Genomic DNA, 71,823 nt, shown 5'->3' with positions numbered 1-71,823 from the left:
CCCTTATAATAAGAACATGGCTGAAGCCATCGGTTATAGGTTATGAGCACTATGTGCTCTTCCAGAGGCCCTGGCTTCAATTCCTAGCAACCACATGTTGGTTCACAACCATCTTTAATGGGATATGATGCCCTCTTCTGGTGTGTCTGAAGACAGTTACACTGTACTCATGTACATAAAATATATGAATCTTAAAAAAAAAAAAGAACATGGGTGTCAAGTAAAGTCATGGAAGACTACCAGTTTGTACCAGATCAGAGAAAATATGTGGATCGTATTTTCCATATCCTCCATATCTGTGGATACATAGTCTTTTTAGGGATGGACCTCAGGCAATAATGACAGGTGATAGATGCCTATCAATTTCCAGTCTGGATTGTCATGGAAGCCTGAGACTAGAGGTTCTAGGACTGTGCTCCCTTGTGTTCAGTTACCAATCATCAAACTCCATTCTGTATGACACCACTTTTGTTATGATCAGACCACTGGCAAAGGTTTAGCTAGCAGTGTTCTCCTTGCTTCCATTTATTGGGGCTCATGGAGGCACAGGTCTCATACAGTGGATATAATCTGTTCAAAAGAATGGGAGCCTCCTTTTCTTCCAGGTGGCAAATCAGGGAACTTAGGTAGGGGCCAAGCTGACTATTGTTTTCAAAGAGGACACAGGAAAGCATCTCACCTTGTCCTTCATAATCACACTGAAAAGGTTTTTAAAGTAGACCTATGAAATAGAAGCTCCCTCTTTGCTAAATCTCAAGGATGCTTGGGGATGGTGGGGGTGATGATGGTGTCTTTTAGTTAGCATCTGCAACCATGAGACAGCACAAGAGAGAGACTCAATACATAACTAGTCACTCTGTCAAGCGCTTTCCATTCCTTGCACTTGTTCTATGACCAGTAGAAAACAGGTTTACCAAATCCGTTGTATAAATGTGAAACATGCAGCTCAGAAGAATTTTTTAACTTGCATAGCTAGTAAGTGACAGTCTCTTTCATGGTATAAGATAAATCAAAAGCCACAGTATTTCATCCCTCCCAACATGAGACTTGCATTGTGCTTCTGAATTCCTTCTTGGCCCTGTTGCTGGCCATTATGGAAGCACAAGGCTTGACTCTAGGGCTGTGTCCTACAGCGAAACAGATACACTCTCTGTACTCTAGCCACTGGATAGACTATCCAGTGAAAGCAGTAAGCACATTAAAATAAACATTGCAGGGTTTCTTTATGTGCTTGTTTCACTATGGAAAAAAACTCACATTAGACCAGTCTGGCTGCAGAGCCTGGAGAATCCCTCTACCTCTCTGTCCTGATTGCAAGCATTAAAAGCATGAACAAGAACTTTCCTTTCACTGCAAATGTGAAGAAAAGGCAACAATATACTTTGGAGTGATAGGATGGATTACATACATATGTGGTGTCTGGAGGCTTCAAAAAATCATGTCATTTGGAGGAAGGTAGATGGCACTGGAGATCATGATTTTAAGCATAATGTTTTTCAAAAACCAAAATACCAATTTTCTCCAATAATAAATATATATTTAAAAATATCTTGAAAGTAGGAGGAAGACTAACTAGTAAAAATTAGGGGGTATGAGCAATGAATAAGAGTTGGGAATGAGGTATTCAAGGAACTTGTGAAAGGCTATGAAACCTTTTTATAGTTAACACATGCTAAAAGTTACAAATAAATAAATCAACCAAAAATAAGGCCTGATGGGCATGGTGACAAACACTGTAATCCTAACCTTTGAGAGGGAAAAGCAGAAGGATTAAGAGTTTAGGGTCACCCTTTATTACATAGTAAGTTCAAGGCTAGTCTGGACTACACAAGAATCTGCCTTTAAAAAGCAAAGCAAAACAAAGTAAAAACCAAAAGCCAAAGCAGAGAATGAAACATCACCTGCCTGAGTGTATCCACTAATTCCCCTTTCTTTCAAATACTCCTAAATGTCTCAGGGAAGTTTCATTGTACAATAGAGTATTACCAATGGTATTAATAGAAAAAAGCACATTCTCTAGTCTTAAGCCCAACTCCCTAAGGTATTGCAGAAGTTTGTGCCTAAAGGAATTGAACTAGAATGATGAAGCTATTAGGGACACTTCCATAAAGGGCTAGTTAAATGACTCATCAGTTAAGAACATTTGTTGTTCTTGTAGAGGACCCAGATTTTTTCCCAACATCCATGTGGAGGCTTATGACTGTATAAATCCAGTTCTAGGGGATCCACCTTCATCTTACTTCACTGGGGACCCATGCATATAGGCAAGATACTCCATATACATAAAATAAAATGAATAATTTTTAATTAAAAATATTAACATAAGCCAGGTGGCGGTGGAACATAACTTTAGTTCCAGAATCAAGGAGACCGAAGCAGGTGGATCTCTGAGTTCCAGCCTAGTCTACAGAATAAGTTCCAGGACAGCCAGAGCTCCTTAGACAATCCTTGTCTTGAAAAAACAAACTTGATACAAATAAAACTGTTTTATCAAATGAAGAGAAAATGTATGTTGACAGCATGACTCTACATATGTAAAGTCAAGTAATCTCAAACTTATTCAACAGCATAACAAGCATCTTTTAAATGTCCTTTTCACAGGATAGTAAATATATGAAAATAGGAGTAATAAGTGACTCATCCTGACTTTTGGATACAAGGAATCAACAACACCTATTTTTCTTTCTTCTCAACATCACCTGGTCTGGGCTTGTTGCCTGGTATAGCAGTGTCTTGATCTCACCCCAGTCCTTGCACACAAACCTTTAATAAAAAATCTATGCAGTATGGATACTTAAAGTGTTTGTAGAAATGATGTTTTCTAAGAAAATTTTAAGACACAGGAGGATAGTGACATTCTTCCAATGAATGGGGGAAAATATACAGCACTATAAATTATATGGCATCATTTGGAGATCTTCCCAAACTTGCTATCAGTCAACTCTAGAATGCCCCAGATAGTATACTCATGTATCATTTCTTGTACTCAGTGATAGCAATAGGCGTGTAGCTACCGTTAGTAATTTACATTGACTTTTTTCACTCCAAAGGGCCAAGGAAAGTGAGGGCTGTGTTTGGACTGAGAGAGATGAGGACTGTGTTTGTGTTTGGACTGAGAGAGATGAGGACTGTGTTTGAGACTTGGAGTCTATGGAGGGAGGAAACCCAGGATTCATAGCATCCCCTCTGCTGAGTCAGCAGATACATTTCCGGAGCACGCACCCCAACCGCATCTGTCTGGGAAGTCACACAAAAAGCAGTCTAATGTGATTTCATGAGCCCCTATTTACAAGAGAGAGGGCTTGATAGCAAATAGTAAAGCTGGGACACCTAGTGTTGGTTTGCCCTCAAACCACGGTGTGCCTGCAGTTCAGCCCCTGCTGACATACCTAAGAACCTCCAGAAGGGGGCGCAAAGTGAGACTAACCCAGTAGCTCAAGGGAGATTTGCGCTTACTCAGATCCTATCAGTTGATTGAGGGAGGAGTCATTTTACCTAGAGGCGTTAACCATTATTGGGACATGTGTGCTTATCCAGACCCTATCAACTGAGCAAGGCATACATTTTGTTTAGGAGGTGTGTGTTTCAGGTCAGTACTAAGAGGGAGGATGCTCTCTAGAAGTGGAGGAGGGGTTAGAGGCCTATCAAAAAACTCAAATTCATTGAACATTTAGTTTGTACACATCCAGACTTTTGGTGTAAGAACTAAGTAAGGTGAATGTTATACTTCAGAGCAGCAGTCTTGAGTCAGTAGAGGGAGGATTCTTACTCTACTGAATCCACTCCTTTCGATGAACAGAAGTTAATGATGTTCCTCATTTCTGCCCTGAAGGTCAAAGCCAATAGCCTAATTAAATATAACGGGTAGGGTTCCCAGTTCTGGTATAGGAGTTCTTGTTGAAAACTAAGGTAAAGCTGACAGGCCCTTGTGAGGATGAGAATTGTTCCCTAGGCAACAATTTCCACAAATTTCTGCCCATGTTCCCGTATCTCCCCACTCCCTGCCCATGCCTTGTGTACCCACACTCCACCCCACGAGTCCTGCCTACATTGCTTTCTGTTGGGAAGCCTATGGCTTCTTTTGGAGACTGGGGGCACTTTAATCAGTACCGTGAAGAATCCTTTCTGTCTTCCAGTCCAGTCCATAAAAGATGAGATGTCAAAACAACAACAAACAAACAAACAACAAAAAACCTCAGTCCCATTTCCAGTCTAGTAAGGGCCAAGAGAAAAGCTGTTCTACTTTATAGTGTACCTATATTTTCACTCTATAGACCAAGGAAGGAAAGGAGTGAAGGAGTATGCTTGTAGCTAATGAAATTGTGTAGGTAGAAGGGATCCTAGGATATAGGGAAAATAATCAATTGAAAGAATTCCATGACTGAAATCTCTACATTTATGCTTGGAAAGTCATAGAATGCAGTGTAAGTGGATATAATGGGCCAGCTACCAGTTAAGCAAAAGAGAGTCTTGGTCAAAATCAGTTGAGACAATCTGAGTGGCGATTAAATGACATGTCCCACAAATAGGTAGTCTCAGAGAGTTCTGTATCTTCTGTCACATCTGAAAAGCTTTATAGGAGTTAGCCCGTTGAAACTTGAAATGATTACTTCTAGTGGTGACTGAGGAAGGTCTGAGTTTCATTTTGGCGGGGGGGGAGGTAAATAGCATTTGGACATTTTTGAACATTTTTATTGGATTTTTAAATTTTTCATTTCAAATGTTATCCCCTTTCCCGGTTTCCCATCCAAAACCCCCCTATCCCATTCAACCCCCTTCTCTCCATGAGGGTGCTCCCCCACCCATCCACCCAGCCCTTCCCACCTCCCCACCCCAACATCCCCCCGCACAGGGTGTCCATCTTTAGCAGGACCAAGGGCTTCTCCTCCCATTGGTGCCCAACAAGGCCATCCTCTGCTACATATGCAGCTGGAGCCATGGGTCTGTCCCAGTGTAGTCTTTGGGTAGTGGTTTAGTCCCTGGGAGCTCTGGTTGGTTGGCATTGTTATTCTTATGGGGTTGCAAGCCCCTTCAGCTCCTTCAGTCCTTTCTCTAACTCCTCCAATGGGGACCCCATTCTCAGTTCAATGGTTGGCTGTGAGCATCTGTCCTTGTATTTGTCAGGCTCTGGCAGAGCCTCTCAGGAGACAGCTATATCAGGCTCCTGTCAGCATGTACTTCGTGGCATCAACAATATTGTCTAGGTTTGGTGTCTGCAGATGGGATGGATCTTTGGGTGGGGCAGGCTTTGGATGGCCATTCCTTCAATCTGTTTCACACTTGTCTCCATATTTCCTCCTATAAATATTTTTGTTCCCCCTTCTAAGCAGGACTGAAGCATCTGCACTTTAGTCGTCCTTCTTGAGCTTCATGTGATTTGTGGATTTTATCTTGGGTAATACAGGCTTTTGGGCTAATATCCACTTAAAAGTGAGTGCAGACCATGTGTGTTCTTTTGTAATTAGGTTATCTTACTCAGGATGATATTTTCTAGTCTCTGGTGAGAAGTCTGGTGTGATTCTGATAGGTCTGCCTTTATATGTTACTTGACCCTTTTCCCTTACTGCTTTTAATATTCTTTCTTTGTTTTGTGTATTTGGTATTTGACTATTATGTGATGGGAGAAATTTCTTTTCTGGTCCAACCTATTTGGAGTTCTGTAGGCTTCTTGTATGTTCATAGGCATCTCTTTCTTTAGGTTAGGGAAATTTCTTCTATAATTTTGTTGAATATCTTTACTGGCCATTCAAGTTGGGAATCTTCATTCTATTCTATACCTATTATCCTTAGGTTTGATCTTCTTATTGAGTCCTGGATTTCCTGGATGTTTTGGATTAGGAGCTTTTTGCATTTTGCATTTTCTCTGATGGTTGTGTCAAAGTTTTCTATGGTTTCTTCTGCCCCCCTGAGATTCTCTCTTCTATCTCTATTCTGTTGGTGATGCTTGCATCTATGACTCCTGAGCTCTTTCCCAGGTTTTCTATCTCCAGGGTTGTTTCCTTTTGTGCTTTCTTTATTGTTTCTATTTCCAATTTTAGACCCTAGATGGTTTTGTTCAATTCCTTCACCTGTTTGGTTGTGTTTTACTATAATTCTTCAAGAGATTTTTGTGTTTCCTCTTTAAGGGCTTCTACCCATTTACCTGTGTTGTCCTGTGTTTCTTTAAGGGAGTTATTTATGTCCTTCTTAAAGTCTTCTATCATCATCATGAGATGTGATTTTAAATCCAAATCTTGCTTTTCTGGTGTGTTTAGATATCCAGTTTTTTCTTTGGCAAGAGAACTGGGCCCTTATGACACCAAGTAGTCTTGGTTTCAGTTGCTTAGGTTCCTGTACTTGCCTCTCGCCATCTGGTTATCTCTGGTGTTAGCTTGTCTTGCTGTTTCTGGCAGTGGGTTGATGATCCTCCTGTCAGCCTGTGTGTCAGCACCCCTGGAAACCGGCTTTCTCCCAGCAAGACCTGGGTACAGAGAGCTGTGGGACCAGGTCAGCTCTGGGTGCAGGCAGAAACCAGAAGGATCCTGTCCCACACTGCTCCTGGGTTCCTGTGTCCTGAGGGTTCCAGGCGGGTCCCTTGGAGCAGAGGTAGTGGTTTTTCCTCTGCTCTCAGGTGTGTCAGTGCTCCTGGACATAGGTTTTATTTCAAGTTTGGATTACTCATGTCATAAAAGCACAGAGACCATGGATCCACTTGATATGCTGAGGACCTAAAAAGCATGGATTCTGTAATAATGACAATTTTTAGCAACACGCCCCAGTTGTTAGTATGGAGAAACCCTGGGGAGCAGTAGTGGGATATACGTCATCCTCATTTCCCCTATGATGGGAAGAAAGCCTAAAAAGAAAGACTTAGCATCTGTCCAATCAATTGGATGTGAATTTCTTTTTTTTTTCTCTCTCTCTCTCTTTTTAAATTGGGTATTTCTTATTTACATTTCAAATGTTATTCCCTTTCCTGGAAGCCCCCTAACCCCTCTCCCTCCCCTTCTATAAGGGTGTTTTCCTCCCCATCTACCCCCTTACCCCCACAATCCCCTACACTGGGGGTCTAATCTTGGCAGGACCAAGGGCTTCTCCTTCCATTGGTGCCCAGCAAGGCCATCCTTTGCTACCTATGCAGTTGGAGCCCAGGGTCAGTCCATGTATAGTCTTTGGGTAGTGGTTTTGTCCCTGGAAGCTCTGGTTGGTTGGCATTGTTGTTCATATGGGGTCTCAAGCCCCTTCAAGCTCTTCCAGTCCTTTCTTTGATTCCCCCAACAGGAACCCCATTCTCAGTTCAGTGGTTTGTTGCTAGCATTCATTTGTGTATTTGACATGTTCTGGGTGTGTCTCTCAGGAGAGAACTATATTCGGTTCCTGTCAGCATGCACTTCTTAGCTTCATCCATCTTACCTAGTTTTGTGACCGTATATATATGGGCCACATGTGGGGCAGGCTCTAAATGGTCCTTCCTTTAGTCTCCACTCTAAACTTTGCCTCCCTATCCTCTCCTATGGATATTTTTATTCCCCTTTTTAAGAAGGAGTGAAGCATCCGCATTTTGGTCATCCTTCTTATTGAGTTTCATGTGGTCCAGGGATTGCATCTTGGGTAATTTGAGGTTTTGGGCTAAATATCCACTTATCAGTGAGTGCATACCATGTGTGTTTTTCTGTGATTGGGTTACCTCACTCAGGATGATATTTTCCAGTTCCATCCATTTGCCTATGAATTTCATAAAGTCATTGTTTTTGATAGCTGAGTACTACTCCATTGTGTAGATGTACCACATTTTCTGTATCCATTCCTCTGTTGAAGGGCATCTGGGTTCTTTCCAGCTTCTGGCTATTATAAATAAGGCTGCTATGAACATAGTGGAGCACGTGTCTTTTTTATATATTGGGGCATCTTTTGGGTATATGCCCAAGAGAGGTATAGCTGGGTCCTCAGTTAGTGCAATATCCAATTTTGTGAGGAAACTGCAGACTGATTTCCAGAATGGTTGTACCAGTTTGCAATCTGACCCAACAATGGAGGAGTGTTCCTCTTTCTCCACATCCTCGCCAGCATCTGCTGTCACCTGAGTTTTTTATCTTAGCCATTCTGACTGGTATGAGGTGGAATCTCAGGTTTGTTTTGTGAATTTCTAAGAGTCATTTGTGTTTAAGATCCTGAATTTAGAATAAGGAGACCATTTCCAGTCTCATAATCTATAGGGTCCCACGAAATCTATCCTTTAGGGGATTTCCTTAGACCTGTGTGACCCCAGTAAAACCTGCTGCATTAAGTTTTGCACAGAAAGTCACAGAGAGGGAGGTGTTATGTAACAGAGGCCCCAGATTCAGTAGGCAGAAACGTTCTGGACATGCATTCTCAGTGAGCCTCTATCAGCTCCTGGAACTGCATAAACCATGAAAAATATTAAGGGCTCAGGTATTCTTTCCTTTCATCCTTTGGGCCCATGGATAGGAATACGAGCTTTAGATGGAGTTATCCAAAGTTAGCACAAGAAAAGGGTTCAGGTTACCAACAATTTGATATGGTGATGAATGGCACTGGCTTCAAAACTGAGAGATCTTCCTAGGCAAGAGGGAAGCTGATCCATCAGAATTAAACCTTCCCCCACCACTTACGTTCCCAGTGCACACCAAAAAGTGGTGGCAGACTGCAGTCTAAAGCACACTTTAATTAGTTCCATAAGGTTATCAGAGGGCAGGTTGATCAGAACAAGGATACTCTGGGTTCGTAGGAAAGTGCTGTTACCAAATTCAGTAAAGGTGGGCTCCTTACAGCCAAAAGTTATCTCTATGCTGGAGATACTTATGCAATCTCAATATCTCTCCAGGTGGCAGAATCACTGGCTTGCTAGCTCACACTGAACAAGATCATTATGCCTCGGGGTCAGAAGAGAAAGCTCCATGCTGGAAAAAAATGCTACCAGGCTGGAGGTGAGACCCAGGATCTCCAGGGTGCCCAGGCCCTTGCAGAAGTGGAGAAAAGCTGTCCCCCTCCATCTTCTCCTCATGTAGGTGTTACTGCTCATACAAAGTCTGCTTCTAAGTTACAGACCACTTCCAAGGTGCCTCAGAGAGCCCTTTCTACCACTGAGTCTAAGGGTCTTTCTCACACAAGACCATGTAAAGTAGCTAAGTACAAAATTAAGAGAAAACAACAATCTTCCCAGACCTCACCCTCTACTGAGAAGTGCCCTAGAAGTTCTCTCACTAGCACAGTCCGCCTGGTGGTGAACTACATGATGAACATGTGTAAAATGAAAAGGCCCATTCTGAAAGCAGATGTGATGAAGATGGTCACCAACACCCATAAAGTACACATCGCTGAGATCCTCAGAAGAGCTTCCTTCAACCTGGAGGTGTTGCTCGGTGTAGACTTAAAGGAAGCAGATTCTATGGATTCCTATACCCTTGCTAGCAAAATGAATCTCCCTAACAATGGTGTTCTGACTACAGGCAGGGGATTTCCCAAGACTGGCCTGCTAATGAATCTCCTAGGGGTGATCTTCCTGAAAGGAAACTGTGCCACTGAGGAAAGTATCTGGGAATTCCTGAATAAAATGAAAATATATGATGGAAAGAAACACTTCATTTTTGGGGAACCCAGGAAGCTTATCACTCAAGATTTAGTGAAGCTTAAATACCTGGAGTATCGGCAAGTACCTAACAGAAGTCCTACAAGCTATGAATTTCTGTGGGGTCCAAGATCTCATGCTGAGACAAGCAAGATGAAAATCCTGAAATTTTTGGCTAAAATCAACCATATAGTTCCGAGCGCCTTCCAGTCCCGGTATGATGAGGCTTTGAAAGATGAGGAGGAAAGAAGTCAAGCTGCAGCTACATTTGGTGACACAACAATCAATACTAAATAAATGTCCCACAGCCATGTCAAACAGGTCCTCTCATGGCTAGTGAAGTTAAGAGTTTTTGCTTTTACCTTGTAGTTCAAGAAGCCAGTGAGAGAAAGGGGTGGTGAAGTACTGTTTGTGTCTAGAGGAAGTGTATGAATAGCTTTGTGTTCCTGTTCTATATGCACGATTTGGAGCATTATCTGCACTTTTTGTTTAACTTCAGTTTTTCAAATTCTCTTTCTATGTATCAGTATGATTAACTCAACATACTAAGTTGTTCACACAAATCATCAGTATTCAGAGTAAGTTTCCTTATAAAAGAAATTGGAGAAACTTCTGTACTAGTTAAACTACCTACTTCAATATAAGGCAGAATTGTTACTTTTGTTTACAATAAGCTTAAAGTAATTTTAAATTTAGTTTAAGCATATGAGATGGAAATAGAAAAATGGTAATGTGGTTAATATTTGCATTAAAACTTTTCTCTTTATTTAATCAAATTAAAATATATAAATATCTTTGCTTCATTTATCTGGGAGGAGGTTGACTAGGGGAACAATGTTATCAAAATCTGTTGTATGAAAAATTTTCAATTAAAAATGTGAACATAAGTAATATTCAGTTAGGCCCAAATGTTCATAGACTTAACTGATACCTGAACATAATTTGACCATCCACTCTTAGCAATTACATGCTAATACTGGAGATGTAGTAATTAGGGGAAACCTGGCAAGAATAGAAAGTATCCTGTAAGGGTGTGCCAGGAGTTAGAGATCACTAACTACCCTGAGTGTTCTATACTCTCATAATCTGAGGAAGCAGCGATTCCTCATGGAAAGTAGGATACTGTGCTGGCACTCTGTCATGGCCTGGGACATCCAGAGCACACTCCTTAAGAGGACACTACTCAGGTTACACCGTGTGTGATTTGGCAACTTTCAAGTATTTTCAGTAGAGGTTAGAGGGATAAAAGTTGAAGTGGCTTAACTTGAACACCAACTCAAGGGAAGAGAAGCTTCAGGGCCCTTAAGTACATTTTAAAAAATATTGTGCTGTTCTGGGCAGTAGTTGCACTGGCCTTTAATCCCAGTGCTCTCAGGCAGAGGTAGGTAGATCTCTGAGTTCAAGGCCAGCCTGGTCTACAGAGCAAGTCTAAGGATAACCAAGGCCACACTGAAAAACACTCTCCAAAACACAAAAACAAAACAAACAACAAAAAATTATGTTATATCAACTGAGGAAGTCTGCCTAAAACTGAAATTGATATTTCATAAGGAAAAATATAGTACTTAGTTTACCTTGGTAAGTTTCACTTTATCTGAAAGGGTTTTCTTTGCCCTGGAATATTATATAATTTCTAGCATACTTCTTGGCTTTACAAAACAGTGTGGTGTACTGCATTATCAAAGGAAAAAAATCATAAAAAGAATTTTAAAAATAGTCCTATAATATTATATATCTTATGCACATTTAGGAATTCCTGCAAGAAAAGGCTTGTCATGATTATTTCATGTATGAAAGCCCTGAAGCTCACAGATTCTGATAATGTGCAGTTTCACACAACTGGTAAACTACAAGGATTGAACAAATTCCATTGGCCTGAAGTAGTAGGAGACATTAGGATAGCAATGTTTCCTTGGTTCCTGTGCCCATTAGATTGGAATATTTGTCTAACCCTTCGCTTTATGATAGTGCTGGGCCTTATATTTAACAATAAGGTTTTAATGTAGACAAAAAATAAAGGAATTTCATTTTATAGTCTATTCAGTCAGCCCATTTTTTCCCTATAAAATGGTTTATTTTTCCAAATTGTGATTTGATATTGGTTTACAAGGAAACTTAAGAATTCATATTATTTAATATTTGTTTAATTTTATTTTTCTTGAATATTTTATATATTTATATTTCAAATGTTATCCCCCTTTCCCCCTCTCCCATACCCCCTTCCCCTCCCACTGCTTCTGTGAGGATGCTCCCACTCCCACGCAGCCACTCCCACCTCAATGCCCCAGCGTTCCCCCACACTGTCTCTGTACTAATACAATGCAGTTTTTTTAATCACTATTGCTCTATAATACTGCTTGCGGTCAAGAATGGAGATTTCCCTGAAGTTCTTTTATTGTTGAGAATAGTGTTTACTATCCTGGGTCTTTTGTTATTCCAAATGAATTTGAAAATTACTCTTTCTAACTCTATGAAAAATTGAGTTGGAATTTTGATGGGGATTGCATGAATCTGTAGATCGCTTTTGGTAAAATGGCCATTTTTGCAATATTAAACCTGCCAATCCATGAGCATGGGAACTCTTTCCATCTTCTGAGATCTTCTTCAATTTCTTTCTTCAGAGACTTGAAATTCTTGTCATATAGATTTTTCACTTACTTGGTTAAAGTCACACTGAGGTACTTTATGTTATTTGTGACTATTGTGAATGGTGTCATTTCCTTGATTTCTTTCTCAGCCTATTTGTCCTTTGAGTAAAGGAAGGCTACAGATTTGTTTGAGTTAATTTTATAACCAGCCACTTTGGTGAAAATGTTTATCAGGCTTAGTTCTCTGGTGGAACTTTTGGGGTCACAAGCATACTATCATATCATCTGCAAATAGTGATATTTTGACTTCTTCATTTCCAATTTGTATCCCTCTGACCTCCTTTTGCTGTCTGATTGCTCTGTCTAGGATTTAGTTTGATGTTGGCTACTGGTTTGCTGTATATAGCTTTTACTATGTTTAGGTATGGGCCTTGACTTCCTGATCTTTTCAAGACTTTTGTCATAAAGGGTTGTTGAATTTCACAAATGCTAAGAATGCATATTATTTAACTTTCAAAACAACTTTTTATTGGTTATCTGTGAGTGTCATATCATGTACCACAATACTACTATCTCCCCATCCCCTTTTATCCCCTCCACCCTTGAACCTCTCCCTTCAATAAAATTAACACACTAACACACACATACACACACTAACACACACACAAACACACACACACACACACACCACACACACACACACCAAACAAACAAAAACACCACAAAGTATAGAAAATATCTCGTCATAGAAGCTGTAGTATGTCACAGTGTGGCCCACAGTATATCCTTCTGTCCACACATCTTCACTTGCAAATGTTCATTGCAATGAGTCGTTGGTCTGGTTTGAGGTTTCTGCCTTCTTTGACACCATCAATATTGGATCCTCACCAGGACTTCTCCTGGTTATCCTGTTGTTGCCCCGTGCCATGGAGATCCCACAGCTTTGTGTCAGCAGGAGTGATCCTTATCTCACCCCAACTAGTCACAAATGATGTAGATTTTGAGGTGGGTCAAGTCCAAGCCATGTATCTGGTCCTGGGTGGAAGCTGAGCTGGTCAGTCTACTGGAGGTCCCTTATCCACTCTGTACTGCTCTAGTTAGCTCTTCTGCTCTCAGGCTGAGCTCACTGTCACCCACACTTTCAGAGCCAGGACCACTGTGCTGCCCAGTTGTGGCACAAGGGTGACTTTTTTCAAGTGCTGCAGCCTAGGGATGAGCTAGTTCTCCTGTACACCTGGGCCTTCACCTTCAGGGTGAGCTCCACTGTGCTGTCCAGGCAAGGTGCAGAGCCTATTCTTCAGAGTGCTGTAGCTATCCCACTTTTATAGATCAAAGAATTGAGGCTGTTAATACTTAAAATTTATTATTAAAGTGTGTGTTGATTTCTTTTATTGTGTTGTTGATGTTGGTTTTTTGGTGATGCTTTGTGATTCAGTAATTATAGCTTCCCTTTTCTTTCTATAGTCCCTTGACTGTTCTTTTCTTCAGCCTGATATATTGCTTCCTGCATCTTTTCATATGGTCTGCTGGACATTTTTTAGGTTGTTGTGGTCCTTTAGGATTTGGAATACACTGCTCTACATTCTACTAGTTGTCAACATTTCTGTTGAGAAATCAGCAGTTATTCAGATGTGTTTTCCTTTATGTCTGACTTGTGTTTTATGTCTTGTAGCTTTGGACACTTGTTATTTGTTTTATATTTTTAGTAATTTTAACTATGATATATCAAGAAAACTTTCATTTTTAGTTTTGTATATTTGGTGTTCTGTATGAGTCTTATATTCATGTAGATCCGTTGTTCCTTAGTTTGGGGAAGCTTTCTTCTACAATGTTGTTTAAGATTTGGTCTGTGCTATTGACCTCGGATCCTTCTCCTTTGTTTATTCCTATAATTTGAAGGTCTGACATTTTCACTGTGTCCTACATTTTCTGTGTGTTCCTTTCCTTCTTTTTTTTAAATTTTCATGTACTTTGCTTATTTGGTTCAGATTCTCTATCTTTGAGTCCTGTTATTCTATCTGCTACTTGATTAATTTTACTTGTAAGGCTTTCCTTTGAGTTTTCTGATTGGGTTTTCAGTTCCGTCTTCATTTAAACTTGAATCTTCTTCAATGTTTCTATATGTTTATTGTATTCTCTTTTCAAATATTGGATTATTTTCATCATTGCCTTCAACCTCATGTTAATCCTTTCTTGTGCACCATTTGGGAGTTTATTCTCTAAGTTCTTTCTCCTTAATTTCATTGAGCTGTTTGTGATTTCTTTTTTTTTCCTTTTTTTTTTATTAACTTGAGTATTTCTTATATACATTTCGAGTGTTATTCCCTTTCCCGGTTTCCAGGCAAACATCCCCCTCCCCCCTCCCCTTCCTTATGGGTGTTCCCCTCCCAACCCTCCCCCCATTGCCACCCTCCCCCCATAGACTAGTTCACTGGGGGTTCAGTCTTAGCAGGACCCAGGGCTTCCCCTTGCACTGGTGCTCTTACTAGGATATTCATTGCTACCTATGGGGTCAGAGTCCAGGGTCAGTCCATGTATAGTCTTTAGGTAGTGGCTTAGTCCCTGGAAGCTCTGGTTGCTTGGCATTGTTGTACTTTTGGGGTCTCGAGCCCCTTCAAGCTCTTCCAGTTCTTTCTCTGATTCCTTCAATAGGGGACCTATTCTCAGTTCAGTGGTTTGCTGCTGGCATTCGCTTCTGTATTTGCTGTATTCTGGCTGTGTCTCTCAGGAGCGATCTACATCCGGCTCCTGTCGGTCTGCACTTCTTTGCTTCATCCATCTTGTCTAATTGGGTGGCTGTATATGTATGGGCCACATGTGGGGCAGGCTCTGAATGGGTGTTCCTTCAGTCTCTGTTTCAATCTTTGCCTCTCCCTTCCCTGCCAAGGGTATTCTTTTTCCTCATTTAAAGAAGGAGTGAAGCATTCACATTTTGATCATCCGTCTTGAGTTTCGTTTGTTCTAGGGATCTAGGGTAATTCAAGCATTTGGGCTAATAGCCACTTATCAATGAGTGCATACCATGTATGTCTTTCTGTGATTGGGTTAGCTCACTCAGGATGATATTTTCCAGTTCCAACCATTTGCCTACGAATTTCATAAACTCGTTGTTTTTGATAGCTGAGTAATATTCCATTGTGTAGATGTACCACATTTTCTGTATCCATTCCTCTGTTGAAGGGCATCTGGGTTCTTTCCATTTTCTGGCTATTATAAATAAGGCTGCGATGAACATAGTGGAGCACGTGTCTCATTTATATGTTGAGGCATCTTTTGGGTATATGCCCAAGAGAGGTATAGCTGGATCCTCAGGCAGTTCAATGTCCAATTTTCTGAGGAACCTCCAGACTGATTTCCAGAATGGTTTTACCAGTCTGCAATCCCACCAACAATGGAGGAGTGTTCCTCTTTCTCCACATCCTCGCCAGCATCTGCTGTCACCTGAGTTTTTTTTTTTTTTCCTTGCAAAAACCCTTGGCTTATTCAAGGGCCAGTGGAAATTTATTTTTTCATCCTTTTCCATCTTCTCCCAAGTGGCTTTTCCTTGCAAAATGCCTGACATGACACCAGAGGGGAACCTGGGAGAAGAGGCTCCCTCCCAGAGGGGCAGCCCAGGGACTTAAATACACACTGGAGGGGAGGACAGGTTGTAGGGCGAGACTGGCAAGAGACAGCACAAAGGACATGGCTTCTTAGGTAAAGACCAAAGGCTTTCTACAGGAAGCTGTGCCAGAGGGTGGGGCCAGGATTCTGAGTTGGGAGGGGGGAAGAGCCCCACAACCCCAAATTGCACCCACATTCCCCAGAGAAGTAGGTTTGGCCCTGTCAGGCTCTGAGGAATGGAGGAAGAACAAGCCAGATGTGCTGCCTGGGAAAAGGGAGGTGGTGCTGGCAGAGTGAGGGTTAAGGCTGGTGCCCGGCCTTTGGCAAGGTGGGCCTTCCGCCTCCGCTTTCCTCAGGGACAAAGGGGCTCGGTGGGCAGGCAGCACTCGGGCCTGGCTCTGGCAGGGCAGGGGGAGGCAGGAGCAGGCTCCCTCTGGCTTGAGACATAGGCCCAGCACAGCCATCCGCCCACCTACCCTAGATGTGCTCAAGACCTAACCGCAGCTGGACGGCTCAAGCCGTGTGTGGGAGCGTGGAGTGAGGCAGAGATGAGGAAAAGGTGACTATTGGGCTCTTGCAGCCCTGTCACCTGTCCTGAGGTCCGATGTAGGACCCTGGATCTAAGGCCCTGGATCCCTGGCTACTGCCTGCACCCAGGGGCAGCAGAGGCAGGGAGGCCCTCGCTATTGGGAAGAAGGGAAAAGAGAAACCCAGTGCAGCATACATGGGGGTGAGTGACAGACAGCGGAGCCCTCATTACAGAGAAAGGTGCGTGGTGGGCATCTTTTCAAGGTACCTAGAGGCAGCAGCAGAGCAGTCCCTGTGACCACCCCAGCCACAGGTTCTGCATGTCCTCCATGGGGGCCCTGACAGGACTGGGACTCAGAGCAGAAGGCAGATGGGCCAGAGGAAGATGGGGAGCCCAGGACACCCCAAAGCTACAGACTCAAATGCCCTAGGAGAGGGAGGCACTTCCTGCCCCCTCCAGGGGCATCATCTGGAGAAGGTGCCCCTCCCCCAAGTACCCCCCCCTAGCAGCAGCCACCACTAGCAGATTTCACAGGAGTGCTGTCGATCTTCAGGTTGGGCCGTTCACCCCCAGATGCTGCTCCTGGCCCCATCCGTTTTTTGATCTCTGCAGCCATTGTCATGAATGCCTGTTCAACATTGGTGGCATTCTTGGCACTTGTCTCCAGGAAGGGGACACCCAGAGAGTCTGCAAATTCCTTGGCTGTGGTATTGTCCACGACCTTCTTGGTGGTGAGGTCACTCTTGTTGCCTACCAGCAGTTTATTGACATTCTCACTGGCGTAGCGATCTATTTCCTGCAGCCACTGTTTCACATTAGCGTAGGATTCCTGGTCAGTGACGTCATACACCACAATGATGCCATGAGCACCCCGATAGTAGCTGGAAGTGATGGTCCTGAACCGTTCCTGACCAGCTGTGTCCCAAATCTGTAGTTTGATGGTTTTGCCATCCAGTTCAATGGTTCGAATCTTGAAGTCCACCCCAATGGTGCTGATGTAGCTCTCTGTGTACGTGTCATCAGCAAACCGCAGAAGCAGGCATGACTTGCCCACGCCCGAGTCACCAATCAAAAGCAGCTTAAACAGGTAGTCATATTCGGGGTTCATGGCGGCAGCGGTGGCCCGCTCGGTCGCTCCCAGTCGGCTCTGTCACCTGAGTTTTTGATCTTAGCCAATCGCACTGGTGTGAGGTGAAATCTCAGGGTTGTTTTGATTTGCATTTCCCTTATGACTAAAGATGTTGAACATTTCTTTAGGTGTTTCTCAGCCATTCGGCATTCCTCAGCTGTGAATTCTTTGTTTAGCTCTGAACCCCATTTTTTAATAGGGTTATTTGTTTCCCTGCGGTCTAACTTCTTGAGTTCTTTGTATATTTTGGATATAAGGCCTCTATCTGTTGTAGGATTGGTAAAGATCTTTTCCCAATCTGTTGGTTGCCGTTTTGTCCTAACCACAGTGTCCTTTGCCTTACAGAAGCTTTGCAGTTTTATGAGATCCCATTTGTCGATTCTTGATCTTAGAGCATAAGCCATTGGTGTTTTGTTCAGGAAATTTTTTCCAGTGCCCATGTGTTCCAGATGCTTCCCTAGTTTTTCTTCTATTAGTTTGAGTGTGTCTGGTTTGATGTGGAGGTCCTTGATCCACTTGGACTTAAGCTTTGTACAGGGTGATAAGCATGGATCGATCTGCATTCTTCTACATGTTGCCCTCCAGTTGAACCAGCACCATTTGCTGAAAATGCTATCTTTTTTCCATTGGATGGTTTTGGCTCCTTTGTCAAAAATCAAGTGACCATAGGTGTGTGGGTTCATTTCTGGGTCTTCAATTCTATTCCATTGGTCTATCTGTCTGTCTCTGTACCAATACCATGCAGTTTTTATCACTATTGCTCTGTAATACTGCTTGAGTTCAGGGATAGTGATTCCCCCTTAAGTCCTTTTATTGTTGAGGATAGCTTTAGCTATCCTGGGTTTTTTATTATTCCAGATGAATTTGCAAATTGTTCTGTCTAACTCTTTGAAGAATTGGATTGGTATTTTGATGGGGATTGCATTGAATCTGTAGATTGCTTTTGGTAAAATGGCCATTTTTACTATATTAATCCTGCCAATCCATGAGCATGGGAGATCTTTCCATCTTCTGAGGTCTTCTTCAATTTCTTTCCTCAGTGTCTTGAAGTTCTTATTGTACAGATCTTTTACTTGCTTGGTTAAAGTCACACCGAGGTACTTTATATTATTTGGGTCTATTATGAAGGGTGTCGTTTCCCTAATTTCTTTCTCGGCTTGTTTCTCTTTTGTATAGAGGAAGGCAACTGATTTATTTGAGTTAATTTTATACCCAGCCACTTTGCTGAAGTTGTTTATCAGCTTTAGTAGTTCTCTGGTGGAACTTTTGGGATCACTTAAATATACTATCATGTCATCTGCAAATAGTGATATTTTGACCTCTTCTTTTCCGATCTGTATCCCTTTGATCTCCTTTTGTTGTCTGATTGCTCTGGCTAGAACTTCAAGAACTATATTGAATAAGTAGGGAGAGAGTGGGCAGCCTTGTCTAGTCCCTGATTTTAGTGGGATTGCTTCAAGTTTCTCTCCATTTAGTTTAATGTTAGCAACTGGTTTGCTGTATATGGCTTTTACTATGTTTAGGTATGGGCCTTGAATTCCTATTCTTTCCAGGACTTTTATCATGAAGGGGTGTTGAATTTTGTCAAATGCTTTCTCAGCATCTAATGAAATGATCATGTGGTTCTGTTCTTTCAGTTTGTTTATATAATGGATCACGTTGATGGTTTTCCGTATATTAAACCATCCCTGCATGCCTGGGATGAAGCCTACTTGATCATGGTGGATGATTGTTTTGATGTGCTCTTGAATTCGGTTTGCCAGAATTTTATTGAGTATTTTTGCGTCGATATTCATAAGGGAAATTGGTCTGAAGTTCTCTTTCTTTGTTGTGTCTTTGTGTGGTTTAGGTATAAGAGTAATTGTGGCTTCGTAGAAGGAATCCGGTAGGGCTCCATCTGTTTCAATTTTGTGGAATAGTTTGGATAATATTGGTATGAGGTCTTCTATGAAGGTTTGATAGAATTCTGCACTAAACCCGTCTGGACCTGGGCTCTTTTTGGTTGGGAGACCTTTAATGACTGCTTCTATTTCCTTAGGAGTTATGGGGTTGTTTAACTGGTTTATCTGTTCCTGATTTAACTTCGATACCTGGTATCTGTCTAGGAAATTGTCCATTTCCTGAAGATTTTCAAATTTTGTTGAATATAGGTTTTTATAGTAAGATCTGATGATTTTTTGAATTTCCTCCGAATCTGTAGTTATGTCTCCCTTTTCATTTCTGATTTTGTTAATTTGGACACACTCTCTGTGTCCTCTCGTTAGTCTGGCTAAGGGTTTATCTATCTTGTTGATTTTCTCAAAGAACCAACTTTTGGTTCTGTTGATTCTTTCTATGGTCCTTTTTGTTTCTACTTGGTTGATTTCAGCTCTGAGTTTGATTATTTCCTGCCTTCTACTCCTCCTGGGTGTATTTGCTTCTTTTTGTTCTAGAGCTTTTAGGTGTGCTGTCAAGCTGCTGACATATGCTCTTTCCTGTTTCTTTCTGCAGGCACTCAGCGCTATGAGTTTTCCTCTTAGCACAGCTTTCATTGTGTCCCATAAGTTTGAGTATGTTGTATCTTCATTTTCATTAAATTCTAAAAAGTTTTTAATTTCTTTCTTTATTTCTTCCTTGACCAGGTTATCAATGAGTAGAGCATTGTTCAATTTCCACGTATATGTGGGCATTCTTCCCTTATTGTTATTGAAGACCAGTTTTAGGCTGTGGTGGTCCGATAGCACGCATGGGATTATTTCTATCTTTCTGTACCTGTTGAGGCCTGTTTTTTGACCTATTATATGGTCAATTTTGGAGAAAGTACCATGAGGAGCTGAGAAGAAGGTATATCCTTTTGCTTTAGGATAGAATGTTCTATAACTATCCGTTAAGTCCATTTGGCTCATGACTTCTCTTAGTCTGTCGACATCACTGTTTAATTTCTGTTTCCATGATCTGTCCATTGATGAGAGTGGGGTGTTGAAATCTCCCACTATTATTGTGTGAGGTGCAATGTGTGTTTTGAGCTTTAGTAAGGTTTCTTTTACGTATGTAGGTGCCCTTGTATTTGGGGCATAGATATTTAGGATTGAGAGTTCATCTTGGTTGATTTTTCCTTTGATGAATATGAAGTGTCCTTCCTTATCTTTTTTGATGACTTTTAATTGAAAATTGATTTTATTTGATATTAGAATGGCTACTCCAGCTTGCTTCTTCTGACCATTTGCTTGGAAAGTTGTTTTCCAGCCTTTACTCTGAGGTAGTGTCTGTCTTTGTCTCTGAGGTGTGTTTCCTGTAGGCAGCAGAATGCAGGGTCCTCGTTGCGTATCCAGTTTGTTAATCTATGTCTTTTTATTGGGGAGTTGAGGCCATTGATATTGAGAGATATTAAGGAATAGTGATTATTGCTTCCCGTTATATTCATATTTGGATGTGAGGTTATGTTTGTGTGCTTTCATTCTCTTTGTTTTGTTGCCAAGACGATTAGTTTCTTGCTTCTTCTAGGGTATAGCTTGCCTCCTTATGTTGGGCTTTACCATTTATTATCCTTTGTAGTGCTGGATTTGTAGAAAGATATTGTGTAAATTTGGTTTTGTCATGGAATATCTTGGTTTCTCCATCAATGTTAATTGAGAGTTTTGCTGGATACAGTAACCTGGGCTGGCATTTGTGTTCTCTTAGGGTCTGTATGACATCAGTCCAGGATCTTCTGGCCTTCATAGTTTCTGGCGAGAAGTCTGGTGTGATTCTGATAGGTCTCCCTTTATATGTTACTTGACCTTTTTCCCTTACTGCTTTTAATATTCTTTCTTTATTTTGTGCGTTTGGTGTTTTGACAATTATGTGACGGGAGGTGTTTCTTTTCTGGTCCAATCTATTTGGAGTTCTGTAGGCTTCTTGTATGTCTATGGGTATCTCTTTTTTTAGGTTAGGGAAGTTTTCTTCTATGATTTTGTTGAAGATATTTACTGGTCCTTTGAGCTGGGAGTCTTCACACTCTTCTATACCTATTATCCTTAGGTTTGATCTTCTCATTGAGTCCTGGATTTCCTGTATGTTTTGGACCAGTAGCTTTTTCCGCTTTACATTATCTTTGACAGTTGAGTAAATGATTTCTATGGAATCTTCTGCTCCTGAGATTCTCTCTTCCATCTCTTGTATTCTGTTGGTGAAGCTTGTATCTACAGCTCCTTGTCTCTTCTTTTGGTTTTCTATATCCAGGGTTGCTTCCATGTGTTCTTTCTTGATTGCTTCTATTTCCATTTTTAATTCCTTCAACTGTTTGATTGTGTTTTCCTGGAATTCTTTCAGGGATTTTTGCGATTCCTCTCTGTAGGCTTCTACTTGTTTATTAATGTTTTCCTGTGTTTCCCTAAGTGTGTTCATGTCTTTCTTGAAGTCCTCCAGCATCATGATCAAATATGATTTTGAAACTAGATCTTGCTTTTCTGGTGTGTTTGGATATTCCATGTTTGTTTTGGTGGGAGAATTGGGCTCCGATGATGGCATGTAGTCTTGGTTTCTGTTGCTTGGGTTCCTCCGCTTGCCTCTCGCCATCAGATTACCTCTAGTGTTACTTTGTTCTGCTATTTCTGACAGTGGCTAGACTGTCCTATAAGCCTGTGTGTCAGGAGTGCTGTAGACCTGTTTTCCTCTCTTTCAGTCAGTTTTGGGGACAGAGTGTTCTGCTTTCGGGCATGTAGTTTTTCCTCTCTACAGGTCTTCAGCTGTTCCTGTGGGCCTGTGTCTTGAGTTCACCGGGCAGCTTTCTTGCAGCAGAAAATTTGGTCTTACCTGTGGTCCCGAGGCTCAGGTTCGCTCGTGGGGTGCTGCCCAGGGGCTCTCTGCAGTGGCAGCAACCAGGAAGACCTGTGCCGCCCCTTCTGGGAGCTTCAGTGCACCAGGGTTCCAGATGGTCTTTGGCTTTTTCCTCTGGCGTCCGAGATGTGTGTGCAGGGAGCAGTCTCTTCTGGTTTCCCAGGCTTGTCTGCCTCACTGAAGGTTTAGCTCTCCCTCCCACGGGATTTGGGTGCAGAGAACTGTTTATCCGGTCTGTTTCCTTCAGGGTCCGGCGGTGTCTCTAGCAGGGGTCCTGCCGCTCCTGGGCCCTCCCCACGGGAGCCCAGAGGCCTTATACAGTTTCCTCTTGGGCCAGGGATGTGGGCAGGGGTGAGCAGTGTTGGTGGTCTCTTCTGCTCTGCAGCCTCAGGAGTGCCCACCTGACCAGGCGGTTGGGTCTCTCTCTCACCGGGTCTGGGAGCAGAGAGCTGCTGCGGGCCGGGATCCGCGGGTTGTTTGTGATTTCTTTAAAGTCTTCGAATCCACTGATGATGTTCATGACCTTTTAAATTCTGTGGTGTTCATCTCGGTAAATTTCACTGGTGAATATTTCTTTGTGATTGGTGGATTTTTTTGAGGTAGATGCTTCCTTGATCTTTTATTTTGTTTCTATTTTTGTGATGAAATCTGGGCATTTGGATTTCTTTTGTTACTTTTGTGTCTGGTATGGAGAAAGTAGGCTGGGGCAGAACACCATGTGTATTGACCACACTAGGCCAAAATGTTACATGTAATGTAGATAGAATTGAGTCAGGTGAACATAGGTTCTGAACTGCCATGCATTATATGTGTTATAGTCCAAGCCTGGAGTTTGGTATTAGACGTAGGCATTGGAGAGGGTATGCTGGACAAGGCACCTGACCTGTCAGGCTCTCTCTCTGCCTCTCTGCTGCTGGGAGTTTTATGGCCACCCAGGGGAGGCAGAACTCAGTCCATGATAGGAGTCTCCTGGGGTCATTTTTAGAGAAACCAGAAAAGATAAATCCAAAGATCTCTGGGCTGGCCTGAACAAAAGGTTCTGTGGGACTTTGGTCTGGCCAGGACTGCCAAAGTGCTACAGAGCTCCAAAGGAAAGCCTATGCAAGGCAGGTATCTGGGGGCTCTCCACTACTATAGCCGTGCCAGTGGCAGTGGCAGCAGTGATGGCAGGCTGTGCAGCAGCAAGCAGCTGAGAACCACAGCTGGAATTGCTAGGCAAGCAGGTGCTTGGAAATAACGACAATCAACAGAAAATGACCATGGGCAGCTGCAGACAGCTGGTAGCTGCAGCAGGGGCAGCAGGACATAAGCCAGGCTTGCTGGATAGATCCAAGGCCCAGCAATGAATTCTTCAGGAAAGAAAACTCTTCGCAAAGGTGTTATAGCTCAATGAAATACCACTCTCAGATGACTCCTGGTGAAATAACTCGGGCACTTTATTCCATTTGGATAGGGAACTTATAAATATTGAGGAGTAGTGTGGGATCCAGGGGCAAATTTCCCATTGGCTCAGTCTGAGATGTCTGGGATGCTCTATTTATATGGGGAAAGATTTCAGGTGTTGTTCTACATGACTGGTTGTCATAGCCTTCTCAGCGAGGTGTTATGGCTGTGTGTTCTAGAACAAGTAGGGCTTGGCAGGGAGCTGGCTCCATGCCTTCTGTTCTCAATTCTAAGATTTCCCCAGGTTTGGTCCTGCTCAACATTACCAGTTCTTCTGTCTTCTGGCATGGTCCACTTGCCCCACAAGATTCTGGTGAATGATGTGCAGGATATGGCTATGTTAATAAATAAGATAAGCCTTGAACGGGGCCTTTAGATTGGGAGTAGGTAGGTCAGGTCCTGGGCCCTGGAAAAAGCTATTCAGAATATGGTTTGCCCTGGAGATTACATGTGGCATCGGGGGACCCTGTAGGCTTGGGACAATCAAAGTAGATCTTGGCACAAGTGGAGACTTTGGAGACATACAGTTCAGGCAAGAGTGACCAGACTAGGCCAAGAAACTTGGTGTGGGACCCAGGCTATCCTGGGCATTGGGAAAAGGATAAGGGCAGACCACTCGGCTAGACTCTGCCAAACGATCCTGAATTTTATTAAAAAGAAGATTTATTTGTTTGTTTGTTTGTTTTATGTGAGTACACTGCCACTCTCTTCAGACACTCCAGAAGAGAGCATTGGATCCCATTACAGATGGTTGTGAGCCACCATGTGTTTGCTGGGAATTGAACTCTGGACCTCTGGAAGAGCAGTCAGTGCTCTTAACCGCTGAGCCATTTCTCCAGCCTGATGATGATTTTTTTAAGAGAGATTTTATGTCTAATCCACTAGATTGAAAGCCATAACTAGAACAATAAAATGTTTGAGAGGCAGAGGAAAGAATGAAGGAAAGAGAGAAAATATTGGTAAAATGGTGATTATGTATGCAAATCAGATAAATTCAAAAGTTAATGTGTTCATATTCCATCATTCTGCACAATTTCTTTTTAGAAAATTATAACCTTTTCATTGTAAATATATGAGTCTAAATTTGACTTTTAATGAAAAACATAGAATAATCCTGTGCTTTTCTAAAGCATTATCTGACCTTATGTTAGGATTTTCCTATAGTATAGAGAAATTGGTCATATACTTTAGTGTTTCCCAGTGAATCTGTGATCCAGGAATCTGAATAAAATGAATGAGATTCCTATAAGTGGACAGATATAGGGTATGTCAGGCAGGGACATCAGCCAGAGATTCTCCTACCTTAATAATTACTAAAGGTTCTCATAGTCTGCCTTACCTGAAGGAGGATTGCCTCACATAAGTAGAGGTAGTCTGTAAGAAACTGAAGACCCTGATGAGGAAGTTGAACCCCAGAAACACTCACCCAGAGCTAAGTGGTCCATAGTATCTTGTCACTGTGGTCAGGTCACAGAGTTCACTGGCAGCCTCCACTGACTGGGGTTAATTTCTCCTTTGGAAGTTTCTGGAAAATGAAGATCTTGGTCTCAGGCCTTGAGACAGAGAATTTTCTAGGTATGATAGGTATAAATAAATACTCTGAATAGTGCTAAAGCTATAAATCCTCTTTCAGTGAGACTCTTATAGAATTCTCTGTCAGACATTAGAGATTTCAGGCATAAATGTAAGACAAAACTGACTTCACATGCTGCTTAGAAGAAGGAAGGTCCTACTATGAGTTAGAATCTGAGTTAGGACTGCCAGTGAGAAATCCAACACAAAACAGCAATCTGACACTTCCGAGAGTGGTGTCCAATATGTGAGGAGGTCTGAAGTCAACTGTAGTTGTTGTTTGTTGTCAGGAACCATCTACAATTTTGTCCTCAGGGCTTTTTCCTGGCCTAGCACTTGGCCAGCAAGCCCCTAGGATCTGCTTATGTCTGTCAGCCCAGCACTAGGATTACAAGAACATATCACACTTAGCTTCTGGGAACTGAACTCAGGTTCAAAGTTTTAAAGTATACACTTTGATAACTGAGCTGTCTTTTCAACTCTTGTCTCCCACATATTAGAAATGAAGGATATTTGTGGAAAGATAAAGCAGCCCAATTAGGAGAAAGGGATGCAAAGGCAGGCAATGTAGTTTGAGACAGCCCCTGCTCCTTCTGTTAGGAGTCTCACATGAAGACAAAGCTACTCAATTGTTACATATGGGTAGGGGGCCTAGGCCAGTCCCAAACATGCTTTCTAGTTACGAGTTCAGTCTCTATGAGCACCCATGGGCCCAGGTTAGTTGACTCTGTAGGTTTTCTTGTGGTGTCCTTGACCCCTCTGCATCCTTCATTCCTTCCTCCCAACTTCCACAGGGTTCCGCAAGCTCCTACTAATGTTTATCTGTGGGTCTCTGCATCTGTTTTGATCAGCTTCTAGGTGAAGCCTCTCAGATGACAGTTACACTAGTCTTCTGTCTTCACGTATAGCAGTATATCATTAATAGTGTAAGAGGTAGGTACCCTCTCATGCAATAGGTCTCAAGGTGCACCAGTCATTAGTTGGCAATTCTCTCAATTTCTTAACCCTGCACATTTCACAGGTAGGACAAATTGTAGGTCAGAGATTTTGTGGCTGGACTGGTTCCAGTCTGGCTATTGGAAGTCTTGCCTGGTTGAAGGAGATGGTAGGTTCGAGCTCCATATGCCCCATTACTGGGAGTCTTAGCTCAGGTCACACTCATACATTCCTAGGAGTTTCCATTGTCCTGTGTTTCTAGCTCATCACAGAGAAGCCACCTCCCAATCCAGTTGTCTCTGAGTACTCTCTGTATCTCTTTCTGTCTCTCTGTCTGTCTGTTTGTCTGTCTCTCTCTCTCTCTATATATATATATGTCTATATATATATGTATATATATATTCTCTCCCACCTTATTCCTCCTGTTACCATCCCCCCATTCCCACTACTCCCCCCATGTGTAATCTAGTTCTCCGTCTCATTGAAATTCAAGCACCACACCCTTAGGGCCCTTCTTGTTACTTAGATTTTTTTATATAGAAAAGACTTTAGGTCAAGAAATAGGAAGTCTCAGATCCTGATAGACATCAATAAAGTACAGTGAATGAGAACTGAGATCACAACTTATACATGAATACATGAGAAAACAAATGGTCTGGCCCCTTGGTCTCTTGTATTCAGTCCTTAAATTAAGGAAAGAACAAGGCAGAAGCTTTCATATGGTTTTAAAGAAGTGACTTTACGTAGAGGTTTCCTATGCAACTTGAGTTCCCAGATGTGTACAACCTCCCTGCTATCAGCATCTCATTGTATAGTGGTACATTTCTTATACATTAGTAACTATGTATTTGCATATCATGGTATCAGATTCTAAATTTCATAGTTTATGTTATACTTAAATTGTGGTGTTGTACATTATGTGGGGTTTTGATAAATGCATAAGTTATACTCACCTTTGAAGCACCTCTTCACTGAAAATCACTCTTGTCCTCTATGTCCATGTCACACTTCACTGACAGCTAGTTACTGCTGACATTTGACCGTCTCGACAGTTTTGCCTTAACCTGGAATCTTGAATAGAATATTTACCATGAATCCTCTCCATATAGATTTCTTTCACTAAGTATTATGTACATAAAGTTCTCTTGTATCTTTTCATGGCATAATAACTCATGCATTTTTTGAAGAAAAGTCAGTTTGTGGAGCCTTTAACATACAATATTTGTTCAAGTTATGTTCATTTGAAGTAGGAAGATCACAACTAGAGGACGGGTCTCTATTTTTTACTGGCACAATTCAAATGTACCACCAGTTATCTATCTGATCACAAACTGAGAAACATCATGATTGCTACCAGTTTGGGCAAGTACAAATAAAATTTTTCATAAATCATTTTTGTGTAGATTATTGCATCGATATTAAGGTTTTTACTTATTAGGGTAAATATCAAGTAGCATAATGACTGTACTGTATGGTAAAAGTCTGTATGATTTTGTAGGAAATGTCCAAATCGTTTTCCATACCTATTGTCTTATTTTCCATACTCACCAGGGATGGATCTAGGCTTTCATTGCACAATGTTTAGGTGCCTGCATCACTTACACTTCAGTTCACATTCTTGATTTTTGTCTCTGAGTAGTTAGCACGTCTCAAAATGAAAAGGGCCATGTCCATGTTGTGAGAAACACCACTAAACCCAAGCTGAAATCCATTGTTTCCAAGTTGTCCCCAACTCCTACTTTTTCCTACCTTTCTGTTTTGGGGGATATTTTCAGAGCAGAGCTGTTACTGGCATTTTCTAGCATCCTCAGAAACTTCTGCTTACCACCAAGATGTTCTGTCAAGAATGTTTTGGATTTGGGCTCTTCTATGTGGAGTGGTATTGCATTTTTATTTTAGTTTGCATTTGCCTAGGGCATGTGATCCCAGGACATACATATTTATAGTCTGTATCTTTTGGCATAGCATATTTTCAGATATTTTCTCCATTTTTATATTAAATTTTGTATTTATCATTGAGTTGTAGATACTCTTGAATATTTTGAAACATCCCTCTATCAGCTAGGTCTTTACCAACATTTTATTTTTCCAAGTTTGTGAGGTGTCTTTTCATTCTCTTCATGATATCTTCGCTAGGGAAGGGATGTGTTTTAATTCTATGAAGGCAAATAAATCATTCGGTTCATGGATGCCCACTGTGTTTTGCCTCTGGTCTAAAGGAAATGAGACCATTAGTCTTAATGTGCAGTCATCAGTGAACAAGAAGGACCATGGCCCTGCTGGGGCTTAGATGAGGACACTGGGTTTAGGTCTTAGGGCCTGAGGAGCTCAAGACAGGCAGGGTCTACTGAGCTATCATCACTGCATGTTCCTTGGCAGGGATGGTTGAATAATTCACCCTTGCACTTCCTTGTATGGGTCCCAGAAAGCTTCTTTTCTCTGAGAGAGAAAGTGAGAATGATATTCCTTTTATTTACTCCTTATTAGTAGTACATAGCCTTGTACATAATAAAAATTTTAACATAATATTTTATACATGTCTTAAATATGTATCAATCATATGTGTCCTGCATTCATCTGTTCTTATCTCACTCAACATCCTAATGATCGCTTTTGCCCGCAATATTTCCCTTTTTACTTTCATGTCTTCTCTTTTTAGTCTAGGACTTTTTTTTTTGATGAAAGGAAATATTTAGTGCTTGTCTTTCTGAGTTTAACGTATCTTGTAAGATTTTTATCTATCAGAGCACTTTACATGGTTTTGTTGTTGTTAGTTAGCAACAGTGAGGAATCACCCTAAAGCCCAATACACTAAGCAAACTCTCCACCACTGAAATCAGGAATTTTCTAAGGAACTTTCAAGTATGAACTTCAGAGCCAGGCATAGTAGCATACACCTGTAATCCCAGCATTTGGGAGGCTAAAGTAGGATATCTGCAAATTTGAGGCCAAATTGAGCTACCCATTGAGACTCATCTTAACTAAATAAACAACCCATAAAAAGAGGAGGACCCAAAACTGTCAAGAGTCAACATGAAAATATTGAAGTCAAACTTAAAAGAAACATCTGCACTCTTCAACAGAGACTGTGTCCTGTTGTCTCTCAAGTTAAATATAGGTACAGTATTGGGTTTTAGGTTGTGGAAAGATACATTGCTTTACTGTGTTATCAGCATACAAACTGAATAAGACAAAGAGATCAGTTGGATCCCTAGAACAATGCTTATTTACCATGAAACCTGCAGGAGAATCTTCCTAAAAGATTCCTAACTCCTGATGCAGTGGCTCACATAACCTCATTGTTTTCTATCAATGTAGTTAAATCGCATGCTCTTTTCTTTTTTTTTTCTTTTTTACTTTAAAAATATTCCATAGTTTTATGTATTCTTTGACAATTTCATATGGGTATACAGTATCTTTTGATGAGATCCACTTTCCCTCTCCAATTTCCCTAGACACTTCCCACCACATTCCCCTGTGAAGTTCACGTCTTTGTGTTTTTCTTTCTTTATAGACAGGGTCTCATTATGTATGCAGTCTTCTTGCTCTGAGATTTCTAATGATGCTAGGATTTCAAGACATGTGCCATTATGCTTAATCCTACTTTGTTTCTTGATCTGTAAAATGGTACTTTCCTAAAATGGCTTGCCATAATATGCTTAGAGCAGTGCCTAGAACACAAATGATGCTATAGAAGTGTTTGTTGTCCAGCTGGCTATGGTGTCACATGATTTTCAGAATGTAGAGAAAGGAAGGTCTGAAGTTCAAGTTTACTTTTGCCACACAGTGTGAGTTTGAAGCCAGCTAGAGGAGGAGGAGGAGGAGGAGGAGGAGGGGGGGGAGGAGGAGGAAGAGGAGGAGAAGGAGGAGGAGAAAGAAAAGAAAAGAAAAGAAAAGAAAAGAAAGAAAGAAAGAAAGAAAGAAAGAAAGATTTCAGCTGTTTTAAAACTGAATATGCTTTCATAAGTGTTTTATAACTCTTGGTTCCAGTCAGGTGGGAGGGTAACGGCACTAAGAGGAGAATCAACATGGAGACAACCTCAAAGGAGAATGAAGCTCCTGCATGTGTGCATGAAACAAATACTCCTAACCCTCTGTACTGAGCAGCATGTAATCTGTTCCCTGCTTTATTTGTTTTGATATAGGGTCTCATAAAATGGTCCTGTTAGACCTATGTACACCAGGAAGGCCAGTCTAAAACTCCCAGAGATTAGCCAGCCTCTACCTCCAGAGTGCTGGGATTAAAGTTGTGTATTGTCACTCCAGGTTATGTTTTCAAGGATAAGAAGAGTAATGCCTTCTTGCAGATGTTCCTACTCTATGGACCAGTGTTGAGACTTGTATTAGAAGAAAGCCTACAAAGAGAAATGGGAAATGAAGACAGCATCACTTATCATAGAGCATGGCAGGAAGTCCATGGCCTAGACTTCTGGCACTCACCTATTAGTTAAACTCGAGTTGCTCATATTTTCTACAATCCTGGAAGTTTCATAACTCCAGCTGAGGATGTTTTGCTCTTGCTAGTCTAGGGCCTCAGTTTTCATCCTGCACCTGTCACTCCAGGGTCCTGAGCTCCTTAGGCAGGCCCTAGTGGACCTGCTCTGTCAAGAAGCTTGGATATCAAAAATCTCCTTTACCCAGAAGACCTTGGGATGGAGAATAGTTTAATGGTGTCCATGACTCTGAGGGCACTGAGATCCAGGACTCCTTCCTTTGGTACTAGCCAAATAGGTGTCTCTTGAACACTGTCTTTTCCCTCTAATAAGTTACAAATATACACTATGTTAAGAGCATTATCCCCAAAGTCTGGTCATACGAATCTGTCCGCTTCATCTTACAGGAACCAGTTGAAAAGGAAGAACCAGCTTCCTTTGGGTCTCTCTGTGCTCAGTCAGTATTTCAGGTAGTGTCCAAAGTTTAACCAGAAAAAAGCCACATGGCAAATTGATGTCTTATTTCTGTTCAGCAGCTGCAGTGGACTTTGATGACATGGAGCTATCCACAGACATCCCATGATTCTAGTTGAAGGCATCATACACCAAGCATCATACACCTTTTGGATCTACAACCTCCAAATATGATGACATTGATAGAGACATTCTCTGAGGCTGCCCAGGCTGGGTTGACAATGGAAACCAGGATGCAAGGGTTACAGATCTCTTTGTCACCATGTTTGTAGGGCTTTCACATCCAGGAGGTTTTGGTGATAACAGGTGGAAGGGTCAATGCCTACCCAGGCCATCCCAGGCCATCACCGATCCTAACTACTTTGTTGAAAAGTTACTCTGTAGGTCTGCACCTCTACTTGTACCTGTGGCAGATTAGCATGCCTGCTACCTGACCCTATAACCCTGCCAGTCTCCCAAGGTGGCTAACCAGGCACCCAGGAGGCCTGCTCTAACCTGAATGCACAGTTCAACCTGACTCCAAGGAGGTCAGCTCCAATCCTAGACACCCAGTTCAGTTAATATCATAGATAACCAAATGGCAAAGGGCAAGTGCAAGAACATAATCAGCAGATGTTGATGCAGTTTGGCACCATAAGAACCTAGCTCTCCTACCACAGCAAGCCATGGATACCCTAAGACATCTAAACAGCAAGATTGGAGGGGACTGGGAGGGGCAACATTTGGAATGTACATAATCAATTAGTAATAAAAATGAATTTGGGAAAAATTGAACCATAAGAACTGAAGGAAAACAAGAATTACCCTGGATTATGGCCATGGCATTAAGATTACTGGTATAGAGTTAACCTCCACTGTCAAACTGCATCTAGGTGCTTTGATCTCCCAAATATTCTACTTTCCTCCTTGGCAAGGCAGGCTGCTCCATAGCCAGATTGGTCCTGACATAGGCACTGAGGAACACAGCTGCCACATAACACTTCTTTCATTCTCCTACTTCAGTTGATGTTTCCAGAGTATATTTAGTGATTGCATTTCAAGGATCCTCTTAAAGCTCCACTCACTATCACGATTGCTTCAGATGCTTCATGTCCAGGATTTGATGAATGTGTCAAGAGCCAACACGGTGAAAATGTGAGTTCCTCTAAGGCTCCAACTTTCACTGACAACTCACACAAAGGTCTTTCTAGGTAGGAAAGCAAGAATATTTATAAAGTGTCTGCCATGCAAATATAAAATAAAAATGCTAATTATAAAATCATCAGTGATAGAGAATTTCAGCAAATAAGTACCTGAACCTAAGTACCTTATAAAGAAAAGATAGGTGGTAAATATAACATTTACTCCAGCATTTTGGAAGGGTACCATGGCTAAATTACAATATGAAGAAAAAATGGAAAGGGAATTATCAAAGTAAAAAAAAAAGGCAAGAGTGTAGGTGAGGAGATTACCTCATTTTATAGTCTACTTACACAAAAGCTAATTCAAACCATGTGCATCATTTGTCCCCTGTGAAGGTAATTCACCAATGACTGAATTATTTTGTGCTGGATCTAATTTCTTAAAGGTTCCACCACCTTAAGGATGCCATATTGGGGACAAACTTTCAGTATATGAATGTTTGGTAAATATTTTTCAATCATATCTGAGTCACAGTGAACATGACTCTAAGACTCATAGTAGAACATTTGAGAACATATGACTAATATTTGGTCGTTAATAAGGAAGTCATCTCCTTCCTGAATACTTGTCACTAAACTGGACTTTATTGGTTATGAGAGTCTTATCAGTGGCTTAGGCTTTCTCAAGCATGAGGTGTGTGTGTGTGTGTGTGTGTGTGTGTGTGTGTGTGTGTGTAGGTGTGGGGGTAAGTGGCAAAGTAAAGTTCTTGCAATGCAGGCAGGGTGGCCTGTGTTTGATTCTCTGGACCCATGATTTTTAAAAAACAGATACAGTGACATGTACTTGTAATGTTAGCAGTGAGAATGCAAAGACATAAGGATCCTGCCCTAGGGCCCGTTGTCCAGCTAGGCCTGCTTATGTGGCACACCCTTCTTTCTCTCTTTTAATTGGATACTTTATTTATATCAGACAGACCAGATTCCTACATTACATAATAGTCAATCTAGGGAAGAAGAATAGATAGAATTAAGTAATCCAAAGGGCCAAGATTCCTTTTAGTATATGAGTCAATTAGCCATAAAGTGAGAAAAAGAAAGTTACGTGTCAAAAAACATTATAAGAAATAAATGAGATATCCTGTGTGTGGATATACAGTATAAATTGCAAATACTAAAACTATCATTTAGTGTAAATACTAGACTTTACAAAGTATATATAGCAAAATATTGTCATCTATTATTTCAGGGGGCTCACATAGTTTTACTCTTGTATATTTTTTTCAGTTTTAATGATAAATCCTTTCTCACAAAAATAAGATGAACAGCTCCCAGGAATCATACTTAAGGTTAACAAGTGGCCTCTACATTCATAGGGGAATATACAAATGCATGCGCAAACTCATATATACTTGCACATATATACAAACATGCACATGCACACAGAAATGAATGGATTTCTGATACTTCTGTGTGTGTTGTTTTAAATGACAACAGTGTCTCCGAGGAGGACTTTCAAGAATTCTTATAATGGAGTTCTATGATAGGAGGAAGCCAGGAATCTTTGAGGAATCCTGAAAGCTCATCATACAAGATTCAGTGGTATAAACAGCAAGAGTAGCAAGAGTTCCCAAGCAGTGAGCCTCAATTCTCTCAATCCTGTGGAATCCCTTAGCTCACACACTGAAAACAGCAAGATTAAAGTTCAAGAGGTATTGAACAAGTTCAAGAATACCATTCTCTGGTTCTATCCATCTCACAAGATGAAGAGACTTCATAAGATGATGGAAAGAAATCTGAGCCAGACATTAAGCTGAGCGTCTCACTTCTGCCAGAACCAGTGTCATTCCGCTCTAACGGCTGGGGGATCCTTCCAGTTCCCATGAAATATGGAGCAAGGTATTCAGGTTTGGAAAATGAAAGCAGCTAAGCTTGTAACTAGTGAGAGACCCAAGTGAAGCTGGTGAAAACAAAGTCTATAATGGGTTTGTGTTTGTGTGAAATATAAGTGAATCGGATATTTAGGGTTTTATCTAATGTTAAGTGCTCTTTATTTTAGTTGACAGTATATTTTCACAGTTCCAGCTTATGAATGGCACCGATAACACATTTATTAGAATCTATCATGTTGAAGAGTAAGAAATATGATATTGTATAAAACAATTCAAACATATTTAATATATGTAATCCAAAAAAGAAATGTGGTGTCAAAATAATGATTTTGTCAAAAAAAATGAAACCTGTCCTTCAATAAAGTTAAGGATAACATGAGGCATAAGTAATATAAAAATGGTAGTAAAATTATGGCTTTTTGTTTTTATTACTTTTAGTCTTTTTTTTCTATGAAACTAAGTACATGTATGTAGATTGTGTTGGCTGTTTTAGGAATGTAAGAAAAAGTAATAAATTTGACTTATTGCATATTTGAAATTTGGTGTTTCATTCATAGAACCTACATAAAAATTTGGTGTCTGGATGCCCACCTGTAATGTCAGTACTGGAGAAGTAAAGACAGTGCTCTAACACCCACTGGCCAGTGACTCACAGTGAACTCCAGGCCAGTGAAAGACCCTGTCTTAAAAAAATCAAGTTTGACAGTGACCAAAGATTGACACTTGAGGCTGACCACTGGCATCTACATACATGAAGTGTATGTGCCTTGATACATACTCACATCTGAACATGCACACACACACACACACACACACACACACACACACACACACAAAGATGTGACAGACAAAGATAGAGACACACAGAGAGTCAGACACAGAGACACAGACACACAGAGAGCCACTCAGAGAATCTATAATGAAAGGAAGGTGGTCAGATACTTTCTAAGAGAAGCTAAAGAAGAGGATAAAATATGTGGGGCTCCAAATGAGGACACCTAGTATAAACTCTTCTGAATGAAGTTATATTAACATTGAACACCTGCAAATCCCTTGGTGACAGGTAATTTTAAGTTAACTGCATGGCAGTTAGATGAGAATGTAGACAGATGTTTGGAGCTGAGATTCTAGGCACAGAACATAGAATTTCCATCTGGGGCACACAGAGAAAATGCTCTCTGTGAGGTTAGAAATTCAAAGGCTATAGGACAACACTTTTTCTTATGAACAAGAAACCCATTCCACTAAAGGGATATTTAAATTTTTATGTTTGTGTATGCACGCCTGCTTATGAGCATTTGCATGCATGCATACATGCATACACTTATGTGCCTACATGTGTACATGTGCCTGCATACTTAAACATGTATATATGCATATGCATGTGTGCGTTCATGCGTGCTGTGTGCGTGCATACACCTCCATGCACGCATACATGCATACACGCATACACATGCATGCGTGCTTACACGTGTTGTGTGCATGCATGATTGCACAGCTATGCGTGTGTGCATGCATACGGCTCCGTGCGTGCATTCGTGCATACGTGCATATGCATGTGTGCATACTTACCTGTGCGTGCATACTTACGCGGGCGTGCGTGCGTGCATACTTACACGAACATGCATGTGTGTGTACTTACGCAGACGTGCATGCGTACTTATGTGTGCGTGTGTTCGTGTGTACTTACGCGAGCGTGTGTGCATGCGTACCTACGCGTGCGAGCGTGCGTACTTATGCGTGCGTGCGTTTGTGCGTACTTACGCTTGCATGCGTGCGTGCGTACTTCCGCGTCATTGCGTGTGTGCGTACTTCCGCATCCGTGCGTGTATGCGTACTTATGCGTGTGTGCGTACTTAAACGTGCGTGCGTACTTACGCGTGCGTGAGTGCGTACTTACGCATGTGTGCGTACGTATTTACGCGTCCGTGCGTGCATGCGTACTTATGCGTGTGTGCGTGTATGCGTACTTATACGTGCGTGCGTACTTACGCGTGTGCGCGTGCGTACCTACGCGTGCGTGAGTGCGTACTTACGCATGCGTGCATACTTGCGTGTCTGTGCGTGCGTGCGTACTTACGCTTGCATGCGTGCGTGCGTACTTCCGCGTCATTGTGTGTGTGCGTACTTCCGCGTCCGTGCGTGTATGCGTATTGATGCGTGTGTGCGTACTTATACGTGCGTGCGTGCGTACTTACGCGTGCGTGCGTACTTGCGTGTCTGTGCGTGCGTGCGTACTTACGTGTCTGTGCGTGTATGCGTACTTATGCGTGTGTGCGTACTTATACGTGCGTGCGTACTTACACGTGCGTGAGTGCGTACTTACGCGTGCGTGCGTGCGTATTTACGCGTCCGTGCGTGCATGCGTACTTATGCGTGTGTGCGTTTGTGCGTACTTATGCGTGTGTGCGTACTTATACGTGCGTGCGTACTTACGCGTGCGTGAGTGCGTACTTACGTGTGCGTGCGTGCGTATTTACGCGTCCGTGCGTGCATGCGTACTTACGCGTGTGCGCGTGCGTACCTACGCGTGCGTGAGTGCGTACTTACGCGTGCGTGCGTACTTGCGTGTCTGTGCGTGTATGCGTACTTATGCATTTGTGCGTAGTTATACGTGCATGCGTACTTATGCGGGCGTGTGTGCGTGCGTACTTACGCGTCCGTACGTGCGTACCTACGCGTGCGTGAGTGCGTACTTACGCGTGCATGCGTGCGTGCATACTTGCGTGTCTGTGCGTGCGTGCGTACTTACGCTTGCATGCGTGCGTGCGTACTTCCGCGTCATTGTGTGTGTGCGTACTTCCGCGTCCGTGCGTGTATGCGTACTGATGCGTGTGTGCGTACTTATACATGCGTTTGTACTTACGCGTCTGTGCGTCCGTGCGTACTTACGCGTCAGTGAGTGTATGTGTACTTATGCGTTTGTGCGTACTTATACGTTTGTGCGTACTTATACGTGCATGTGTACTTACTCGGGCATGTGTGCGTGCGTACTTACGTCTGCGTGTGTGCGTGCGTACTTATGCGTCCGTGTGTGTATGCGTACTTATGCGTGCGTGCATACTTATAGTTACTTACAGTGTTATACTTATAGTGTTGCAAGCTTGCATACTTGCCTACGTGTACTTACGTGCTATGCATATGTCTGTGCGTGTTTACACATGCATGCATACCTGTGCATGCTTGTGTAGCATGCATGCTTGCCTGTGTGCATGTGTGTGTTTGCAGGCATGCATGAATGAGTGCATACATGCGTGCGTGTGTGCGCGTGTGTGTGTGAGTGTGTGTGTATACAAGCAAAGCAGATATGGAGTTTTTGAATAATGTTTAAATAAATGAAAATAAGAACACTTTAGGTGTACTCAAACTGTTCCGAAAGGGTTGCATGGACCCCAGGATGTCTCCCAATGTGGCCCACAATGCTAACAGATTACAACACCATATTGCAATCCCAGAAGGTTGGCTCATTGTGGTAGAAAGTCAGATTCGGTCTTTAAATATAATCCTAGAAAATTTATCTTGTAAAGACACCTTGATTGAAAATGGGATTTAATGAGGGAAATGGTTCTTAAATTTTCTTTGTAAGTAGTGTTTTGAGTTGATTTGCTGTTTCATGTCCTAGAGTATTAAAGCTTTTGTCATCTTCTAAGTTAAAAAATCATCAGTTTAGAATGATATCCTCTGTGGTTTAAACAACCATAATAATGGTAGTAATGGTAGACATGTCCTAAAATCTCAGTTCACTACAGGCACGGGACCAGGTACTTTGCATACACTAATGGAACACTACTAATCTTATAAGATAGATCATGTGACTTGATCTTGCAAATACATTGCCTGAGGTAATGTACCCAAGCTCACCCATCTGCTAAATGAATAAGTTGGGCCTAAATTCTTGGTCTCAAGAACTCTAAGAGCCCACTTCATTCCAATTTATCCCAAACTGATGTTGACCATGAACTGAACCATAATTTGCTTTCCCCTACTATCCCAAAATAGAATTCAGATGACTAAAAAGACTGTAATAAAATTTCTGAATTAGAGCACAAAATCTAATCAATAAAAATGTAAAAACCTGAGAAAAATGAATAAAAGAGAAAAAGAGATAATAAGGACTCTAAAGACCCAAGGCTCAGAATATCATCTGGCTATATCCTTCTGTGAAGAAAGGAAGTGTTTTAGAAGGATCCTTCTGGATAGCCAAAGTGCAGATGCTTCAGTTCTACTTAAAAGGGGGAACAAAAATATTCATAGGAGGAGATATGGAGACAAAGTTTGGAGCAGAGACTAAAGGAATAGCCATCCAGAACTTGCCCCACCTGGGGATTCAGCCCATATATATATATATATATATATATATATATATATATATATATATATATATATATGTATGTATGTATGTATCCACCAAACCCAAACAATATTGCTGATGCCAAGAAGTGCATGCTGACAAGAGCCTGATATAGCTGTCTCTGGAGAGGCTCTTCCAGAGCCTAACAAATGCAGAGGCAGGTGCTGACAGCCAATCATTGAACTGAGAACAGGGTCCCTAATGGAGGAATTAGAGAAAGGATTGAAGGAACTGAAGGGTCTTGCAACCCCATAAGAACAACCATTCCAACCAACCAGAGCTCCTAGGGATTAAACCACCATCCAAAGAGTACACATGGACAGACCCATGGCTCCAGCTGTGTATGTAGCAGAGGATGGCCTTGTTGGGCACCAATGGGATGAGAAACCCTTGGTCCTGCCAAGGCTGGACCCCCAGTGTAGGGAAATTCAGGGGAGGGAGGCAGGAAGGGGTGAGCGGGTAGTTGGGGGAGGGAGTACCCTCATAGAAGCAGGGGAAGGGAGATGTTATAGGGGGTTTATGAATGGGAAACCAGGAAAGGGGATAACATTTGAAATGAAAATAAAAATAATATTAAAAAAAGAATATAAACAACAACAAACACAAAAGAAGGATCCTTCTGATTGACAAAAATATTTAAATGATCAGTGGTTCTCTCATATGACAACAGTTATCTTGAGATTCCTGTCCTAAAAATATTTTATTTAGAGCCCAAGTACACAGAAAAACATGAAGAAAAAGTAAGCAAAAACATCTTATTGTATTATAAAATATCAGTTAGTACCAAAATAAAAAATAAAACCAATAGAATATAGTGTTACGAACAAGCAGTTCATCATATTGTTACAAAGATTCATTGGTAGCTGGCCAAGAATATTAGGTTAATATATTTTAACACCACTTTTCTTCCATTTCAATTCACTTTTACCAGTTTTCAGATTGTTGTCATATCAGCTTTAAGACAGGGTTTATAATTTTTTTAGAGATTTTACTTATTTTTACTTTATGTGTATGGGTATTTTGTTTGCATGTACACACACACACACACACACACACACACACACACGGAGTTTCAAGTTGTCTTGAGCTACTAGGTAGTTACTGGAGAGCAAACTAAGATCTGATGGAAGAACAAGTGGTCTTGAACATACTATTGAGCCATCTCTCTAGAACCTAAAGGTGTTTTTAATATCGGTTGGTGCTATCATTTAGAAGTTACTGGGGAAGAAAAGGATGAACTTATCAATTAAGTCACTATATGTGCTGTCTTTTATTGAAATCTCTCAATTTCACATTCCTGGGAAAGGGATTTCTTCTCTTGAAGGTTTGCAATCAGCTAACTGGTCAAGTTTTTTCAGGTATATGTAATTTCCCTCAAAGCCTTTAAACAATAGACAACTGTCAAGGTTAATGAGGATTGAGGCGACAGTCATACCACAATATATGAATCATTTAGAACCTTAAGAAAGGCGATAGTTTATAAAATGTGATAAGCTAAGGAGGTGGTCAAATTTCATTTCTCCACTGTTGGGCATTTTAACTGAGGTCACTCAGGGTCGTTTTGATTTGCATTTCCCTGATGACTAAGGATGTTGAACATTTCTTAAGTGCTTTGCTGCCATTCAATATTCCTTTGTTGAGAATTCTCTGTTTAGCTCTGTTCCCCAGTTGTTAATTAGGTTATATTGTTTTTTTTTTATCATCTTGAGTTTTGGATATTAGCCGTCGATTGGGATATAGAGCAGGTGAAGATGTTTTCCTCATATGTATCTTGACCCTATTCTTTGCCTTACAGAAGCTTTTTAGTTTCAAGAGACATCATTTATCAATTGTTGATCTTAGAGCCATTGGTGTTCTGTTCAGGAAAATTTCCCCTGTGCAAATGTTTTGAGGCTTTTCCCCACATTCTCTTCTGTTAGTTTCAATGTATCTGATTTTATATTGAGGTCCATGATCCATTTGAACTTGAGATTTGTGTAGGGTGATAAATATGGATCAATTTGCATTCTTCTACAGGCAGACTTCCCGTTAGACCAGCACCATTTGTTGAAGATGCTTTCTTTTTTTACTGTATGGTTTTGGCCCCAGTGGAGGGATGGGGGCATCAACCCACCTTTAAATATTTTTAACAAGAATTGCTCCTTTCTAAAAGAAATGCTAGGACTAAAAAAGAATGGGGCAGATATTGAAGGAAGAACCGACCACCAACTTGGAATCCATCTCATGGGTGAAAAGCAAATCCTGACACTATTAGTGATGCTAAGCTGTGCTTGTAGATAGGATCCTAGCATAGCTGTCTTTCGAGTGGCTCTACCAATAGATACCCACAGCCAATCATTGGGCTGAGGGCAGTGACCCCTATGGCAGAGTTAGGGGAAGGATAGAAGGAGCTAAGGGGGTTGGCAACCCCATAGGAAGACCAACAATGTCAACTAACTGAACTCCTGGGATCACTCAAAGACTTAGCCACCAACCAAAGGACATACACGGTCTGGTTTAAGGATTTTGGCACATATGTAACAGAGGATTGCCTTGTTTGACATCAGTGGAAGAGGCTGCACCCGATCCTGTAGAGAGTTGATGACCCAGGGAAGGTAAATACCCCGGGTAGGGGAAGTGCCATCTCAGAGGTGAAAGAGAGGAGGAATAGGGTGGAGGACTTTGGGAAGGAGGACTGGAGGGGGAGCAACATTTGGGATGTAAAAAAATAAAATAACTAGGAAAAGAAACTATCCTGTAAATAAGTATTTAAAAATGTGATAAGCATAAATGAGGACTATTAGAAAGACACATGGAACACTATAGGATCCTACGGTGCTGTGTCCTTGTTATCCATTCTTGAAGTGAACAAAAGGACTCTGAATCATCCCCTCTTTTAACTTAGAACTCTTAGGGAGAAACGATGTTAATATGAAAGGCAGAGAAGCCTCAAAACAGGGCATTTGTTTGAGTCAGCATGACTGTGAACTACATGTAGTGCGCATTCGAGAAGGGCTTCCTCAGGTAGATACTACAAAATGTTCAGTTCTGTATTCTCTAGGAAGTCCCGGGTAGAATGATACATTAAGCTGATTTCTTCCTAGAAAATTTCAGGGAAGTGAGATCACAGTGTAATGGGAGCATCCTTAAATTTTACTAAAAGAGAAATCCTGGCACCTAATAAGAATATAAAGACTTTAAGTGTTATGAGGTTGTGCTAAAAAAAATTGTGTGCGTGTGTTGGGGGGGGGGGTGAGTCACACAACAAATCTCCATCCGATTTTCGATTTCCCATTCGTAATTATTAGACTCAGGTAATCCTATGTTGGCCTGAAATATCTCCGAAAGAAAAGTAGTGATTTCTAGTAGGTAGAGCCCTAATTCAAGCAAGGAAGAATTTCGGAGAAAATCTGAAAAATCTGAATACGGGAGAGGATCTGTACAAGCCATTCTCAGGGCCTATTCACCAAGCGAAGGAGTTCCGAGTTTTTGTGCTGCTGCCATGCCCACGGGTTCCTGCAGAGGGCATTTCCTGAGAGTTGGCTCCATTGCCTATGTGGGGGCTGTGGAAGATTTATTTGGGCTTGGTCTGGATGTTGAGAGACTTGGGTGAATACATTTCAAGCTCTTTTGTTTATCGTGCGATACTCTAGGAATGCTGTTTCCAAAGCAATGTGGTCCCTGAGCACCGCACCCCTGCCGTAAGCTCTAGGAGACCCCAGGCAAACATCGCCGGATCTAGTTCTTTCTCATTTCCGTTTGGGAAGGCGAAGGCGAGGATCTCGGACAGACTGCACGAGGAGAAGCTCCTACTGCTGCTGCCGCTGCTGGAAGCATGCTGCCTGGTCTGCTGAGGGGGGATTTCTTTTAAGAATCAAGGTAAGGTCCCTGAAGCAACTAACCCATCACCTACGAGAGAGTAGAGCCCAGAAAATGTTCTTTCCTAACTCTTGTTGGTTTTTCTGTCTTCCTTTATCCCTCGCTCTTAACCGTTGTCTGGAAAACCTACTCCATAGCCTTGGTCACAGCAGTCAGCCTGGGGAGGACCTGGGCCAGAGCTGAACTGGACCGAGTGGGAGCATTTCCAGTAAGAAGGTCTCAGAGAGTAGAGAGGTCCTCAGCCCCCCACATCCCCGCGTCCCCCACCGATACCCGCAGGTCCCCCATGCCACCACACACCCACACATTTCCCTACAGCCCTCGCCCCTCCACCCCCACGTCCACACACACCCTCTCATATTCTGCTTCCCACGCCCCCACCCCCACCCCGACCCCCGTGTGCCCAGGAAAGACCGGATGGCTAAACAACTCAGCAGCTTTTCCTGTAGGCTCGAGGACCCATCTCCGCACGCAGGGTGGAAGGAGAAAACCGACTCTGTTCTCCGACTAACACACGTGTGGACCAGGGTACACAAGCCTCTTGACTCCCCCAAGGTAAATATTTAATTTTTCTAAAGAAGAAAAGCTCCGATCCCAAAGGGGGAGGGGCTGCTGAATAGGCGAGGTTTTTGTTGTTTCTTTAATAGTTTTGTTTGTTTGGGGGGTTTAAAAAGTTGTCTTATTTGTTTTTGGTTTAGTTTAGTTTAGTTTAGTAGCTCTGGCTGGCCTGGAACTTACTATGTATACCAGGATGAGCTTGAGCCCGCAGAAATCCTCCTGTGTCTGCCTCCAGAGGGCTAAGATTAAAGGCTTGAGCTGCTATGGCCAGGCAGAAGTGGTCTAAAGTGCCAGTGGGTAGGCCAATAGTCAAAATATGGAAGCACACAAAAGCTCCTGTTGCTCGGTTTGGGAATCTTCAGTAAGGTAGTCAGATGTAGTACATGCTTCCCTATAAAGATGTTGACTTGGGTTTGAAACTTGGAGACTCACTTCAGTGGAGGGGGGAATCCTGAATCATACTAGTTCTATGTAGAGCTTGAGAACTAGATTCCAACACAGGTCTAAGTGTCCCATTTCTGCTCACAGCTCATATTGGACAGCAGAGACCAGAATTCCAGAAGGTGAAGTCAAAGGAAAGTGCCTGAGTGTAGAAAGGTGAGTCTGTTAAATACTTAATTTCAAAATATTTTTGCATTTGTGTGTGTGTGCACGTGTGCGCGCGTGTGCGTGTGTGTATGCACACCTGTTGCACACTGCACATATGAGTTCCAGGAACAAAACTTAGGTTATCACGCTGAGCCATCTCACTGGCCCATTTGCAATAATTATTTTCTTTACATGTGTGTGTGTGTGTGTGTGTGTGTGTGTGTGTGTGTGTGTTTGTTTATGTGTTGGTACGTGAGTGTGGGGATGATAGGACAACTTTCAGGAGCCAGTCTGCTTTTTCTACCATGTGGGTTCCAGGGATCAACTTTGGGTTCTATTAGGCTTACCGACTGAGCCATCTCACAGGCCTGTCTCTTCTCTTCTCAGTATATAATGGAGAGAGCTTTAGTGGCTCAGCTGCGAGCTGTAGTCTTAAGGACATATTTTGCAGGTCCAGCTTTGAAAATCCAGGGTTAGCATGCTCAGGGTTAGATACCACCTAATTTTATTCAGGGAGGGTCTCAGATATTAATATTTGATTTAATTGGAGCGTACCCAGTCAGAATTATTAGGAGAACTGGTTCCTAACAAGAATTAATTTGGTATAGGTATGAAGAGGCACCTCTGCCACATAAATCCTTATGCCTACCTGTGAGTCATACACGGTGTGGATATGGTAACATAGGTCTCATTATCTTGTCTAAAGCACATAAGGATGGTGAGTGGGTGACCTCACTTTAACAGGTAGAGAATTCCCAGTTAGTTCCAGGAGCCAATGGAAAGAGTCTGACAACTGTAGGATCCACTCACCACATAGTAAGATAGCACACATTCTTTTTTCCCCTGATTAATCAGTCATCCTTGGGAGACTACAGCAAGCTGATGAGACTACACACCTGCTTAGAATTTTTTTAGAGTGTCTCAGGAACATGGAAGCCTTTATTATGAGTAGATACGCAGTAAGAAAAGACAAGGAGGAGAGTAGGGGAGGACTAAGTCAAGTATCTATCTAGTAAGAAAGTAAAATCCACAGCCCTTTGCCTTTGTATATTAGGAACCTCCAAGTAGAACTTAGGAGATATATTGCCTTCTTACATCCATCCCTGGAGAGTAAGAAAAATAAAGGCTTTTCAGTAAGGCTGGAGGAATCAGGTGCGCTGAGAAGTGAGCTTATACCTTGCTTGAATGAGAGCTAAAGAGACTCATGACCTCCTAACAGTAGGGTCCCATAGAGGATACAGATGGCTGGATACAGCTCATATTATCTTTTGTCACAGGGTTCTGAGGGAGGTAAAAATAGCGATTTAAAGGCATCAGGTCAGTAGGGGAGATTTTAGGATACTTGTGAGGAATTCAGGGTACTCAATACCCTGTATTGGAAGAGGTCTCACAGAGTCCCTCATTATGTCATCCCCACAAGCCCTCAGACACAGAAGTTCCTAGTTTCACCCCAAGACTAACAGAAAAATGGGGTTGTTAGCCTGAGGCATTAGTAAGGTTGAATTTAGGTCTTCTTAAGACTCAAATTGAAGACTTGGAGTGAAGATCATGAATGAAGCCCAAACATGATAGAGCCTTAACTTACCAGCTACATCTTTGGGCTTCTGGAAAATATGGTTATACAGAGGCACACTCATAACCCTCTGTTAGATGTCAGTGAGGTTTAAATGTAGAGAGGGGAGCCAGTCCAAGGCACTTCAGGATTTAATGTATAAATAGTAGGTAAGGACTGAAGGTACTTCTTCCTCAACCCTAGTATAAGGAAACAGTAGTCTGGTGCTGTCTTGTTGGTACTGGACCCTTGGAGCCTCAGAGCACAGTTTGTCAGCTGAGATGTCAATTTCTTTGTATCCTAAGTGAAATAAGATCCTGTGTGTGAGAGAAAGGAGGGTTCTTGATCCTAAGGTGAAGACAAAATGAGAATTCTTAGTGAGTTAAGGGGACTGGAAAGAAATAAGAGATCCCCATGGAGCTGTTAGCAATGCCTCCTTATAGGAGCAGTGGGAGGGAAATCTTCCTGCATTTTCTTTTCATGGTCACCGGGGAGTGGTAATTGAGCTTTTAGCTGTTAAGTAGCACAGGAAAGAGGTTCTAGAACCTGCCAAAAGTATCATTGAGGACTGAGAGGAAACTACCAGCCATTGCTATCACTAAGCCAGCTCTAGCTGAGCCTGGCTGGCAGCAGCCTGAACACATTATAACTTTGTTTACTGTTTGCTGAGACTAATTATGACGAGCCACATGGATTCCTAGATTAGTGTTCATATGTTGGTACAGGAACCAGTAGAGTATAGGCAGGTTGTTAAAAGCCAACGTGCTATATGATCCTCCTGAAAATACTTACAGGATCTCATTATCCTTCCTCCAGGTCACCAAAGTACTTGATTTCCAGGTCACAGTCCTATCTGCTGTTTCTAAACACAGACATCATGCCCAGGGGACATAAGAGTAAGGCTCGTGCTCGTGAGAAGCGCCGCCAAGTCCAAGATGAGGCCCAGGGGCTCAAGAATGCTCAAGCCAAGGCAGCAGAGAAAGGAGAGTCGTCCTCCTGCTCTGATCATGATTCTGGAGATGCTGTTGCAAGCACCTCTACTGCTGGCTTCCCTCAGAGCAAGGCACTTACCACCTCTACTGCTGGCTTCCCTCAGAAGTCTAAATCTCAGGGTCAGGCACCCACCACTACTGTTAGGAAAGTTGGTCCCTACAGAAGATCTCGTAAAAGTACCAAAGGCCCAAGGGAGGAAAGCACTAGTTGTACTAGGGTCCCAAGCTTCATTGAGAACCCACAGAATGATCTTTTAACAAGGAAAACAGGTATCCTCATGCAGTACCTGCTCTGTAAGTACAAAATGAAACAGCCAGCCAATAAGGGAGAAATGCTGAAAGTTATCAACAAAAGGTTCAAGGAGCAGTTGCCTGACATCCTCAAGAAAGCCTCTGAGCGCATTCAGCTAGTTTTTGGTCTTGAGGTGAAGGAAATTAAGCCCAATGGTGGCTACTACACCCTTGTCAGTAAGTTAGATCCCAATGTGGGTGGTACTCTGACCACTAGCCTGCCATTTCCCCAGAATGGGCTTTTAATGCCTCTGCTGGGTGTGATCTTCTTAAATGGCAATCGTGCTTCTGAGGCAGATATCTGGGAATTCCTGAATATTTTGGGAATTCATGATGGAAAGGTGCACATAATCTTTGGGGAGCCCCGGAAGCTCATTACCAGAGATTTGGTTAAGGAGAAGTATTTGGTATACCAAAAGGAGGCCAATAGTAATCCTCCATCCTTTGAGTTCCTTTGGGGTCCCCGAGCCTATGCTGAAACTACCAAGATGAAAGTCCTGGAGTTTTTAGCCAAGGTCAATGAGACCGTTCCTCAGGCCTTCCCAACTCATTATCAAGAGGCTTTGAGAGATCAGGAAGAGAGAGCCCAAGCTGAAGCTGTAGGCAGTCCTGGCACTAGTGCCAAAGATGAGGCTGAGTCTAAAGTCAGGCCTGTTAATTCCTCTTGCAAAGATGATGCTGAGTCTAAAGTCAGGCCTGTTAATTCCTCTTGCAAAGATGATGCTGAGTCTAAAGTCAGGCCTGTTAATTCCTCTTGCAAAGATGAGGCTCAGTCTAAAGTCAGGCCTGTTAATTCCTCTTGCAAAGATGAGGCTCAGTCTAAAGTCAGGCCTGTCGACTCCTCTCACAAAGGTGAGGCTCAGTCTAAAGTCAAACTTGTTGACTCCTCTTCCAAAGATAAAGCAAAGTCTAAAGCCAAACATGTTGATGCCTCTTCCAAAGATAAAGCAAAGTCTAAAGCCAAACACGTTGATGCCTCTTGCAAAGATAAGGCAAAGTCTAAATAAAGTCTTACCTGCCGAACTCCTCTTATTCCTAGAGAGATTAGAGGCAGATACATCTTTAGGTTTGGAACAGGGTTTTCCACCTTAAAAGTAGTGAGAGGCTGATAGTTCATAATACAAGTTCATAATAAACATCTTACTATACTTTCGTTATACCTTAGTATTTTTAAGTATTTCTCTTTTTTGGAATCCTTATATAGGTTCAGAACTCATAGGTATAATTGCCTATATCATATTATTTGTTGCTGTAAGATTTTAAGTATAAGAATTTTGATATTCTCTTTTACATTGTAAAAACCCTCACATCTTTTAAGTTGATGACTAAGCACCTATTACTCTGTAATGGAGTTTTTCTTTGAAACATGTGAGAGGGTAATTTGTTCTTAAAATAGAGGAAAACAAAGCAAAATGTGTAAACTGCCATTTTCCCTTATTCACTTTTGTTTATATTTCACTGTTTGGTAAAGTTTGAAGAAGTCTACTCTGTTGTTAGCTGAATAAAAATGCAAAAAAATTTTATTCTTTGCTCACTATATCATTTGTTCTCATTAACTGGTTATCTGCTCTTGGAAAAGTCTGATAATAGTGACAAGTTCAAGAGACCCGTTCTCCTATCCATAGGTTTTAGAGTCTAAGAGAAATCATACAAAATGGTGTAGGACACTCACATAGAACAAAGACAGGACAGTGGGACAGTCAAGATGAGAGGTGGTAAAGTGTCTTTTAAATTCTCAAGGTAAGGTACTTTGGGGTTTGGGACATTACAGGTTATTTCTTTAAAGCTCATTTTTTTAATTCTGATTTTTATTCTTATATAATACATCCTGCTTGCAGATTCCACTCCATTCCTTCCTTCCAGCCCCCTCCAACCTTCCCTCTGCCTCATATCCACTGCTCCTTCATTTCCCTTCAGAAAAGAACAGGCCACACAGAGATATCCCAGTAAGGCCTAACAAGATATAAAAGGACTAAGCACAAACCCTTATACCAAGGCTGGACACAACAAACTCAGTAGGAGGAGTTAAAAACAGGTCTTACCAGCGGCAAAGGAGTCAGAGATACTCCCACTCCCATTGTTAGAGGTCCAACAAAATAACCAATCTAAACATGGGGTTTTTAGCTTGTATGTACGTAGAGGGCCTAGCACAGGCCCATGCAGGCTCCAAGGTTCTCCCCCCACCCCAGTCTCTTAAGTCCCTGTGAGCCCTGCTTAATTGATTTTATGAGCCATGTTTTCTTGGTGTCCTTGAACCCCTGGCTCCTACAATCCTTCTTCCCCTGTTCCCTCTGTGTTCCCTGATCTCCACCTAATGTTTGGCTGCAGATCTTTTATCTGTTCCTATCAACTTCCAGAGGAAGCCTCTCGTATGACTATGCTAGGCTCTGGTCAGTATAATAGAATATCATTTGACTTTTTTTTCTTTGTCAGCTGTGTTTGGTTCTACCCTAGGTCTCTGAGCTTCTGGCTCCTGGTTATCCAGACAGTGTCAGACCTGGGCTCCCTCTCCACTTGGGTCTCAATATGACCAATCAGACAAGCTCTGAGCCAGAGCCATTTTCCCAGCACATCTTAAAACAAGCAAGGCAGGTTGTGGGCTCAAGGTTTCATGGATGAGTTGGTGTCCCAGTCTCAACACTGGGAGCCTAACCTGGTTACAGAATATGGCCAGTTCAGGCTCTATATCATCCATTACTACGAGTTCTAAGATTAACTTCCTAGGCTCCGAGAAGTTTGCACTTGCATTGGGAATGGTTACCACATCACTCCCTAAATGTCCAACTATTCCAGTAGTCTCCCTTTACCATCTCTGTTCATCCCTCCTCTCTCCAATCACGGGTCCCTCCTGATTTCTTTTCCCGGCTCAGTCCACCTGCAAAATATATTCCTGCTTCCCAGGGAGATCCCGGGTATCCCCACTAGGAGTAATTTTATTTATTTTGTAATTTATTTTTTAAAAAAAAATTGATTCTTTGTGAGTTTCATGTCGTGCATCCAAATCCCACAATCTTTTGTATCTGCCTTCTGCCCTTACAGAAAAAAAAATAGAAATAAAGCATAGAAAACATCTTGTTGTGGAAACTGTAGTGTGTCACAGTGTGTCCCATAGGATACACTTTTGTCCACACATATTTACTTGCAAACATTTATTACAATGAGTCATTGGTCTGGTTTGAGATCTCTGGCTACACCATCAAAACTGGATCTTCACCAGGACCCCTCTCAGTTATCACATGGATGTCCTATAGGACGGGCCCTTCACTCACTCCAGCAGTTCATAGATGAGGTAGGTGTTGAGGTGGGCCAAGTTAAAGCCCTGGATCTGAGCCTGAGTGGCAACTGAGTTGGTCAGCTCTCCTGCACCCGCACTACTAGGGTGAGCTCTTGCACTAATCAGGCAGGCTCACTCAATGCTGCAGCTGGCAGGGGACAGGGTCAGCTCTTCTATCCTCAGGGGCCAGCTCACCCACATCTACACCACCAGAGCCAGCCCTACTGTGCCACCCAATCGAGGTATGGTACTTATAGAGGTTATTTTAAATAAGCTCTAGTTTACATAGTGCTAGCATAATCAGGAGCAGGTGCCAGATTCTCCTGACCTTAGGCTCGCTCGTAGTTGAAAACTAAACCTTAAATTACAAGCTGTCCTTGATTGGTAAAATTACAAAGCAGAGAGATTCTCTGCATGGAGTAGGAGTAAAAGTTCTGCTTTCCTGTCTTAGCCTAGTCTACCATAGTTTATAAGTTAGTATTTTATGCGTATTTTCAGAGTTTGGAGAAATAGTAACTGAGGATAAATTCTTGAGGAAAAGTACTAGTTGGCTACAGGGTTGGCAGTCCTTAACCTGAGTTGAGGGAGCCACCCATACCATATTCCATTAATTAATTTAATATACACAATTAGGCTAAATTTCGTAGTGGTGAAAACATTTATTTTAAGGTAAAGCATCAGGGATAGAGGGGAATACTGGTTTTGGCACTGGAGCCACAGATTTTGAGGTGAATTGTAAAAATCCCTAACTTCATGTTGAATAGTAATACTTTTACGGAGAATTTTGTAGTATTATTTGTTTATCAGCATTTCAGTGACTTAAAATTTTTGTTTTTGGTCTGACTTCTGTATAAAATAAAAACCTTCGTAGAGATAAGAATAACCTATTCTATCATGGGAATGTAGTCATAGTAACAAGAGCTGTTTTACTAAAAGCCAGATATTTGTATATTTGTAACCCATTTGCCAGATGCCATATACAATGTGTGTGTATATATATATATATATATATATACATAATATATATATATACACACACGCTCACACACATGATCCAACAATTCTACAAGATGCAGTTTGCCAGAGTCTTTAAGCAAATATAAAGTGAACATATTTTCAAGTTCATGTGGCTGGTCAGTGAGAGGTTAAGACCAAAATTGTGTTCATGATTCTTAGAGTCACACTACTTCATTTTCCCCAACTTCATGCAGCTCTTGTGTACTAATTCATTTTCACTACACAATGTCTATTAGACAATAAAAGTAAACATTGTTGAAATTCATTTTTAAAGTGGCAGACATGCTGTGGTGTGTGTGCATGTGTAAGTCACAGGACAGCTTTGTGGAGTCATTTTTTCTCTTTTCACCTTTACAAGGGTTCAGAGGATTAAACTCAGGTCATCAAGCTTGTGCAGTAAGCATCTTTACTGGCTAAATCATTTCTCCCATCTTAAACATACATTTTAAGAAAGAAACCATGGCCAGCTTGGAACCAAGCAAATCTGTGTTCTTTCATGGAAGTGGAAGGGATTCACCAGCCTTTACCCCTGTCTGAGTTATTAGGAAGAGTTGATGGATTTAGAGGAGGGAGAGTCTCACTTTTTGAGGGTGTGTGGTCCCTGATTGATGGACCATGTTTAAGTGTATGGCCTCACTCCTCAGAACACACTAGACTTGATGGGTTACTTTTAAAAGTAGAACAAGAAGTTGGAGAGAGTAGTGGGTTATGGGTGGATGTGGGAGCAGCTAGGGGGGAGACATTATCAAAATACATTCTATGAAATTCCCAAAGCATTAATGAAAGTGCTAAAAGTCCTAAGGTCAAAATATGAATAATATTTCTTAGGAAAGCAGGTGAATGTGAAAAATCAAACTGAGGTTCATTTGTCTGGGGTCTTCTCAACCCAGCCCCAAGGATCCTTAAGACTTGATTTTACCTTGGACCCCACAGACGTTTCTAGTCCTAGTCCTTTCCCACGGTATACCTTTCACCCTTATTCTTCTCTTGTGTGCTCCCTTATTCACACTGAAATTGCCTTCCAAGCCAGCTCTTCCTACACTACCCCAGATCCTGTACCTGCTCCATTCTTGCCAGAAGATCAGCAGCCCCAATTCCCCTGCCTTCTCCTTTATTTAGAAGCCTCCAAGTCACAGCAGGTGCTTACCCTTCCTGTGGATCTCCTATGATGTAAAGAGCTCCTTTCATTCAAGTGTTCATTTCACACAGTGGCAATTTGCAGTCCTCTGCCCATCTGATTGCCTCCACCTCATTCTCAAAGTGATTTTGGATTGGTGAGGTAGCTCTTGGATCGGCACAGATTATACTGATTCTTGACCAGAGAGGAGTTCTTTTTTTAACCAGTTTGATCTTTGCAAAAGAATTTGAACTGAGGATTTAATTGAGAGTGGCCTCTGAACATATATGCTAGTGAGTGAATGGACCTAAGTTACCCACGGCCAAAATTCTCCCTTCTTAATGACAAAGGCAGTAAAATCAAATGTATAAGCAAGAACCTTTTAAAAATTCCAAATGTTGCCCCTCCCCCCCCAGAGTTCTTCATCCCAAACCCCCTCCCTTTTGCTTCCGAGAGGGTTGCCTCCCTCTGGGCATTCCCCTTCTTTGTGTCATCAAGTCTCTAAAAGATTAGACTCATCCTCTTCTACTGAGGCCAGATAAGGCAGTCTTCTGCTACATATGTGCCAGGGGCCTCAGGCCAGACCATGTATGGTCTTTGGTTGGTTAGTCTCTGGGAGATCTTAGGGGTCCAGGTTAGTTGACGTTGTTGGCTTTCCTATGGGGTTGCCCTTCAGCACCTTCAGTCCTTCCTCTAACTCTGATCCCTGACCTTAGTCCAGTGATTGGCTGTGGTTATCTGCATCTGTCTCAGTCAGCTTCTGTTAGAGCCTCTCAAAGAGGCAGCCATGGCTAGGCTCCTGTCTTCATGCACAACATAGCATCAATAGTGTCAGTGTTTGGTGCCCATCCATGGGATAGATCCCAAGTTTCATGGGTCACTGGATGGCCTTTCCTTCAGTCTCTGCTCCAGTTTTGTCCCTGCAGTTCTCTTAGACAGGAACAATTCTGGATCAAAAATATCAAAGGTCCATTGGTGACCAAATCCGTTCACTGAGGTCGCTGTCTGACTACTCAAGGTAATCTCTTCCGGTTCCATTTCCCCACTGTGGGACATTTTAGGTAAGGTCATCCACATTGAGTCCTAGGAGCCTCTCACCCCCTAGGTCTCTGGAATTTTCTAGAGGTGCCCCCTGCCTTCCACCTCCAGCAGCTGCATATATACATTCATTCTCCTGGCCTTCTGGACTTCTGTCATGTCTCCCACCTGTCAAGGTAAGAACTCTCTCCATGGTATCAGCCAGAGCTTTCCTCCCTTCCTCTGCCCCTTTCCCTTGCCAGGTCCTGGGCTAGACCTAGCCAGCAGGCCCAAGGCTTAGTTGTCAGCTCTTCCAAGACTCTTAGTGGTGCCTGGGTGTCCAAGGGTCTGAGAACTCCAAGGCCACATGCCCAGGGACCCCTGAACCAGCTCCAGTTTCCCACATCTCAGATGGTTCTTTCCCACCCTGAGCAGTAGTACCTCAGGGCTCCCCTACAGCCTAAACCCACCTCTGGGCAGCATGGAGTAAGCACAGTCAAACTCCTCCTGTCCTACCTTCCCAACCGTCCATGAAGAAGCAGGACCCACAACCCTACACTGAGTGTTCCCAGGTCTCTTATTCTCTACACGCTGTTTAAGTGTGGGTCTTTGTATTTGTTCCCAGCTACTGCAGGGGAAAGCTTCTCTGATGATGGCTGAGGAAAACACTGATCTACGTGTACCACAGAATGTCAAGAGTGGTAATTTTATTACTATGTTCCTTTAGCAGAACTGTCCCGCGCGCGACTTTCCGCCGGCAAGAAGCACGCGAGACATAGAAATTCTTGCTATGAGTGATACTTTATTCCTATCTCATGGAGAGGCCCCGCGCGCCAGCCAGGCGTGCCTATTTAACCCTGGAGCACGCATCCACACCTGATTGGTTGCTTACTCATGATCTCATCAGGCACGCCCGGGAATGGGCAAAGACCTGGCAGGAAGGCACTCTTGCACATGCGCACAGTTAACTACCTGAAAGGGGGGGCCGGCTGGAGCGGTGAAGGTTGGAGCCATCTTGCATTGGAGGAGTCTATCCTGACCTACCACGTGGGGCGCAGTGGAAGACAGCGCCAACTAGTGGTGACGAACGTATTGCGGCCCTCTACACAGAACAGTAGTTTTGGTTTTCCTCTGTTCCTGGCCTATCTTATCTTATGTCTTTGGCTACCTTACTTGTGGTAGGCTGGGTTGCATCTCAAGGAGTGGGCCTTAAATTTAATCAGATAGTGAGTACTTACCCCCACAACATTTTTATTGGTTATTTTATTTATTTACATTTCAAATGTCATCCCTTTCTGGTCTCCCCTCCAAAAATCCCCCATTCCATTCCCTCTCCCCTTTGCCTCTAAGAGGGTGCCACCCACTCCTGCCTCACAATAACTTTTGAGCTCCTATTGTACCAGTGTATTTTGCAGTCAGGTCACCATTGTAGTTCAAAGCATTTGTAGGTGACTTGGTATTTACCTTTCTTCTCCAGTAGCAACGCAGAATGCCTTCCAGTTCTATGAATGCTCATTAGTAGGGAGGAAGGCTCAAATCAAAACCAATCAACAGTTATTTGCTCACTTACGTTGTACTGTTATTCCTCCGCCCAGCAGGAAAGTATATTCTCTGCTTACCTATGGTTATAAAGCGTCATGTGACAAAACCTTGTCACTGAAACAAGCTTGTCACTTCCAAGACAATACACAAAAGAGTTGTTCAGTGATACTCATATATTTTATTCTACTTAGTAGGAAATACAGAGGACTCATGTTGGATAGTGAAGCCACACAATAGACCATTCTGGGTCCACAATACCAGATATCCTCAATAAACCACATAAGATTTAATGTGGGCAAGAACTAAACTGTTGTGTTAGTTAAAATGTCTGCATTTCATTTTTTTTATTCTTGTTGTATCAGTTTTCTCAATATTATACAGTTCTTATTTTGTTAGGCCTATTTCAATATTTTACCAGCAAAGTTAATAGTGTCTCTATCCTTGTTTTAGAAATCTTAAGACAAATTAATCACAGTCCCTTTTCTTTGCAATATTCTTCCAAAAGTCATCTCGCCTTTCAAAGGTAATCACATTTATATTATATTAAAAAGCTTATTCAAGGTTTATTCACTAATAGATATGTTATGCAAATACATTGCAAATACATACATGAGTAATGATGTACACATTATTCTGCCTCTTGCTCTTGTCTCTTAATGGTAGTGAAGGCAGAATCTTCCTGTGGAAGCACATGTAGATGCACTGCATTTTTAAAGCCACTTAGTAGAATTCTAAGGAGTACTTCCGAAGCAGTTTTCTCCTGATGTACATAAAAATTGTTCTCATTTGTTATTATAATATTGTTAGGATTGGGATTGTGTGTAATACCAGGGATTGAACTCAGGGTGTTGCAAATGTTAGACAATTGCTTTATCATTGAGCTCCATACTTAAAATGATTAATAGAACTGAAACTTATACTTTGGGACGTGCATTTATGGGTAAATGAGCGTAGTCTCTTACTGGAAAGGTATAGCAAAGTAGAAATTGGGGGAAAGTGGAAAATGTGGAGATTACAATTTTTCATTTTTTGAGATAATAATATAATTACATTTCTCTCTTTTCTTTCCTCACTTGAAACTCTCTTCCCATCCCCTTAAATTCATGGCCTCTTTTCACTGTTATTTCATGCATATATGTTTATCTATATATACATGTATGCACATATATATTGTGGTGGCTTCAATGAAAATGAATCTCATAGGCTCATAGGGAATAGCACTATTAGCGGGTATGGCCTTGATGAAGTAAATGTGGTCTTGTTGAACAAAATGTCTCTTTGGGTATGGGCTTTGAAGTCTCAGATGCTCAAGCCAGGTTCAGTCTGTTTGTTGTTTCTTTCTCTCTCTGTCTCTCTCTGTTTCTCCCTCCTTCCCCCCTCTTGCCTGTGAGCCATATGTAAAACTCTCAGTTCCTTCTCCAGCACCATGTCTGCTTGCATACCACCATGCTTCCTGCCATAATGGACTAAACCTCTGAACTGTAAGCCAGACCTAATTAAATTATTTCCTTTATGAAAGTTTTCATTGTTATGGTATGTCTTCCTATCAGTAGAAACCCTAACTAAGACACATATATATTCCCAAGTATAACCTGATCAGTCCATATAGTGATACTTGTATGTGTGTTTTCATGTCTGACCCTTTGTCAGTAGGAAAATCAATTGATATTCTTTTCCCTGGGGAATAGTATCCTATCCCACTCCCAGTGTTCCCCAGTTGCCCATAGTCCTTTGTGTGGGGGTTGTAGCTATTATACTTTTATAAATATTGTTAAAATTCCCCCATAATATTTTATGATTTTTTTCTTTTAGATTAAATATTTCAGACTTTCCTTGAACTTGATATGTTGCAAAGAATGACTTTGAATTTCTGATTCTTTTGCTTTCATCTCTCCAATGCAAGAATTTTAGGTATGGGCCAATTTCCAGTTTATTTTATGCTGGAGGACTCAAACTCAGGGCTTTATGTATACATACTAGGCAAGCGTTCTATTAACTGAGCCACATCCCCAGTCCTGCAATATCAACAATTTCCCCACAAATTAAAGTGTGGTATTATCTTACAGTTTTGCAGCATTATTTTCTCAATCTGTTTCATTTGAGGGTGAATATCATACCACCATTACCATAATTAATATTTTCTTGTTTTCTAAGTAGGAAATTAACTTAACGTATCTACTACCTATGTAAAGTTAGATTTCTGTAGTGATGTTTGTATAACAGAATTATTCTATGCATGCCTTAATTGCAAAATCTACTCAAAACATTTTTTACTTTAAAGTGCAGAGATATTCTTACAGTTATCTTGTGCCATGAACTAGCTCTACATAGAACAATCTCAATTAGTGATGAACATCTAGGAGATTTGGGAGTGGGTAGCAATTTCTAGACTTCATGAGCAGTCTATTAGCTGAAATCCAAAGATTCCAAAGAAGCTAGTAAGTAAAATCCTGGATCTGAAGTTCAGTGTAACCTATATAAGCCAACAGAAGGCTAGGGTACATGTACCCCAATGTGAGTCTAAAGAATTTCTCTGAATCAGTTTGGGAAATGCCTCAGTAGGTATTTACAGATTGAAGTTGAAGGATAATCTGAGTAGGCAGATTGATTAGAAGAAAGGACCAAAGGCATGTGAAACATCTACCCTGAGTTCATCAGAAAGGGGGAGTGCAAAGAATTCTGAGTTCTATACTGGAGAGGGAGAGCAGAATAAATCTAGCATTCTACCTTCTGGCTTCTGTTTTCTGAACTTGTTCTGTTAGTAAACTATCACTATCGTGAAAGAGGAACAAAGACACAGAACTGAAATAATCATCTGGACCTCCCTTAGAGCTCTTAGACCCACCTGGCAGCAAACCACAAGGTGCTGAGAGGTAGAGTTGTGGCAGTAAGCATTCTGACACCAATGTAAGTGGAAGAGAGGAGAGGTCACTGGTAGTCAGAATAGCTCCTTGAAAAGCCTCAGTCCTGGATCTAGTTTTACCAAAATGTCCATGGCAGTCAGCAGGTTCAGGGAAATGGGCCTTGGTTTCTGCTATTTCTCCAGCTTATTCTGATCCATGTAGCAAGCGAAGTCATGCTTGGCAAATAAGGCGTACAAGCAGTGCTTTAGGCAAATCAGTAAATAAATCAATATACCAATATCTAATCATTGGTCTTTTCTATCTTATTCTACTTCATTATCTCCTTTTCGTAGCACCTTATGAATCGATCTTGAAGAAATGGGTTGGTCCTCCTGGTGTGTTATCTGCATTGTGTTTTATTGACTCTAAATTATACTCATAGCTTTAATCCATTTTTTATTAAATTCTTTTATTTATTTACATTTCAAATGTTACCCTTCTTCCTAGTCCCCCCTCCCAGAGTTCTTCACCCTATACCCCCTCCTTTCTGCCTCTGAGAGGGTGCTCCACCCACCCACCCCCTTTTACCCACCCACCCCCTTCACCACTCCCCAGCATCCCCCTTCCCTGGGGCATCAAGTTTCTACAGGATTAGGTGGATCATCTTCACTGAGGCCAGACAAGGTAGTTCTCTAATAGCTGTTTAGCACTTTCTCATATTATTCTGACTAACATAAACAGGGTGTTCTACATTTAAAACCATACATATGCCTTCCTCAGTAGTAATCAGATTTCAGTAGTAATCAATTTAGCCTTTGTAGTGTTAGACTACCATCGCTGCCAGTGAATCTATCTGTTTCTGAAGAGTGACTATGCTTTCCTGGTCAACAATTGAGTTTTTCTTTATCAGAGTAGAGAGCTGGCTGTATTGAACTTGTAAGATGCCTAATATAGAGGCACCAGTGGTCAAGAACTCTGTTCAGGGCCACTACTAGGAAAACTGGTAAAAGTATAGGAGATTTTAATGTTTTTAAAAGAAGTATAAGTATTGTTTGTCCCTGATTCCTAGAAGCATACCTAAGTTGGGGCAAAGAACACCAGACTGCAATTATCTCCGGGGTAGCAGGTATCACTGGGGCCGATGAAATATGTGCTATTAGGAGCTATTGTTCTTATATCTAGAGTGCTATAGCCTTTTCATTTGCCACACACTGGGTTTCTTCTCTGACCTGACTAGGTAGCACAGTTAAACATTCCCCCTTTTTTGCTGTTAGTCAGACTTTGCTTAGTCATTCCTACTGCAGTATAAGTAACCCACTTGCATGGGTTTTGTGCAAGTGTATCCAGCAGTTCTGACCTAGGTAAAGGGGCACATGACTAGCATTTATTAAAGCCAGAATTTGGAGACATGGCTTTTTCACATGAAGAGTTTTTCTAGAGTTAGTACAGATATTCTCCCAGGTTTCCAGCAATCATTCTTTTGTCCCTTGGCCACTCTTTAATAGACTGTCACTAGGTGGGTCCCCCTCCAAAAGGAACCATAGTCTGCTTCTCTGGCATGGGCAATTCTGTCACAGCATGATAAAGTCTGAGGGATTATCTGTGGATGGCTAATTCATGGCACCAGCTGAAGGGCATAACCGCTCCGAGGGGAAGCTAGTTATATTGATGAGTATCCAGGAATTGGAATTGCCCTGCGGCGAGGTTGCTCTCCAGACTAGTTTATGTGACAGAGGCAGATAGGTTGAGTAGGGACAGGCTCAGATGCACATCTGTGAGACTGGGAAGGACATTAGAGCAGGAGCTGGAATGTCATTTTTCATTCTGAAGTCCCAGGCTCATCTGTGTTGGATTTTATGGTTCACTGCTGGCTCAGGTCCACTGCTGCCTTGGTGTGCGTGTGGTGTAACCACTGATTGACATGTGCAACTTTTAAGAACTGAGGGAGTGGTGAAGATTGGGCAATTTCTGTGCAGTGTCAGCCAAGTCTTTGAAGAACAGCAGGAGGCAGGTGTGTCTGTACTGTATGAGATCTCTTGAGATCTTTTCGAATAGTGGAGATGGGGAGCCAAGCATGATCTCAAAAGGAGACGAAGCACATTTGCAGGGCATGCAGTGCACCCTAGAGAGTACAAGTGATAGTATTCCTGGTCAAGGGAGGCTTGCTTTATTGGCAGTGTTTGGCCAGTGCTGTCTTTCATGTTCTATTTATTTTCTCAATGAGGCCCTGAAGATTGGGTGTGGTACCCATGTTTGAAAGTTACAAGTTAATTTCTTACAGACAAACGAACCTTCTACCCAGTGCAGAAAAGCACACAACATAACCAGCGAGCATCTGTATACTCTTCTGGGTTAAATGTGTGTTGTAAAGTCCACTTCTAGATGTTTAAATGAGTAGGACCCCTGTTTTAGTATCAGCATGTGGGGACCTTGAGTCCCTACTTGTGATGGTTCTGACCACACTGCCGACAGGTGTTGCTGGCCAGTTGGGCCAATATTGGGAACCTCCAGAGTACCAAATATCTTGGTACCAATTATGTTGGGGCACTTTTTTTAGTTGGGTTATTTCATGAGCTTGCCAGACTAAGCTAGGCACTATCAACTCAGAAATTATTATTTCCCTATCTGTGGTAATCAGCCTGCCCTCCTGATTCTCAGTACTTGTTTTATCAGTTGTTCTTTTCCTTCATTTTGGCTTATATGAGGGGAACTCTAAAAGCTCTGGGAGTATAAAACATATTTTCGAGGGTAGGGGTAATGGGAGGGCAACTCGTTTGGCTGTCTGGTCTGCCAGTTGATTCCGTCCAACCTGCTCTGCACTTGAACTTCTGTGTGAACCTGCCAGTGTACCATTGCCCCTCTTTCTCCCCACCAGGGTTCTTGAGGGGAACAACCAGCTTCTAGGAGCTAGAAGATTTGTTCTCTGATTAGTTTCTTTGTCCCATAGCATAAGCTGTCCTTTTCCTTGACATATTGCTGTTTTGAGTTTCTTGATGTGAGGAGCTATTTCCCTTGTAGGCTTCAGCACCCACCAGCAGCTGAATTGGGCAGCAGCTGGTCCTTTAACTCTGGCCATGAAGAGAAAATGTCTTTTATAATTAATTTCTCTTCAGTGATGGACCAGCTTGCCCTCCTCTTCAGGCAAGTATGTGGCTAAATTGCAAAGCTGACATCTTGGATGAGAGGAGGTCCTAGCACTCACCTTAATGGAAACATTGGAATGGGCTCTCCCCTGGAACAGAGCCAAATATAGCTGACCAGAGTATGGTGACTGTCCTCAGGTAGTTATTGAGTGTCGCAGAACTGGCCAGCTGGAAGAGGTTGGTCAACATAATGTGAAGCAGATGCCTTCAAAGGGATGGGATCAGGTGGAATTGGCATTTGCTTTGGCACTGGCAGTTGGAGGCAAAAAGTAAGCAGCATCCTAGGAAAGATTTCATCCTCTAGGGAAGCCAATGGGGATGCCTCCTTGGTGTCTTTAGACTTGACAGTCTTTTGAGGACTGCATGAGTCTCTCTTTGTGACTATGCAGACCCCACAGTGGTGGAAAAATGTAGGGCAATTGTAGTTGGTCATAGTATATCTGCAGTCAGGAAACACAAAGATAAATTCTGGTGCTCAGCCCACTTTTTCCAATGTTTTAGCCAACTTTTAATCAGTATAGGGCCACAGTTCTTGTGACTAATGCTACACACTTTCAGTGTGGGTCTTCCTACTTCATTTAAACATTTCTGGAAATACCCTCAAAAATGCCCAAAGGTATAAGTCCTAGGTGACTATAAATCCAGTCAGACTGACAATGGAGATTTGTGGACCTGTGTACTGGAGGCTTTCTATGGAGATCATTGGCCAGCCCGTTGGGAGGATTCAGATGAAAGGGAGAGAACTAGAGCAGGAAGGTGGAATTGCCTCTGCTGCTGTGGCTGCTGCAGCTGCTGCAGCTGCTGCAGCTACTGCAGCTGCTCCACCTCTGTCTCCACCACTACTGCTTCAGTTGCTCTAAGATGCTGGGCAGGGCTGAGCAGACAGGAGGCGGGCCAGGCAGCATTTTCTTCTGGAGAGCAGATCTCTTCCCCAGGAGGCAGCGTTACAGCTCTTATGGCAGAAGTTCTCAGAAGACAAGGGAGTAATTCTCACACACCTCTGTTCCTTCTGGGTAGGATCTTTATATATAGTTTTGGGGTGGGTCAGGGTCTGACAGTAGGTACTTCCTGTTGGCTTGGTCTGAGAGCTTGGGGATACCTTATCTACATGTGGGAGGGCTTGAGGGGTGCTGCTCTTATGTGACTGATGGCTACAAACTTCTTTACAGGGAACTGTGGGGGATTGTAGCTACCTGACAGGGGCCTGGAGCCCAGGAACAGGCAAAATTTCTAGCATACCTTCAGGGTCACCAGGGTTTCAAGCGTTAGCTCTACTATGAACCAGAATACCTTTTATAGCCCACAGCCCCACAACTCCCCCTTTTCTTTTTATAAGGGAAAGGTGCTATCAGAATAACTGTCTCCTATGTTGGGAACAGTTTGTTACTGAGCCAAGATCTGATTAGTAGTGATCTCTGTAATACTACCCACAACGCTACATCTTGAGAAGATGTGGAGCTTGAACAGCAACACAACTGCATGAACAGATACTTCGGAAACGTGAGCCCCCCTCCCCCAACTCTGGAGACCAGCAACTTATCCTTTCCTGCTGTGCTTTCAGTCAGCACCATCCAGTGGATTTGGACAAGGTGAAGGGGCAACTGAAGCCTCCTGGCTAGAACTACTCTCTGGTGTTGGCTGAAGGTCCTTCTGGCTCCTGTCTAAAACCCTACAGCTGAAAATGCTTGTTGGCAAAGATTCTCTATCTAACTTCTCCTTAAAACATAAAGAAAACCTGGTAATGCAGCAGCCACTTAAAAGCCACAGGGTGACTGCCAGTTGATAAGTCTGTGGGAAGGCTTAGCGTTTTGTACCTCAGTGGAACCCCCAAAGCCGATAGGCCTAGGAATTGCTCCCATTGGACAAAACATTTCTCCTCTTTTCTGTCATGGGAAACTCATCATCACATAAAATTTTCCCCCAGGTCAGGGAAATAGGTGCCCTACTAAAATCCCATGGAATAAAAATAGCCAAAAATCAAGCCCCCTTGTTTTGGAGGAAATCCTTTAGATAGCCAATACCAATATTTATAGCCTGGACTCATGGATTCGAGTAGCTTCTCTCATAAAAAACAGAGATACTCAAGAACCTTCGTGATATTTTTTGCTAATCTTAGCTGCAATTCAGCAATGCATAGGGCCATCTAAAATAGGACAGGCTGATAGCAACACAGCCCCTCAGCCTCCTCAGTAAGATGAGCCCAAAGATCAAGGTCCTAAAAAACACCCTATTTGAGATCTCACAGCCCTTACCAACTAATAAAGGAAATAAAATCCATCTCCCCACCACCCCTGCCTACTTATGCCTCAGAGGAAACACTAAATAAACCATTTGGTCCTCCTGCTCCTCCCTCTCCCATCCAAGGGCAGTGCTCCATTGAAAAAGCAAAGAAGCTTCAACTTGCATCTCCTCTGACTCCACCTCCCCATCCAACCAGAGAGAGGTGGTACCTCTCCTCCCCATTCTCTGAGTGGCAAAAGTGAAAGACCTACAAAACAGATAGATAAAACCCCTTCTCCCTTACCCCTAAACCATCTACCATCCAATAACTTTGTAACTTAGGAACTCCCTTGCAAAAACAAATCCCGTCTCCCATGCTGCTCAGGAGTCTGATACAATACTAGAACCCCAAAATGATTGCTCGAGCATTTCTAGTCCAACTAAACCACTCAACTGGTAACCATTGCAAGCCTCAGACTTAAAGGATCTCAGGCAGGCAGAGAAGGAAGATGGCATCCATGCATCCTGGACAAAAAAAAAAATCTCTCCTACAGAGCCATGTTGCCAACCTCAAGATTGGAGAGTTATTGCCATTCTTCCCTGCCCAGCTCGATGTTTTTTTTTTTTTTTGTTTTTTGTTTTTTGTTTTTTTTTTTTTTTTTGGAATGGGAAGCCATATTTCAAGATGAATGCAGTCAGTAAGTCAGGCAAAAATCAAGACCTAGGTGACACCCTCTGGGGTTTTAATAAACTATTTGGCCAGGAAGACTTTTCTACTGGAGCATAGCAGGCAACGCAGCCAGCAGGGTATTATGACCAGGTCCGCCTCTGTGCAACCCAAGCTTGGGACAGGCTCACCCCACCCTCAGGGTTATATTATATATAGTTTTATTCTCAGAACTAGAATGAGCCTAGAAAGAAAAATTCCCAATCCCACAGCAAGAGACCTCCTTCTTAAAACCAATGTTAATATCCTTGCAAAGTGTACAACCCATGAAATAATCCCTTGTCTTCCCAACCCCCATCCCCACCCCCATCCCTCCTTACCCTTCTGGCTTAGTTTTGCTACCTCCCTGGCCTGTCTAGTGTTTTCTTTTGATACTTCCACCCCACCCAAAAAATTTCACTACAAATGGCACAGTCACTCCAGTGATGCCTCTTTTTTAAAAAAGTAAAAGGGGGAGATGTGGGACCATGAAAGGCACACTGGTTCCCTGTTGAGCTAAGGCTAGAAACCCTGATGATCTTGAAGGGACAGTAGGAACTTTCCTAACTCCCTGGGAACCACGCCTGTCACTAACTGCAGCCCTCCAAAGATTTGTGGCCACCAGTCACATAAGGGCAACGCCCCAAGCCCCTCCACTGGTAGAGGGTGTGACCACAGGTCAAGTAGGTTCAAGACCGATCTCCATTATAATGAGGTACCTAGAGGCCTGGAGGCTTAGCCAATGAACTTTCTTTCCCAGACACTCCTCCCTGCAAAAGGTATTTAATCTCAGGCCCACTCTGAGAAGTGAGGTATCGTTTTACCCACTCACTTTCTGCCATGACAATATATGTCTTAAAGCTGTGGACTGTCTCTTTTTATCAGGATCTGCCGTGGGGAGCCACAGAGAAAGCTTTCACCTATAGAGCCACCCTCTAATCTCCCACAGAAGACCTCTCTGTGCTCCCAGCCATGACTGCCACCAAACCAAGCCTGCCACCATCAAGACAAATACTCCCCGCTGGATCAGATGCAGTGCCCCCACCCCATTTCCCCTTGGCCTCAGGCTAGCTCCAGCCTGCGGGTCCCTACTCCATTCTCAGCTCTTCCATGGCTTCCAGCTGCGTGCCTGGATGCCCAAGAGACTGAACCCGATGACCCGGCCTCCTTACAGGCCTGGGTACTGCGGAGCCTGCTCCAGCTGTGTCCTGTTCATCAGACTTCAGATTGCGCTTCTGGATTCCTATCCCTGTAGCCATGTCCCAAGGATTCTCTACAGCCTGACACTCTCCAGGTGACCGCATGGAGTAAGGATGGTCAACTTCCTGTGTCCTGCCTCCCCAAGCAGCCTGTGACAGAGCAGACACAGGACCCACAACCCTACAGAGAGCCACAGCCACACCTAACTTCTCATTCAGAATCATACAGAAGAAATTTTAAATCCATCATTTTACCCCAGAAGCCCCCACTCACCTTTAAGACTTTCTCTTTACAAGTATCTCTAAACAACTTAGCATGTACACTTTTGTGAGTCTCCTTCCCATTTTTTTTTATGTTGATAGCTCTTTTAAACAGCTTGGGCCTGAGTTTCAGTAATAATTCAAGTAGAGTAATAAGCATAGAGCTGTCTTCATTTTGTCTTCCGCCTCCCAAAGGGTACTGTGGTTTTTATCCTTCATGCACAAAGTCGTTAGTACCTCCTTTCAGATATTTTACCTAGTTTTGATGCTAGTTTCTGGTGTAAAGGTAAGGCTGGAAGCAGAAGTTCTTCCAAAAATTTTAAAAGAAAAAGTACAATGTTAAACTTTATAAAGGTAATGTAGTGTGTGTTGGTCATGAGGAAGGTCAGAAGTTAAGAATGGTATTTTTTGCAAAGTCAGATACAGTAGCACGTGCCACTCAGTACTTGGGAAGTTAAGCTAGGCAGATGGCCAACAGTTGGAGGCCACAGAATTAGTTCCAATTCAACTCTGGCTACAGTGTGATACCCTGTCTCATAAAATACATGTTATGTGTATACAATACATATTTTCATTTATATTACATTATGAGATGCATCGTTCACCAAATTTATAAACAACATTATTCAAAAACAGCATCCAGATTTCTAGAGCAAGACTGTGTGAATTGCATTTCCCTCTGCATTTGAATAGTTTTGTTTTTCAATCTTATAAGAAACTTTAGTAAGAATGGAATTAATTTTCTAACTCTATACTATATAAATTTGTTTGCAACCCAGTGAGATATTTCAGTGGGTGAAGATGCTTGACATCTAACCTGACTACAGAAGTTTGCTATTTCCAGAGCCAGACATGTAGAACTAACAACTCTATTTCTAAGAATAATCAGTAATTAGTAGTTAAGCTAGTAGGTAAGGGATATCTAAGAGTGGTCACCAGCTTGGAGGGCAAGGAGACAGGGTGACTGTTAAGACCCTTTATAGTTGGGGTTGGGGATTTAGCTCAGTGGTAGAGCGCTTGCCTAGGAAGCGCAAGGCCCTGGATTCGGTCCCCAGCTCCGAGAAAAAAAAAAGACCCTTTATAGTCAAAATTATGTATGATCTATTTAAATAAACTCATAAGTTATTAAGAACACAAAAAACAGACAATTCATTAACTTTCTTATTTCATGTGATTGAAATAAGCATATGGATGAAATAAGAAAGTAAGAATTTAATGAAATTTCAAAAAGGACAGTAAATTTTAAACTAATTAATAAACAAAGGAAACAATGATCAATTATTGTATATAAACTATGAAAGATTTAAAACGTTATTTAATACCTGTCAAAGAAAAAAAAATGAGACTGTTTCTGTGCATACTGAGCTTTGAAAAATAGCCTTCCTTTTTTTTTCCAGAAATTTTTTTTCCTTCTTAGAACTTAGTGTAGGAAATAACACGAAAAGCTTAGTATGTTTGCTCTAGCCAAGAATAAGCTGAAACCAAGGCTAAGAGGAAAATCGTGGCAAGTACATGATTGCTACAGATAAGCAAGTCTATGGAAGTATGTAGAGCAGGCCTTTGGTAACAGACATAATTAGTGGGTATCCTGCAGATGCCATGAGTCTTGCTTTGGCAGGAGGCATACTTGTCACTATGACTTAGATTTGAGTGTAAATGTGGTTTCATTCTCTAGTAATTGATATTGTTTTTGTGTCCGGAGATATGCATTGGGCATATAAATATGTATATACACAAGTTACATATCAATAAATAGATAAATAATAGGTAGATTATAGATAGGTGGTAGATATTTGTATGTGAGAGTTGGTCTGTATATGTGTGCACATGCTTATTGTATGTATATAAACTTACTATTGCATATGTGTGTGTGATTGTAGGTCAGATGTTGATGTCAAGTGTTTTCCTTAATCACTTTCCAACTTAATTTTTGAGATAGAATTCACAATAAGCCGGCTGGTCTATGGGTTCCAGGAATTCCATCTGACTCTCCTGTCCCACGACACAATTCAGGTGCACTGGCACACATGGCTTTCTTATGTGTGTTGGGGAACCAAACTCAAATCCTCGTGCTTGTGGAATATGCATTTTGTTCGTTTTCTCTCCCTCCCCCTCCCTCCCTCCCTCCCTCCCTCCCCCCCCTCTGAAATTAAATGCATTATGATAGATTCAATTAATGGCTCAAATTCTTTACCCTTCTTTGAATGTCTGTACTTGTCATGAGCACACAATGGGAAGTCGGTAATTACCTTATTATTATCTTTGGGCTCAGCAGTGATTTGCTTTGACCAACTGTGCCTTTAGATGGAGCTTGTAATAGGTTTGCATATTAAAGTGCTAAGCTATTGCCACTATATTAGTAAAAAAAAAATCCAGCCACCTTTTTGGTGCCAATCAACCTACAGTATGAAGCATAGTCATCTCAGCCAACCCATTCATTATGAGGACAAACGGTTGTGTTAACATGCTAAGTTTTCATTAGACCACTGAAGCTAACAGACAAGAGCATTAAGGGCTAATAGCAGTACAAAAAATTTGTATGTTAATTACAGACCTGTTTTTCTTTAATTTTTTTCTATAGGAACAGATATTATCAAGAGTATTCTTAAAAGTTAAGAACAGCAAAAATGAAAAGATAAATGGAAGTAGAGAATGGTGCCACCAACTTGTAAATCTGGCACTTAGAAAGTGTAGGAAGGAAGATGACTTCAAGGTCACAGCAGCAAGTTTGAGGTTATTAAGGGGTGCAATGACTTGGAATCTCAAAAAACAAACAAACAAATAAATAAGCAAACAAGCGAAAATAAGTGGAGGATTCCAATTATAACTGTTAAGGGAGTTAGTAAAATTGGAAAAATAAGCAGTGATTTAAAATAATAGCTAAATTGTATATGCTCATTTCATCAACAAATGTAGAAAATTAAAAATCAAGATGCCATTAAGATTTTGTATCAAGACGGCCATTTTTATTTATTCACTTTACATCCACTCACTGCTTGACTCCATGTCACCCCCTCACATGATTCCTTCCCCATTCCCCTTCCTCCCCTTCTCCTCTGAGCAGGTAGAGGCCCTCTGGATATCCCCACACCCTGGCACACCAAGTCTCTGCAAGGCTAGGTGTATCCTCTCCCACTGAGGACAGACAGTGCAGCCCAGCTAGAAGAAGTTAACCCATGGACAGGCAACAGCTTTTATAATATCCCCTGCTCCAGGCGTTCAGGATCCACATGAAGAGCAAGCTGCATGTCTGCTACATATGTGCAGGGAGGCCTAGGTCCAGACCGTGTATGTTCTTTGGTTGGTGGTTTAGTCTCTGAGAGCCCCAAGGGTCCAGGTTAGTTGATTCTGTTGGTTTTTCTATGGACTGCAATCCTGGCCCCTATTCTTGGGGATAAGAATCCCCAAGCTCCATCCACTGTTTGTCTGTGGGTGTCTGCATCCGCCTGAGTCACTTGCTGAGTGGAGTGTCTCAGAGGATACTTACGCTAGACTTCTGTCTGTAAGCAAAACAGTCTTATTAATAGTACCAGGCATTGGTGCTCGTCGATGGGATGGCTCTCAAGTTGGGCTGGTTATTGGTTGGCCGTTCCCTCAGTCTCTGTTCCATCTGCTCTCCCTACATTTATTGTAGACAGGATAAATTGTGAGTTGAATGTTTTGTGGGTGGATTTGTGTCCCTATAACTGCACTTGGGTTCCTGCCTGGCTACAGGAGGTGGCCTTTTCAGGTTCCACATCCGCAAAGTAGTGAGTCACAGTTATTGTCATCCCTGTGGAACCTTGGACACCTCCCTTATGCCAGGTCTCTCATAATGGAAATGTCCTCCACCTCCCAACCCCTATCAGTTGCAGATTTCCATTCATTTTCTTGGCCATCTGGGCATCTCTCCTATCCCTCCACAAACATCAATCCTGAGACTCCCCAATCTCCGCATCCCCTCTTTCACCCAATTCCCTCCCTCCATCTGCATCTCAAGATTTTTTTTATTCCCTCTGCTAATTGAGATTCAAGCATTCTCCCTTGCTACTTCCTTCTTTTTAGCTTCCATGGGTCTATGGAGTGTAGCATGGGTATCCTGTATTATGTGGCTGATACCCATTTATAAGTGAGTACATACCATATGCATCCTTTTGGGACAAGGTGACCTCACTCAGGGTGAAATTCTCAAGTTTCATACATTTGCCTGCAGAATTCATGTTGTCTGTTTTTAATAGCCGATGAGTATTCCATGGTATAGATATATCACATTCTCTGTTCTCTAGTCGAGGGACATTTAGGTTGTTTCCAGTTTCTGGCTATTATGAATAAAACTCCTATGAACATAGCTGAACAATTGTCCTTGTGTATCATGGTGGAAAATTTTTTGGGTATATGCCCAGAAGTGGTACAGCTGGGTCTTGAGATAGAATTTTCACAGTTTCCTGAGAAACTGCCAAATTGATTCCCAAAGTAGTTGTATAAGCTTGCACTCCCACCAGCAATGGAGGAGTGTTCCCCTTGATCCACATCCTGGCCAGCATCTGCTATCACTTGAGTTTTGATCTTAGCCATTCTGAACTGTGACAGAATCTCAGGGTCATTTTCATTCACATTGCCCTCATGCCTAAGGGTGCTGAACATTTCTTTAATTGCTCCTTCGACATTAAAGATTCCTCTGGTGAGAATTCTGCTTAGCTGTGTGCCCTATTTGTTATTGGGTTATCTGGGTGGTTGTCTAATTTCCTGAGTTCTTTATATATTTTGGATATTAGCCCTCTATCAGATGTATGATTGGTGAAGAAGATACTTTCCCAATCTGGGCTGCCTATTTGTCCTATTGACAGTGTCTTTTGCTTTACTGAAGCTTTACGCTTTCATGAGGTCCCATTTGTCAATTCTTGATCTTAGAGCCTGAGCCATAAATCATTCTGTTCAATTGTCTCTTGTATCAGTGCATTGAGTATTTTGCACTTTCTCTTCTATGAAATTCAGTGTATCCAGTTCTATATTGAGGTCCTTCATCTACTTGGACTTTAGTTTTGTGCAGGATAATAAATGTGAATCTATTTTCATTCTTCTACATGTAAACATCCATTTAGACCAACACCATTTGTTGAAGATGCTTTTCTCCCCATTGTATAGTTTTGGTTTCTTTATCAAAGAACAAGTGTCCATAGGTGTGTGGGTTTACTTCTTGGTTCAAATAGAATCCATTGATCAACATATCTGTTTCTACCATACCATACAGTTTTTATCACTATTGCTCTATAGTACACCTTGAGGTCAGGGATGGTGATGCCTCAGAAGTTCTTTTGTTGTTGAGAGTAGTTTTCACTATCCTGGCTTTGATGTCTTTCCATATGAAGTTGAGTCTCAATCTATCAAGTTCTGTAAAAAATATTGTTGAAATTTTAATGGGGATTACATTGAAACTGTAGGTTGCTTTTGGTAAAATGGCCATTTTCACTGTGTTAATCCTCCCTATCCATCAGCATGGGGTGATCTTCCCATCTTCTGATCTTTTACTTACTTGGTTAGAGTTACACAAGATATTTCATATTATTCATGGCTATTGTAAAGGATGTTGTTTCTCTAATTTCTTTCTCGGCTCATTTCTCATTTGTAGAAACTTAATTTTATATCCAGCCACTTTGCTGGAGGTTTGTATCAGGTGTAGGAGTTCTCTGGTAAGATTATGGGGGTCGCTTATAAACTCTATCATATCTACAAATAATGATACTTCGACTTCTTTTCCAATTTGTATCCCCTTGATCTCCTGCTTTAATGCTCTGGCTTGAACTTCTAGTTCTATATTGAACAGGGAGAAAGTGGGCAGCCTTTTCTTGTCCCTGATTTTAATGGAATTACTTTAAGATTTGCTATTTAATTTGATGCTAACTATTGGCTTGCTATATATTGCTTTGCTTATGTTTATGTGCCCTGTATTTTTTTTTATTAACTTGAGTATTTCTTATATACATTTCGAGTGTTATTCCCTTTCCCGGTTTCCGGGCAAACATCCCCCCCCTCCCCTTCCTTATGGGTGTTCCCCTCCCCACCCTCCCCCCATTGCCGCCCTCCCCCCAACAGTCTAGTTCACTGGGGGTTCAGTCTTAGCAGGACCCAGGGCTTCCCCTTCCACTGGTGCTCTTACTAGGATATTCATTGCTACCTATGAGGTCAGAGTCCAGGGTCAGTCCATGTATAGTCTTTAGGTAGTGGATTAGTCCCTGGAAGCTCTGGTTGCTTGGCATTGTTGTTCATATGGGGTCTCGAGCCCCTTCAAGCTCTTCCAGTTCTTTCTCTGATTCCTTCAACGGGGGTCCTATTCTCAGTTCAGTGGTTTGCTGCTGGCATTCGCCTCTGTATTTGCTGTATTCTGGCTGTGTCTCTCAGGAGCGATCTACATCCGGCTCCTGTCGGTCTGCCCTTCTTTGCTTCATCCATCTTGTCTAATTGGGTGGCTGTATATGTATGTGTGCCCTGTATTCTTAATTTCACTAATATCGTTAGCATGAAGTGGGTTTGGGTTTTATCAAAGAATTTTTCAGCGTATAAATAGATAATCATATGCAATTTTTTCTTTCAGTTTGTTTATATGTCTGATGTGTTTTTGTATATTGAACCATCCCTGCATCCCTGAGATGAAGACTACTTGATCTTGATGGATAATATGTTTGAAGTATTCCTGGATTCTGTTTGAGAGTATTTTATTGCCTTTTTTGCATCAATATTCATAAAGAAAATCAGTCTGTACTTCTTTTTGCTTTCGTTGTGTAGTTTTGTGGTTTAGGTATCAGGGGAACTGTGGCTTCATAGAATGAATTTGGCAGTGTTTCTATTTTGTCAACTAGTTTGAGGAGTTTTGATATTGGCTTTTTAAAAATCTGGTCAAATTCTGCACTAAAACCATCTGTCCCTGGGTTTTTGTGGGTGGGTTGGTTGGTTGGTTGGTTGGTTGGTTTATTTATTTATTTATTTATTTATTTATTTATTTATTTATTTATTTATTTATCTATCTATTTGTTTTTTGTGGATGGGGTGGGGGAGACTTTTAGTGACTGCTTCAATTTCTCCAGGGGTTGTAGAGCTGCTTAAACAGTTTACCTGATATTCATTTAACTTTGGCAAGTGGTATCTGTCTACAAAATCATCCATTTTATTAAGATTTTCCAATTTAGTGGAGTATAGGCTTTGCAAATAAAGCCTAGTGATTCTTGACATTTCTTT

General features: G+C 42.0%; 2 protein-coding genes and 2 pseudogenes across 6 annotated transcripts; 2 read left to right on the top strand and 2 right to left on the bottom strand.

The window, feature by feature from the left end:
- The first annotated feature begins 8,869 nt into the window (after positions 1 to 8,869).
- On the top strand, positions 8,870 to 9,865 carry Mageb3 (MAGE family member B3). The gene has a single exon (NM_001106965.1). It carries the CDS (start codon positions 8,870 to 8,872, stop codon positions 9,863 to 9,865), a length of 996 nt encoding a protein of 331 aa, NP_001100435.1.
- Positions 15,603 to 17,438, bottom strand: Rab1b-ps1 (RAB1B, member RAS oncogene family, pseudogene 1; annotated as a pseudogene).
- Pck2-ps1 (phosphoenolpyruvate carboxykinase 2 (mitochondrial), pseudogene 1) lies at positions 28,696 to 35,666 on the bottom strand (annotated as a pseudogene).
- A 6,497-nt stretch (positions 35,667 to 42,163) lies between these two features.
- Positions 42,164 to 47,808, top strand: Mageb2 (MAGE family member B2). Of its 5 annotated transcripts, XM_087598902.1 has the most exons (5): positions 42,164 to 42,291; positions 42,429 to 42,507; positions 42,741 to 42,846; positions 43,378 to 43,446; positions 45,806 to 47,795. In XM_087598902.1, the coding sequence occupies exon 5, from the start codon at positions 45,867 to 45,869 to the stop codon at positions 47,277 to 47,279; it is 1,413 nt and encodes a 470-aa protein (XP_087455028.1). In that variant the 5' UTR covers positions 42,164 to 42,291; positions 42,429 to 42,507; positions 42,741 to 42,846; positions 43,378 to 43,446; positions 45,806 to 45,866; the 3' UTR covers positions 47,280 to 47,795. The 5 variants fall into 5 exon arrangements, with proteins under 5 accessions (XP_087455028.1, XP_087455026.1, XP_087455025.1 ...); XM_087598900.1 differs by lacking the exon at positions 42,429 to 42,507 and having other exon boundaries at positions 42,171 to 42,291; positions 42,729 to 42,846; XM_087598899.1 differs by lacking the exon at positions 42,429 to 42,507 and having other exon boundaries at positions 42,173 to 42,291; positions 45,806 to 47,808.
- Positions 47,809 to 71,823: the final 24,015 nt, after the last annotated feature.

Source organism: Rattus norvegicus, chromosome X, assembly GCF_021556685.1.
Source record: "Rattus norvegicus strain SHRSP/BbbUtx chromosome X, alternate assembly SHRSP_T2T, whole genome shotgun sequence".
Classification (NCBI taxonomy): domain Eukaryota; kingdom Metazoa; phylum Chordata; class Mammalia; order Rodentia; family Muridae; genus Rattus; species Rattus norvegicus.
Note: the sequence above shows the minus strand (reverse complement) of the source record. Positions and strands in the feature narration are given on the sequence as shown.

What these genes read in the sequence shown, in the direction of transcription:
- Mageb3 (NM_001106965.1), top strand. Translation starts at nt 8,870, where the DNA reads ATGCCTCGGGGTCAGAAGAGAAAGCTCCATGCTGGAAAAAAATGCTAC.
- Mageb2 (XM_087598899.1), top strand. Translation starts at nt 45,867, where the DNA reads ATGCCCAGGGGACATAAGAGTAAGGCTCGTGCTCGTGAGAAGCGCCGC.